General features: G+C 41.9%; 1 protein-coding gene across 1 annotated transcript; it reads right to left on the reverse strand.

Annotated features, from left to right (window-relative positions):
- Positions 1–3725: 3725 nt before the first annotated feature.
- LOC126259576 (senecionine N-oxygenase-like) lies at positions 3726–51078 on the reverse strand. The gene is made up of 7 exons (XM_049956484.1): positions 50868–51078; positions 34005–34143; positions 29121–29239; positions 24651–24828; positions 19075–19225; positions 11008–11171; positions 3726–4155 (listed from the first exon to the last, which is right to left on the reverse strand). Exons 1-7 carry the CDS (start codon positions 51065–51067, stop codon positions 3853–3855), a joined length of 1254 nt encoding a protein of 417 aa, XP_049812441.1. The 5' UTR covers positions 51068–51078; the 3' UTR covers positions 3726–3852.
- Positions 51079–72089: the final 21011 nt, after the last annotated feature.

Here is a 72089-nt window from a genome sequence, read left to right on the forward strand (position 1 = left end):
CTACAAAAAATGAAACTAAGTTATAATAGAAAAGTTAAATTTTCGAGATGGCATTTACTGACGACAGAGAAGCGCTGTTATAAAGGAAGTCATAGCGACTGAATAACGATATTCCCGTCTCACACCAGTAATTTATAGCAACACATTTCGCTGCAAGCGTTCCATAGTCTTCGTGGCAAAAATTATGTCTTCGGTGGAGATCTCTTTTATTGTCTTCCCAGTAATATTCCAGGAAAATCATCGGTTTTAAATGTGGGCTCATCAGAGATTTGATAGACTCCTAGTCTTTACGAAAGAATAGGTTTCAGAACTTTAAAACCGAAATCGTTATCGCAAAGAAAACAATAATTTGGATCCACAATCAACAATAAGCAACAAAACATTTACCAGAAAATGGAAAATTTCATAATTCTGACTGATACCGAAAACGGAGCCTCCGTATCGAAGTCTGCAACTATATTTTACAGTCATGTGAGAATGTAAGCTTGTGGGTTATTGTTGACTGCCAAGTACGCAGACTTCAGAGATTCATTTCTCAATACTTCTTCATGTTGGCTGGTCGGTTAAGTTGACCAGAGGCACTTTAGAATCGGACTTGCAGTTTTAATCGATGGCCAGAAGGAAAATATTTGCATTTATTGAAAACAAATGCTGAAATACTCTCATGGCATGTGTAATATGGTCATATTCTTTTTATTTAGTCACCCTGCACCGAAGTGAAGTTACTTTGCATCTTCTTAGATCTGCCTTCAAGCTGGATATTCCCAATGAAATAGTGTACTGTGATGGGATGGAGCCTGGAAGTCTTGCATTTAAATACGATGTACTGTTTTCGATATATGACAAAATGCAGCCTCCATCTAGTAGTTATGATCAGTGACGTCATGTTGTTCATGGTCATAAGAATGAGTCACCGCAGAATCCCGCCCGAGGCACGTCATGTCTGAGTAAGTTGTCGAGCGTTGGCACTGTGAGAGTGCTTCTCGTGTGTAAATATCGCATTGTAGAATAAAGGAATGGTGTGGGCAGTCGAAACCCAGAACGGATCACTGAACGAATATGCTGTTCTGTTTCATACTTGGAAAATCAGCGAAAGAGACTTATGGAATGCTGATAACTGTTTACTAAGGAAATGTCGTCACGCTAAGGGTGTGTTTGAGTGATTTAAACGCTTCCGAAAAGGGTGGGACAATATAGAAGAAGCACCCCGTATTGGCTGGCCCGCACCTGCACGCACCCCGCACAACGTAGAGGAAGTGAGACAATTTTTGTCCCAGTATAGTGGTGTGACAGTGCGAATGAAAGCAGAGGAAGTGGGAAATGATCTAGAGACAGGTCGAGTAAGTACGCCCCTTGCACACCTAACAAGAGGACTGGACCATTCCCGACGATAATACTCGGCCACCCACTGCCTTTCTGATACAGCTGTTCCTGACCAACAGGGGACTGGCGTCAAACACCCACCCCACTACACAGACTTGTATATCTTGGATTTTTTTTGTTCCCCAAACTAAAATCAGTCCTGAAGAGCCAGAGATTTGGACATTTCAGGCATAAAACATAATAATAATAACAATAATATTGACAATAATAATTACATGTGGCTCATCTGCCTGGTGAAAGTCTTTCAATTGGGTGCCACTTCGTTTACTTACGTGTCGCTAACCAGCCGGGGAAAGGGGACCTACACTTTAAAGTGGAATCCGAAGCACGTTTCGCTTCTGGTGACTCCTCACATCGTTGAGAGGTGAAGGAAGCTTGCCATGCCAAAAGCGTAATGACCAGACTTCTTCTCTGATACGGTAACCTATCCCGTATAAACTAAGCATTTCTGCGATCTCTTCGAGCGACATTTCGAACGATACATTACAGACTCTGACAGGTCGCAAGCCAAGAACGGCGTGCTTTACTGTTACATTTTGAATATACATAATTTATATTGCTGTCAATCCGAATACCTAATACCTCCACATCAAGCGACCGTCCATCGATTTCCAAATAGCGAGAGGAGAAAGCCTTTTCCGTGTGCCAATCGAAACTAAATTTCAGTGTTTCGATTCTCGAGGAAGGAGTGATACAGTTCGGTGGAGACATCCCTGCAGCATAAATGACACTCCGTAGTATACAAGGGCTCCGCTGCCCATAGCCACAGCGAACCTGCACACGCCACGGCAGGCAAACACAGACTTGACCACCGGGCACGAGATGCCCAGTTTAACATAACAGTCAACTGAGAGGTACCCTGAAGACAACTACGCCAAGAATTTCCAGGCCCTACTCAGCCATTCTCAGCAGTGCATTACCGTCGACAGTGATTACTTCAAAGTTCTGTAACTTCTACTTCAGGTAAGCCAACAGTCAATTAGCAGTATAGGCACATTCAGTTATCTTCCTGGAGAAAGGTTGTACAAAAGGAACTAATTATATATATATATATATATATATATATATATATATATATATATATATATATTCGTATCTTGTATATTGTCACCATTGTTGTTCAATATAGCACTGGACGAAGTGAACAGGCAGTGGAGAGTAATAAACGAGGTAATGAGAATACCAGAGTCCCATGTGGGGGACAAAAAGGACAACAGGGTTCAAGTGGATTGCCTAGCCTTTGCAGACGACATAGCAATAATAAATGAGACGGAAGAAGACGCAAAGACACAACTCGACAAATTTAGTAAGGTACCCAGAAAGGTGGGACTGAGGATCGCCTATAACAAGACAAAGACCACTGCAGACTGGGAAACACTGGAAGGCACTGTGAAAATGGTGGACAAATTTAAATACCTGAGTGAACTTATAACAGGAAGCAAGAGGAGCAAGGAGGGAATAACAGAGAGGATAAAGAAGATGAGGTCAGCCTTCTGTATGACGAGAGAGATATACAATAAAAAGAATATACCCACAGAGGCAAAGACAAGCCATTACAAGGCAGCGGTGAGGAATGCAGCATTATATGCTGCTGAGACGGTGACACTAGGAAGAAATGGGGCAGAACAACTAGAGAAAGAAGACAGAAAAATACTGAGAAAAATACTGGGTCCCAAAAGAGGTGGATGCGAAGACCTAGGGAAGAGTTGTACCGGAATATGAGAACAATATCTGGGGAAATAAGACTCAAAAGGGTAAGGTTTGCTGGACATGTATTTAGGACGAGTATGTACAGAATGAAGAAGAGAGTGTGGGAAACAACAGGGAGGACAAGGGGAAAGATAGGAACCAAGTGGGTTGTAGAACTTCGGAAGGACTGCATGGAACTGGGAATCAAGGCCGAAGGAAAGGAAAATAGGAGGAAGAAATATACACCGATCAATATGCCAGAGATCAACGACAGAGAAGAATACAGGAAAAGATTAGAGTGTCACCAGTGGAGCCGACAGGAGAAAAGGACACTGAAGATGTCGGAAGAAGAGCGGGAGAGAAGAAGAGAAAGAATGAAGAGGTTATGGGAGAAGAAGAGGAAAATGCACTCCACGAAGAGGCTACAGAGGTCGTAACGCAAGAAGAAGAAGAAGATTCGTATCTCCATTTGGTATTCCACCGATCGATTTTCATTTAACAAAATGCGCCTTTTCAAGTTCTCGAAATGTACTGCTTTAAGTTTATCATCTAGATATATTTATTTCCTAACGAATAACCTTTCTCACATCGTTTTCAAAACGTAAATTTGTGTAAACTGATAACTTTTACTTGGAGACATACTACTTCAACGATTATACACGTCTACCTCCACTTGTATCTTTGAATTCATTTAACATCAAGCACATTGTCAGTCTGTTACAGCTTTCATGACATGTAAAAAATGAACTAATATCTAAGGAAACCTAAAGGCGCTTGTAATCAAGCAATCTCTTGGAAAGTTTCGTTGTCTACTATTCGGAAATTATGACGGCGGTAGTTAGCCAGGTCCTCGTACAGCCGGAAGGCGACGGTCTCGAAGAGCTTGAAAACCACCGGCGGCAAGCGCTGCGCCCCAGCCAGGTCTGCCAGCCGGTTGAGGTAGGGCACCTGCTCCCGCCCCAGGTAGTGCGGACGGATGCCCTCCTCTCGGCGGCGACGCCTCTCCGCCTCGGCGTCGCGTCGCAAAGTGTCGGTGTCGGGAAGGCTGCAGCGACCGTCCAGCACCGCAACGAAGAACCGTGACTGCAACAGAGGGTGCCGAATGAGATGAAATATACCGCAAATTCAATGCTCCAGTTTCTTTGGCGGGGAAGCAAACTGCATTGCCACTTGACAAACTGTACGAAGTATTCAGAATGAGATTTTCACTCTGCAGCGGAGTGTGCGCTGATATGAAACTTCTTGGCAGATTAAAACTGTGTGCCGGACCGAGACTCGAAGTTGGGACCTTTGCCCTTCACGGGCAAGTGCTCTACCAACTGAGCTACCCAAGCACGACTCATGCCCCGTCCTCACAGCTTTACTTCTGCCAGTACCTCGCCTCCTACCTTCCAAACTTCACAGAATGCTGAAACCAGAGCTTGAGATGAGCATCTATACCTGAGAGAGGCGTGTGCAAACCCAATTGCATGGGATCCTTCAGTACCGCTGCGAGCGTGAAGTCCAGAATTTTTCTCAAATGACAACAGTTTAATCGTTGCTTCCGTAGAGGAAGTCGAGGTCGACGACCGCGATCAGGAGCCGCGGCTTAGCGCGCGTCGACTGTATTCACAATGGCAGCAGACTACTTCCGCAGCGAAACAGCAGCCGGTGCCGTGTATAGCCTTCAAATGTGCTATATGTTGTTGTTGTTGTGGTCTTCAGTCCTGAGACTGGTTTGATGCAGCTCTCCATGCTACTCTATCCTGTGCAAGCTTCTTCATCTCCCAGTACCTACTGCAACCTACATCCTTCTGAATCTGCTTAGTGTATTGATCTCTTGGTCTCCCTCTACGATTTTTACCCTCCACGCTGCCCTCCAATGCTAAATTTGTGATCCCTTGATGCCTCAGAACGGGTCCTATCAACCGATCCCTTCTTCTCGTCAAGTTGTGCTACAAATTTCTCTTCTCCCCAGTTCTATTCAGTACCTCCTTTTTACTTATGTGATCTACCCATCTAATCTTCAGCATTCTTCTGTAGCACCACATTTCAAAAGCTTTTATTCTCTTCTTATCTAAATTATTTATCGTCCATATTTCACTTCCATACATGGCTACAATCCATACAAATACCTTCAGAAATGACTCCCTGACACCTAAATCTATACTCAATGTTAACAAATTTCTCTTCTTCAGAAACGATTTCCTTGCCATAGCCAGTCTACATTTTATATCCTCGCTACTTCGACCATCATCAGTTATTTTACTCCCTAAATAGCAAAACTCCTTTACTACTTTAAGTGTCTCATTTCCTAATCTAATTCCCTCAACATCACCCGATTTAATTTGACTACATTCCATTATCCTCGTTTTGCTTTTGTTGATGTTCATCTTATATCCTCCTTTCCAGACACTGTCCATTCCGTTCAACTGCTCCTCCAAGTCCTTTGCTGTCTCTGACAGAATTACAATGTCATCGGCGAACCTCAAAGTTTTTACTTCTTCTCCATGAATTTTAATACCTACTCCGAATTTTTCTTCTGTTTCCTTTACTGCTTGCTCAATATACAGATTGAATAACATCGGGGAGAGGCTACAACCCTGTCTCACTCCTTTCCCAACCACTGCTTCCCTTTCATGCCCCTCGACTCTTATAACTGCCATCTGGTTTCTGTACAAATTGTAAATAGCCTTTCGCTCCCTGTATTTTACCCCTGCCACCTTCAGAATTTGAAAGAGAGTATTCCAATTAACGTTGTCAAAAGCTTTCTCTAAGTCTACAAATGCTAGAAACGTAGGTTTGCCTTTTCTTAATCTTTCTTCTAAGATAAGTCGTAAATTTAGTATTGCCTCACCTGTTCCAACATTTCTACGGAATCCAAACTGATCTTCCCCGAGGTCCGCTTCTACCAGTTTTTCCATTCGTCTGTAAAGAATTCGTGTTAGTATTTTGCAGCTGTGGCTTATTAAACTGATAGTTCGGTAATTTTCACATCTGTCAACACCTGCTTTCTTTGGTATCGGAATTATTATATTCTTCTTGAAGTCTGTGGGTATTTCGCCTGTCTCATACATCTTGCTCACCAGATGGTAGAGTTTTGTCATGACTGGCTCTCGCAAGGCCATCAGTAGTTCTAATGGAATGTTGTCTACTCCCGGGGCCTTGTTTCGACTCAGGTCTTTAAGTGCTCTGTCAAATTCTTCACGCAGTATCTTATCTCCCATTTCATCTTCATCTAAATCCTCTTCCATTTCCATAATACTGTCCTCAAGTACATCGTCCTTGTATAAACCCTCTATATACTCCTTCCACCTTTCTGCCTTCCCTTCTTTGCTTAGAACTGGGTTGCCATCTGAGCTCTTGATATTCATACAAGTGGTTCTCTTCTCTCCAAAGGTCTCTTTAATTTTCCTGTAGGCAGTATCTATCTTACCCCTAGTGAGACAAGCCTCTACATCCTTACATTTGTCCTCTAGCCATCGCTGATTAGCCATTTTGCACTTTCTGTCGATCTCATTTTTGAGACGTTTGTATTCCCTTTTGCCTGCTTCATTTACTGCATTTTTATATTTTCTCCTTTCATCAATTAAATTCAATATTTCTTCTGTTACCCAAGGATTTCTATTAGCCCTCGTCATTTTACCTACTTGATCCTCTGCTGCCTTCACTACTTCATCCCTCAGAGCTACCCATTCTTCTTCTACTGTATTTCTTTCCCCCATTCCTTTCAATTGTTCCCTTATGCTCTCCCTGAAACTCTCTAAAACCTCTGGTTCTTTCAGTTTATCCAGGTCCCATCTCCTTAAATTCCCACCTTTTTGCAGTTTCTTCAGTTTCAATCTGCAGTTCATAACCAATAGATTGTGGTCGGAATCCACATCTGCCCCTGGAAATGTCTTACAATTTAAAACCTGGTTCCTAAATCTCTGTCTTACCATTATATAATCTATCTGATACCTATTAGTATCTCCAGGATTCTTCCAGGTATACAACCTTCTATCATGATTCTTGAACCAAGTGTTAGCTATGATTAAGTTATGCTCTGTGCAAAATTCTACAAGGCGGCTTCCTCTTTCATTTCTTCCCCCCAATCCATATTCACCTACTATGTTTCCTTCTCTCCCTTTTCCTACTGACCAATTCCAGTCACCCATGACTATTAAATTTTCGTCTCCCTTCACTACCTGAATAATTTCTTTTATCTCGTCATACATTTCATCAATTTCTTCATCATCTGCAGAGCTAGTTGGCATATAAACTTGTACTACTGTAGTAGGCATGGGCTTTGTGTCTATCTTGGCCACAATAATGCGTTCACTATGCTGTTTGTAGTAGCTAACCCGCACTCCTATTTTTTTATTCATTATTAAACCTACTCCTGCATTACCCCTATTTGATTTTGTATTTATAACCCTGTAATCACCTGACCAAAAATCTTGTTCCTCCTGCCACCGAACTTCACTAATTCCCACTATATCTAACTTTAACCTATCCCTTTTTAAATTTTCTAACCTACCTGCCCGATTAAGGGATCTGACATTCCACGCTCCGATCCGTAGAATGCCAGTTTTCTTTCTCCTGATAACGACGTCCTCTTGAGTAGACCCCGCCTGGAGATCCGAATGGGGGACTATTTTACCTCCGGAATATTTTACCCAAGAGGACGCCATCATCATTTAATCATACAGTAAAGCTGCATGTGCTATATGCGTATGGCATATTTGGCTGGGAGCCCCCTTCTGGGGAGTTCAGCCACCTGGTGTAAGTAATTTTATTTGACGCCACTTCCGCGACTTGAGCATAGATGATGATGATGACGATGGACTCGCATGCCGGAGGATGATCGTTCAAATCCGCGTCCGGCCATCCAGATTTTACGTGATTTTCCTAAATGACTCATCGCAAATGCTGGGGTGGTTCCTTTGAAAGGGGAAGGTCGATTTCCTTCACCATCCTAGGCACAACGTGTGCTTGTGCTCCATCTCTAATGACATCGATGTTGATGGCTCTCGATCTTCCAGCATAACCGAGTCCATCAACATCAGGTAGCAAATATGAGGTAGTCAAGGAGGTGAAAACGTAGGTTCTACAATGCCAAGACTGCTTGGTAGCTACAACAAGAAAACACAATTAATTAGCAAGAGTACAAAATAAGAAATTATTTACTACTTAACTTTGTTGTAGTCCATCAATTGGTTGACAATTATAGAAGATGCGACTAGACTAAGCGTCTGTGGAATGACATAATTTACAAGTCACAAATCTTGCAGTGACGAATTAATCTCTCGTAATCTTGAATGTCGAATCTGAAGTGTGGTCAAAATTAAGAGGAGATAAATTACAGAGCTGCACATAACCTTCATCTTAAACCATTTGTCGAGCTGTTTTCGATCTGTCTAGCTGTTTTCGATCTTGGTGATCCGGCATACAGTCACTTGGAGCAATGATCTTAGTTTTGCTAACATATGCGTAAACCCATATTACATCACCTGTTTGATACCTTTCACTAGTTCTACATCGTTATGTACTTCAACTAGCGACTCCTTAGGAACTCCCATTCGCCACTGTTTTTATTCGAAAGTGTTTCAAAATCGTTAATGTAGACGTAGCTGTCACATTTAGTTAGCATGAACGGGCTTCTATTTCTTTGAAATCAAAAAATGGCTCTGAGCACTATGGGACTTAACTTCTGAGGTCATCAGTCCCCTAGAACTTAGAACTACTTAAACCTAACTAACCTAAAGACATCACACACATCCACGCCCGAGGCAGGATTCGAACCTGCGACCGTAGCGGTCGCACGGATCCGGACTGTAGCGCCTAGAACCGCTCGGCCACATCGGCCGCCCTCTTTGAAATCAGTTGTTTGTAAAATCTGGCTGTAGGAATCCGATTGCAGCGCTAGAGTATGCACGTCATCTTTCAGGACCACCTGATTAAGCGCGTACACAGCTTGCTTTGCGGACTATCCCCAAACAAGTCACCGATGCTCATTGGGTAACAGCTACCGCGATTAGCGTCGTTGCTATTCCAATGTCAACCACAATTTCTCGTATCTTTTTCTGTTAAAGGTTTCCCAAGTTCCACTGGTTAAGACTGTAGGTGGTCTGGATGAAATTCACGAGCAGGGCTGCGCAACAAACTAGTAAACCGAATTTAGGACTGGTGTCATCTCATGCTGTAGCAAAGCTACCTCACATTCATAAGTGTTTTAAACGCTGAGTACGTAATTATCACATTGCTTTACTGTTTGTCTGTTGCTAGTTTGTGGCCTCCCTTCTGTCCCTTATTATATAACTTCTCCTGGCGGAAACGTCTGCTGCAGGTTCAACCCCAGAAGCTGCCATGGTCAGAGCACAGAAACTCTGCAGATAAGATTTTTATCTGCTGATGGGGAAGTGGCAACAGATTGGACAGCTAACTCAATTATTCTCACCCATCTCTCCTCATAGATACTATCCACACTGCAAGATGGATATTGCTTTCACTAAAGCATATTTGGAGAATGGAAGTCATTAACGGGCTAAGTGCTAAACAACTATTTCCGAATTACTCAGCTTTTTTTGTTTTGACAAAAATATTTTCATGAAGAAACCTCAAAAATATGTTTTTATTTTTCCACGGTAAGAGCAACACAACTACTGAAAATTTTTTAAGTTCCTTTCTTGAAAATCTTGTAGGTGCTCCAGTCTTCAAGTTCGTTAAACATTGTTCTCGTCTCGACGACACCAGGTGTAATTTCTTTTTTAAATTGAATCTAACTGCATTTGTAAATATTTATTTTCGTTGTGTCAATATATGTATTGGATAATTTTTTAAAATAAAGTTGTCGTCAGGCAGGAGCTTAGTAATCACAAATGGATTGCTTGGTGTCGCATTCCTCCTAAGTTTCACAAGTTCATTATGTACCTGACATTCTAACATTCTTCCAGTCTGGGCAAAATCTCTGTCACACGGTGCAAACTGCTACAAAACTTTGTGGCACTTATCCATCTTTAGTCTCACTGGTGTACCGTCACAAACTGCTCATGTTATCCTTCTGGCACTAAGAAATGGTCGTAGCTTTTCACGTTGTTTTCAACAGCACTTAGCTTGGTTTTTCGGTTCTGACAAAAAAATTTTTTTTCGGCACCTAACCTGTTATTTCTTTCCGCTCTACATTTGTAGATTTTGAGAAACTACTGAGTGTGGTCAAAATTAAGAGGAGATAAATTACAGAGTTGCTATAGCACAATACACATTTCTCAAAAACCGAAATTTGGTAACATCGAGTATAAATGTCAGCATTATTAAGGGTTAGTACAGTATGTACTAGAACGAATAAAGAAGGCAAAAGTGAAAATGGAAGTTAACGATAATGTCACTGAAAATATCACTGATGGTGAAACGACTTCTTTTTCGGTAGAGAAATCACAGTTGCTATTGGAATACGGAAGATGGGAGTATTAAAGGAAACCAGAGAGAGAGTCACGTTCATCAAACTACTTTCCATTAGGAATGTGAGTGCACTCAATCACCGTGAAGTGACTTTCAAAAGATAGACCACAGCAATAAGTCGTTCTTTCCTTTCTGGTTTTATTAAGCAAATCTAGATTTTGGCCAGCACCTAGCCATTATCAATGTACTATTTCACAGTATCAATGCGCGTCCTAGTACATCAGTTTCATGCTGTTCGCGCTTCTGTCATACTTCGTTCCAGACGTCTTCAACAAAGAAGCCCAAACAACAGGGGACTGACATACTAGGACTCGCATTGATACTGTGAAATAGTACACTGATAATGGCCAGAAACTAGCCGAAATCCAGATTTGCCCAATACAGTGTGAAAGGAAAAGACGACTGATTGCTGTGCTCTATCATTTGAAAGAGACGCGTTCGTCTGCAAATGAAATCTGTTCTTGGCGTACACTGGTCACTACTTCCGGGAAAAGCAGACAACACGCCACCGCTCACCTGCAGGTCGAAGAGAGCGAACGGGCAGACGATGAAGGGCAGACCGATGAAGGCCAGCGTGGGTCGCTCCACACTGACCACGTGCATCAGCAGCGGGTGCACCTCGTCCGCCTCCACCTGGACGCCGCAGTCCGGCGTCAGGAACGGGAACGAGTAGCTGTAACCTGCGTTGGAAGAACGGAAGCCACAGAGGTGAAAAGTGAGATGGCAGAACGTCCAAAACAACGCAAAAAAACTGTACGTATGGGAAAACAATGACAAGCCGCTAAGTGTTATCAACGCAGCAGGCTGTAGCTCGCATTTCAGTCTCCTGTTTTTTTATACGCTTTAGTCCGAAGAGTGGCGTGAGGCAGCTACTCCACATGCTAGTCCTCCGTCCCTCCCACCTCCTCCCTCCACAAATAATACGAATCTGAAGATTTATTGATGCCTGAGGCTTCCCTCTGTATCATCCTGTTTTTGTCAACTGCAATACATTTATTTACCTCATCTCTTTAATTATTCCGTCCGTCCAACTAATCATCATTCTCCTTTTGTAGCACTACCTATCAGAAGATTCTATTGTCTTAATTGAGCAATTTATCATCCACGTTTCTTTCCAGTAGGCTGCACTCCTGCAAATGATTAGCTTTTCAGAGCATTCACACAAGGTTGGCGCTGGTGGCGACACCTACAACATGCTGACATGAGGAAAGTTTCCAACCGTTTTCTCATACACAAACAGTAATTGACCGGCGTTGCCTGGTGAAACGTTGTTGTGATGCCTCGTGTATGGAGGAGAAATGCGTACCATCACGTTTCCGACTTTGATAAAGATCGGATTGTAGCCTATCACGATTGCGGTTTATCGTATCGCGACATTGCTGCTCGCGTTGGACAAGATCCAATGACTGTTAGCAGAATATGGAATTGGTGGGTTCAGGAGGGTAATCTGGAACGCCGTGCTGGATCCCAATGGCCTCGTATCACTAGCAGTCGAGATGACAGCCATCTTATCCGCATGGCTGTAACGGATCGTGCAGCCACGTACCGATCCCTGATCAACAGATGGGGGCGTTTGCAGGACAACAACCATCTGCACGAACAGTTCGACGACGTTTGAAGCAGCATGGACTATTAGCTCGGAGACCATGGCTGCGGTTACCCTTGAGGCTGCATCACAGACAGGAGCGCCTGCGATGGTGTACTCAACGACGAACCTGGGTGCACTAATGGCAAAACGTCATTTTTTCGGATGAATCCAGGTTCTGTTTACAGCATCATGGTGGTCGCATCCGTGTTTGGCGACATCGCGGTGAACGCACATTGGAAGGGTGTATTCGTCATCGCCATACTGGCGTATAGCCCGGCGTGATGTTATGGGGTGCCATTGGTTACACGTCTCGGTCACCCCTTGTTCGCATTGACGGAACTTTGAACAGTGGACGTTATATTTCAGATGTGTTACGACCCGTGGCTCTACCTTCATTCGATCACTGCGAAACCCTACATTACAGCAGGATAATGCACGACCGCATGTTGCAGGTCCTGTATGGGCCTTTCTGGACACAGAACATGTTTGAGTGCTGCCCTGGCCAGCACATTCTCTACATCTCTCAGCAATTGAAAACGTCTGGTCAATGGTGGCTGAGCAACTGGCTCGTCACAATACGCCAGTCACTACTCTTGATGAACTGTGGTATCGTGTTGAAGCTGCATGCGCAGCTGTACCTGTACACGCCATCTAAGCTCTGTTTGACTCAATGCCCAGGTATATCAAGGCCGTTATTACGGCCAGAGGTGGTACTGATTTCTCAGGATCTATGCACCCAAATTGCGTGAAAATGTAAAAACATGTCAGTTCTAGTATAAAATATTTGTCCATTGAATACCCGTTTATCATCTGCATTCCTTCTTGATGTAGCAATTTTAATGGCCAGTAGTGTATATCCTCTCTACTTCCACCGTATTTAGACATTTTTCAGCTCAAAAAGCAAGAGTCGTCCACTAATTTTACTTGTAACATTTTAATCGATTAATCTAATTCGTCTACAATCCATTTCTCGTGTTTTAATTTTGTTGATGTTCGCCTTGAAAACCGGTTTAATGACACTATTCGTTGCCTTCAAATGAGCTTCCATGTCCTTTGCCATCCTGGGGGAATTATTTCACAGGAAATCTTGAAGTTTTAATTTCTGTTTCATGAACTTGAATTTCTCTTCCAAATTTATCTTGGTTTAAGTTACAGCTACCCCCCCCCCCCCCCCCCCCCCCCCATGAACCATGGACCTTGCCGTTGGTGCGGAGGCTTGCGTGCCTCAGCGATACAGATAGCCGTACCGTAGGTACAACCACAACGGAGGGGTATCTGTTGAGAAGCCAGACAAACGTGTGGCTCCTGAAGAGGGGCAGCAGCCTTTTCAGTAGTTGCAAGGGCAACAGTCTGGATGATTGACTGATCTGGCCTTGTAACAATAACCAAAACGGCCTTGCTGTGCTGGTACTGCGAACGGCTGAAAGCAAGGGGAAACTACGGCCGTAACTTTTCCCGAGGGCATGCAGCTTTACTGTATGATTAAATGATGATGGCGTCCTCTTGGGTAAAATATTCCGGAGGTAAAATAGTCCCTCATTCGGATCTCCGGGCGGGGACTACTCAAGAGGATGTCGTTATCAGGAGAAAGAAAACTGGCGTTCTACGGATCGGAGCGTGGAATGTCAGATCCCTTAATCGGGCAGGTAGGTTAGAAAATTTAAAAAGGGAAATGGATAGGTTAAAGTTAGATATAGTGGGAATTAGTGATGTTCGGTGGCAGGAGGAACAAGACTTCTGGTCAGGTGACTACAGGGTTATAAACACAAAGTCAAATAGGGGTAATGCAGGAGTAGGTTTAATAATGAATAGGAAAATTGGAATGCGGGTAAGCTACTACAAACAGCATAGTGAACGCATTATTGTGGCCAAGATAGATACGAAGCCCACACCTACTACAGTAGTACAAGTTTATATGCCAACTAGCTCTGCAGATGACGAAGAAATTGAAGAAATGTATGATGAAATAAAAGAAATTATTCAGATAGTGAAGGGAGACGAAAATTTAATAGTCATGGGTGACTGGAATTCGATTGTAGGAAAAGGGAGAGAAGGAAACATAGTAGGTGAATATGGATTGGGGCTAGGAAATGAAAGAGGAAGCCGCCTGGTAGAATTTTGCACAGAGCACAACTTAATCATAGCTAACACTTGGTTTAAGAATCATGATAGAAGGTTGTATACATGGAAGAACCCTGGAGATACTAAAAGGTATCAGACAGATTATATAATGGTAAGACAGAGATTTAGGTACCAGGTTTTAAGTTGTAAGACATTTCCAGGGGCAGATGTGGACTCTGACCACAATCTATTGGTTATGACCTGTAGATTAAAACTGAAGAAACTGCAAAAAGGTGGGAAGTTAAGGAGATGGGACCTGGATAAACTGAAAGAACCAGAGGTTGTACAGAGTTTCAGGGAGAGCATAAGGGAACAATTGACAGGAATGGGGGAAAGAAATACAGTAGAAGAAGAATGGGTAGCTTTGAGGGATGAAGTAGTGAAGGCAGCAGAGGATCAAGTAGGTAAAAAGATGAGGGCTAATAGAAATCCTTGGGTAACAGAAGAAATATTGAATTTAATTGATGAAAGGAGAAAATATAAAAATGCAGTAAATGAAGCAAGCAAAAAGGAATACAAACGTCTCAAAAATGAGATCGAAAGGAAGTGCAAAATGGCTAAGCAGGGATGGCTAGAGGACAAATGTAAGGATGTAGAGACTTATCTCACTAGGGGTAAGATAGATACTGCCTACAGGAAAATTAAAGAGACCTTTGGAGATAAGAGAACCACTTGTATGAACATCAAGAGCTCAGATGGAAACCCAGTTCTAAGCAAAGAAGGGAAAGCAGAAAGGTGGAAGGAGTATACAGAGGGTCTGTACAAGGGCGATGTACTTGAGGACAATATTATGGAAATGGAAGAGGATGTAGATGAAGATGAAATGGGATATACGATACTGCGTGAAGAGTTTGACAGAGCACTGAAAGACCTGAGTCGAAACAAGGCCTCCGGAGTAGACAACATTCCATTGGAACTACTGACGGTCCTGGGAGATCCAGTCATGAGAAAACTCTACCATATGGTGAGCAAGATGTATGAAACAGGCGAAATACCCTCAGACTTCAAGAAGAATATAATAATTCCAATCCCAAAGAAAGCAGGTGTTGACAGATGTGAAAATTACCGAACAATCAGTTTAATAAGCCACAGCTGCAAAATACTAACACGAATTCTTTACAGACGAATGGAAAAACTAGTAGAAGCCGATCTCGGGGAAGATCAGTTTGGATTCCGTAGAAATACTGGAACACGTGAGGCAATACTGACCTTACGACTTATCTTAGAAGAAAGATTAAGGAAAGGCAACCCTACGTTTCTAGCATTTGTAGACTTAGAGAAAGCTTTTGACAATGTTGACTGGAATACTCTCTTTCAAATTCTGAAGGTGGCAGGGGTAAAATACAGGGAGCGCAAGGCTATTTACAATTTGTACAGAAACCAGATGGCAGTTATAAGAGTCGAGGGACATAAAAGGGAAGCAGTGGTTGGGAAGGGAGTAAGACAGGGTTGTAGCCTCTCCCCGATGTTATTCAATCTGTATATTGAGCAAGCAGTAAAGGAAACAAAAGAAAACTTTGGAGTAGGTATTAAAATCCATGGAGAAGAAGTAAAAACTTTGAGGTTCGCCGATGACATTGTAATTCTGTCAGAGACAGAAAAGGACTTGGAAGAGCAGCTGAGTGGAAGGACAGTGTCTTGAATGGAGGATATAAGATGAACATCAACAAAAGCAAAACAAGGATAATGGAATGTAGTCGAATTAAGTCGGGTGATGTTGAGGGTATTAGATTAAGAAATGAGACACTTAGGGTAGTAAAGGAGTTTTGCTATTTGGGGAGCAAAATAACTGATGATGGTCGAAGTAGAGAGGATATAAAATGTAGACTGGCAATGGCAAGGAAAGCGTTTCTGAAGAAGAGAAATTTGTTAACATCGAGTATAGATTTAAGTATCAGGAAGTCATTTCTGAAAGTATTTGTATGGAGTGTAGCCATGTATGGAAGTGAAACGTGGACGGTAAATAGTTTGGACAAGAAGAGAATAGAAGCTTTCGAAATGTGGTGCTACATAAGAATGCTGAAGATTAGATGGGTAGATCACATAACTAATGAGGAAGTATTGAATAGGATTGGGTAGAAGAGAAGTTTGTGGCACAACTTGACGAGAAGAAGGGATCGGTTGGTAGGACATGTTCTGAGGCATCAAGGGATCACCAATTTAGTATTGGAGGGCAGCGTGGAGGGTAAAAATCGTAGGGGGAGACCAAGAGATGAGTACACTAAGCAGGTTCAGAAGGATGTAGGTTGCAGTAGGTACTGGGGGATGAAGAAGCTTGCACAGGATAGAGTAGCATGGAGAGCTGCATCAAACCAGTCTCAGGACTGAAGACCACAACAACAACAACAAGTTACAGCTTGCTCAATGTGCAGACTGAGTAACATCAGGGCTAGGCTTCCCTTTCATATTCTGCGAGTTTTATAACTGCAGTGTGATTTCTGTAAAAGTTGTGAATAATCTTACGCTCCTTGTATTCTACCCCTGCTAAGATCAGAGTTTCAGACATTGTATGCCTGACAAAACTGTAAATAGATTTATCTAAACGTGCAAATACTATAAATGTAGGTTTGCCACAATTTAATACTTTTTCTAAAGGAAGACTTAGTGTCAGTATCGCCTCGCCTATTCCTGCAGTTCTTCGGAACTCAGACTGGTGTTTCTTGGTGTCGGTTTCCTTTCTGCAAATATTTCGTGTCAGCTTTTTTCTACCATGGGTTATTAAACTGATGTTTCAGTAGCATTCACACCTGTCAAAACATGCCTTCTTTGCAATTGGAATCATTCTTTTTGGTGTATGAGTGTATTTCGTCTCTCTCATATACATCCCGGATCAGGTGCACTAGCTTTGTCTGATGTACAAAAAATTATGCTCTACTATTTAAGAAATACAAAACGAAGAAAGATGAAAGAATGTGGCAAAAGGATGGACTGCAAAATCAACAAAGGTATGTATACATTTATATCATATAGCAATATTAGGTCTGCAGTAAAGTAAACATTGAGCTAAGTTCGTTATAAGACATGATAAATTACAAAGCTGTGTCACACACATGCAGAGTAATAGGGCCATCACTGTGTCAGGTGGGGACTCGACTAGGCGTTTCAGAGACTCAACTTACGAGTAACGTATTCTGACATGTTCGTGCGGATCGTTTGGACGTGCAACCTCGTAGGAACGGGTATGATAGTGATATACCAGTGCATAAGAGTTATTTCCGAACTGAGACTTACGAGGGGTCTTTGTAGACGGACAGTGTTCATTCGTTAGTCGCATTTGGATGACACAGTTGGTATAACGTTGTCAGCGAAAGACAAATGTAAGTAGTTCGTGCAACAGTGCAGATTTCGGGTTTATTCCGCCAACGTGTCAAAATTTCTTATTCGTACCTTTTTTGTGTCAGAGTTGCCGTGAGCACTTCACTTTTGATATTCGATGGCAGACACATAATTGCCGGGTTTTTGACAATGAGAAACGTTTAGAACGTAGCTTTTCTGCGTAAGAGTTTGATATTCTCACAGTTCTACCTCTTTCTCAAGATTCGACAGCAAGCACTCACTTAAAAAATTTCTTGTCCAGCATGTTTAACTTCATCGTGCAGGGCCTATAAGTGTCGAATTACTGGGAGAAAATGAAGAGTGGAATGGAAAGCATTGTAAGTGGCAATTTTTTCCTAATATGGCGTTTTCAGTTCTGTTGTGTTCTCAGTTCTCTGTTGCGTTTCCCTTGATTTCATCCAGGCGTTAAACCATAGGGAAAAACTTTGAGAGATGCATCAGTAGATGGCGTACTTACCTCCGTATTTCACAAACTTCAACGATATGAAAAGTGATTTTTGTTGACTATAGTTCAGCTTCTTAAAAGCCTCAGGCCGTATTTCTGTTCTTAGATTGTGACAAATAAAACGAGTGTCTCAATATTAATGGCACTTGAAACCAAAATTTTCTTCCCACTATTTTGTCGAAACCTGACTTTTTGAGATCGTGGTTGCCTACAAAATACAACTGCAACCAGCCACTGTTAATAATGCTACGTATTTACACAAATAGCATCGTTACTGAGTTCGAACCGATGGTCCCTGTTCAGAGGATTCTTTACTTTTACATCAAGTTTTTGTTGTTGTTTACGTTAGCCGTTGAAAAAACAGCCAAAAACTAAAGAAATGTTGTTTACATTATTTGTTGAAAAAACAGCAAAAAAGTAAACAACAACATTTACATTTACATTTGGTTCTGAGCCGAGACTCGACCTTGGTAGCTAAAAGCAGACAGAGTAATAGAAAATAAAATAAATAAGTCTAGAGGTGGCGTCGCAACTTCGAGTGGAGTAATAAAGTTTCCAAATAAAAGACACATTTAATTTGGATTACCTATGTTGCTCATGGTGCACCTTCACTTCGCTCAGTACATCATAACTGTAACTTATTTTATGTATGTGTCATATTTTTCATGTCACAGTCCTATATTACATCGTGTGTTCCAGTGATACAAATTAATTTTAATTACGTTTAAATTTTAAAATCTGGTTCATTACGAGCAATCAATGACCACAAAAACAAATAAAACCATCATATTGCGAAATTATTTTAATTTCTTCCATCCCAGGCAGACGTTGTTACAGCCGTAATTCTGTGGACAGGTTGGCAACACTGCTTATCACTAAAAAAATGCAGTACTTATATCCTTTGTGTATGATCCTAAATTGAACACATCGCTAAGTGTAAATGCAAGTGCAAATCACTTACATAGATGTGGGCTGAAGCCATTATATACTGAGGTAAAATATGATACTTTTACATATTAATGGCACATTCATAGCTATGTCGATAAATCGTGAATAAAATCCGCAGATCCAGTAAATTAATTGAGAAGGTTACCTGTACAGTAACAAATGTCGTCCACCTCACAGAATGTACCATCTCTGAAGTTAGCACCCGTCTCTGTGATTGATGTCACATCTGGCTTTTCAATCACGTTCGATGGAAACAAGTGACCAATGGACTTATCAAGATGATGACTAAGAATGACCTGTAGAATCACCAAATAAAATCTGTTAAGACTGCTTTAGTGATGTTTTATATATTGTCATTAAAATTAATACTTGAAGGAATACACACTGCATGATTCAGGTAAGATTTTTGTGAACAGGAAATTTATTTCAAACGTTCAACGTAGGTTACGTTACTTTTTATGCAGAGTTGTGGACATAATTTATTTAGCTATTTTCTAGAGAGTTACAAGAAAGATTTATAATGTTTTATACAGAACATCAACTTTTTAAGTCATGTAGCACATGTATTTAAATCACAGCGTACATGTCTATCTAAGTCCAAATTTTTCAGTTTGAATTAGGGGCTAGAAACGTCCAAAGTTTTAGGGGTGTCTACCACATCTGAACCTAATTGGATGTGTTCAGATGGAGGTTCTGATGGCGGGATATTCATTTAAATAAATTGTTCAAGCGAGTACCCATTTTCTGAATGCAGCTTATTGGGCCTTCTAAACTACTGACAGACGAGATGTAAAGTTGTTAGTAAGTTATGTGGCTACTTATTATCCAGCCCACTTATCACCAAGTGAAACTCCAAAGCAATGGCCTGCCATCTATGACATCATAATCGTCAAAATGACGTCATGAGCTACACCCACTTACTACAAAGTGAAACCCCCAAACAATAATCAGTTATCTATGATACCATCATCATCATAATGACGTCATGAGCTACACCCCTGCAAAACAGGCAATTATAGTGCCGTATTTTATGAGCCATTGATATCAAAAGTCAATCACAGTGCAGTACTTTACCAGCCACTAACATAAAAGAATCAATATGTAGCCACCATCTTGGCCACGTTCAAAGGCATCGGAAGAATCTCCCCTATTTATTCAAAAATATACACGCACACATAGCATAATGTTCCAACTCTGTTATATTTATTATGTGAAACACTGTACTGCCCTGCCTGTAAATTTATTTCCCTCTCTCTGTTTTGTTCTTCTGTAGAAACGTTTATGTCAAAAACCATACTGACTCATCAGTAAATTTCTTCTCTTTCTGCAATGATTACTTTCTCTGACAGTGCAGAACAAATGTAGATAAAAATAACACGCTTAGCAGGCAGCTGACACGTCATCTTAGGCCTGAACGAGAGGATATATATAAAAATACATATTACAAAGCCTATAACTGTACAAAACAAATTTTGGCTACAATTCTACGCTGAAAAGGCAAACAATGATAGGTAACATAAACAAATAGGCATTCTGGATTTCTGTTTTATAAGTGTAAGCTATGGGAAAATTGTAGTTAATGTCTAACTTACAGTTACTGCCTGAAACATGATTGTGGAGTCTCAAATTAAGTGCTACAATCCTATTTCTGTATTTGAATTGTTCTATAATAGTACAATACACTTGTGGCTAATAATAACGTGCCAAAAAGGCAGCTGACTTCGTTTTATGCCTAAATGAGGCTCTGTACAAAAAAGAAGCTGGTTAAGCATATAACTGTGAAAAACAGATATTGACTTAAGTACTATCCCAAGCATGCAAGCAGTGATAGTTGATTCAAACAACCAGGCAGTCTCAATTACTATTCTGTAACTGCTAGCTACTGGAAGAGTGCAATTAATGATTAATTTGATGCCTAAAAAACATAACTGTGAACTCTTAAATCAAGTGCTACAATGGTAATTCCATATCTAACTTGTCTGTAATATTTATCAAAGTAAATAAAGATACTGACATTTCGATCTTAGGCTTGCTTTAGCCAGTGTGCTCATGGTACAAAATATTTGATATCCAGAAGCTGACACCGTCAGGTTATCATATACTATCACTATATATTTGTGTTAATGGTAGTTAGCATGAGCGATAGATAATGACACTTGAAGCTTATGAGCAACATGCTTATGTAGTACGATTTGTTACAAATTTGATGTATCACGGGGAATTCGTTACAGTTTGATGTAACAGGGGCAATTTTACAGTAACATGATGATGTATGTAGCAATTTCGTGCAGTTTTCTTATAACATGTCAATATATGGGGCAATTTTTTTTACTGTTTTACTATAACCTACCGATGTATTGGTTAAGTTGTTGCTGTTTTGGTTTAACAGGACGATTCATTACAATTTTGCTGTAAAAGAGTGATATATTGTGCAATGTGTTATAATTTTGTTGTAAAATAACTACATGTTGGTTCAAAGTGGCATCTAGTTTCGTCTGTGTAGTGGTATGTCAGCATAATCAGCAGAAGAAACCTTTTTTACTGCAATATTGTGTTCTAGCACGGAGATGCTATAGCAAGTGGGTGGCTTCGGAAAGTTGTTAGAAGTATAGCTGAAAGTGAATCAGTCTTTATTTATTGTCTATATGAATGTGTATGACTACTGTTTAGCATTTTATTTCATTGACATTACCATTATTTCCACTACGTCACAGCATAAGTCAGTACTTCGCAAGTGCAATTTCACCTATATGTTAGTTCAATAGGGCCAACTGTATTTTCGTAATTAATACAGACGATTTTTCGATTTGCTTACGTTGTAGCAGAATGATCGAATTATTGAAAAAGCACTGACAAGGCTCACTGACAAACACTGGCCTATGTAAGTGACGTTACGAATGTAAGTAACGTGGGCCAGGTTCGTCCTAGCCATTCTAGTAATGTACATTGTTTACGTTCAAGTGTCAGTGATTTATAAGGGAAGCTTCAACGGTAAAGAGATTTCTTTGAAGAAAGAACTTATCTTATTTTCCTGGTGTCTCTTGAGAACCAGTCGACGGAATTCCATGTGTCTTCGGCAATCCTGCTGAATAATCTGTGGTGAAGTGACGCATGACACGGATGGAAGCTACCTGAGACCAAATGTGAACTCCGATTGACTGACTTACTTCAGAAATAGTTGCGATTTCACTGAACTAACATGTGAATGAAGAACAACAGCTTCCAGACAATCTATTTCGTTCGCTCTGCTTGTTGCAGACCAAATGTGAACACCGATTGACTGACTTACTTCAGAAACAGCAGCAATTCCACTGAGTAACATGTGAAGTATGAACAACAGCTACCAGACCATCTACACTCCTGGAAATTGAAATAAGAACACCGTGAATTCATTGTCCCAGGAAGGGGAAACTTTATTGACACATTCCTGGGGTCAGATACATCACATGATCACACTGACAGAACCACAGGCACATAGACACAGGCAACAGAGCATGCACAATGTCGGCACTAGTACAGTGTATATCCACCTTTCGCAGCAATGCAGGCTGCTATTCTCCCATGGAGACGATCGTAGAAATGCTGGATGTAGTCCTGTGGAACGGCTTGCCATGCCATTTCCACCTGGCGCCTCAGTTGGACCAGCGTTCGTGCTGGACGTGCAGACCGCGTGAGACGACGCTTCATCCAGTCCCAAACATGCTCAATGGGGGACAGATCCGGAGATCTCGCTGGCCAGGGTAGTTGACTTACACCTTCTAGAGCACGTTGGGTGGCACGGGATACATGCGGACGTGCATTGTCCTGTTGGAACAGCAAGTTCCCTTGCCGGTCTAGGAATGGTAGAACGATGGGTTCGATGACGGTTTGGATGTACCGTGCACTATTCAGTGTCCCCTCGACGATCACCAGTGGTGTACGGCCAGTGTAGGAGATCGCTCCCCACACCATGATGCCGGGTGTTGGCCCTGTGTGCCTCGGTCGTATGCAGTCCTGATTGTGGCGCTCACCTGCACGGCGCCAAACACGCATACCACCATCATTGGCACCAAGGCAGAAGCGACTCTCATCGCTGAAGACGACACGTCTCCATTCGTCCCTCCATTCACGCCTGTCGCGACACCACTGGAGGCGGGCTGCACGATGTTGGGGCGTGAGCGGAAGACGGCCTAACGGTGTGCGGGACCGTAGCCCAGCTTCATGGAGACGGTTGCGAATGGTCCTCGCCGATACCCCAGGAGCAACAGTGTCCCTAATTTGCTGGGAAGTGGCGGTGCGGTCCCCTACGGCACTGCGTAGGATCCTACGGTCTTGGCGTGCATCCGTGCGTCGCTGCGGTCCGGTCCCAGGTCGACGGGCACGTGCACCTTCCGCCGACCACTGGCGACAACATCGATGTACTGTGGAGACCTCACGCCCCACGTGTTGAGCAATTCGGCGGTACGTTCACCCGGCCTCCCGCATGCCCACTATACGCCCTCGCTCAAAGTCCGTCAACTGCACATACGGTTCACGTCCACGCTGTCGCGGCATGATACCAGTGTTAAAGACTGCGATGGAGCTCCGTATGCCACGGCAAACTGGCTGACACTGACGGCGGCGGTGCATAAATGCTGCGCAGCTAGCGCCATTCGACGGCCAACACCGCGGTTCCTGGTGTGTCCGCTGTGCCGTGCGTGTGATCATTGCTTGTACAGCCCTCTCGCAGTGTCCGGAGCAAGTATGGTGGGTCTGACACACTGGTGTCAATGTGTTCTTTTATCCATTTCCAGGAGTGTGTTTCGTTCGCTCTACTTGTTGTAGATTTGCTCCTTAGCCTCTGGAAAGTATTTCAATTGTCTTCCAATAACAAAAACGTTGCAAGTTTGCTGAATTATCATTCTTATTGTTCATCGTCTATCGAGATAACTTTGTGCGTACAATTCAACAGTACTCTTCACGCACCTAGTGAATTCTCCATAAAGAAGAAGCATACCTAGTTTATCTCGACTGGCGAATGACCGGTGCTCGAAAAACGTTGAACGACGCAGACCAAATGAAAGCTACTTTTCCTTTGTGCTCGTCTAATACAGGTATCGCGGCAGTGCAACAGCGTTCTCATATTGACTGATTGTCTGCAGCAGTGTTGCCACTATTAAATTCAGGCCCTCGTATTTTCACTCTTTAAAAACGTAATTGTGTATTGCTTTATTTACTGGGACATTCAGTTGCCTGTCGCAAATCGTGTTCTTCCTCCGCGAACATTGGCCCATTTTCTTGTGGATGTGTGAGAGTTGTACGCGTGTTTGTAGAGTGCAGGTGACTGCAATGGATGCTTGTGTAGTGTAATATTACGTTTGTGTTGTATGATGTTGATGAGGGAGAGGGTGGAATCTGGTGCCGTCAGATAGTGTATTGTTATAGAATAACACCAAGGGGCTGCCGAGCTTAATGTTCACAACCGATGGACAGGTCACCATCAACAGTATCACTCGGCTACGACAGTGACGTAAAATTGCGGGAATTTCGCTTCATCACATGTGCTCCACTTGCTGGAGAAATACTTACAGTGAGAATTTCATCCACAACAAGGATTCGAACCGGCCTACTTTGGCGGCGAGCGCCCTGCACCACAGGCCTATGTTAGCAATGTTGGCTACAGAGGCAGTCTTTTCGTTTGTTATTTGATTGAAATTATTTTTATGTTACGGAAAATTTACCGTCGCCTGCAGTGCGGCCTACCTGTTGAGCGACAGATGCGACTTCCAGCGCTAGGTCCATGCCAGAAGGCCCGGAGCCGATGAGAAGCACTCGCCGCCCCCTGTAGGCGTCTGGGCGCCGGTAGTTGTGGGCGTGGCTCTGCCGGCCACGGAACTCGCGCGAACCCCTCAGCTGTGGCCTCTTCTCCTTCCAGTAGTGTCTGCACGAGTTCGTAACGCATTTTCAGCTATTAAATCGTAGATGAACGTTATTAACCCTTTAACTGCTCTGGACGTTAAGTGGCGCGCGCCTTTGTACCTATCCCTGTGTGCTCTGAACGTGTTTACGCGCGCCACCAGTCCTTCTACCTGGTACTCTGATCCTTCTACCTGTTACTCCGAGCGCGGCTACGCGCAGACACAAGGGCGCGCTCGTTAACACGTCCAGAGTAGTTAAAGGGTTAATTAGTCTAATACCATTACTAAACTGTCACGAATCAATTTCTGTGGAATGGTACAGTTTTATTGAGAGATACGAGGGTTGTCAAATGAAAACCTTAAAACGGTCATAAACATTCGATTTCCTGCGCTATTTTTCTGTACATTGGTAATGTTTTTACATGTGCTTCAAAGAACTTTCAACAGGAGGTAGGATACTGTAGGCAAGCGAAACACTGCCACTAAGACAGTTTGCAGTGACTGCTTGCTTGCGATAGACATCAACGAAGAACAATATTCCGTTATACTTTTCTGAGCTGTGAAGGTTCGAAACATATTGAAATTTTTTTTTGATGATAATACTGTCAGGCATATTTATCACTGCAGCGAGAGCATGATTGGAATGGGATGTTCAGAAACGTCGTGACTTGGGTGGCGGATGGTCTCCGCTTAGGTCAAGTAAACCGCGTCCTGATATCAGAGCTGACGCCATTGCGATGGGCAATCACCGTGTGATGATGGATGAAATAGCCGCAGATCTTAAAATTAGCCGTATCTCAACACACAATATTGTTCGTGGCATGCTTGGGTTTTGCAGTGTGTTTGCAAGGCAGATGCTACGGCATCTCACTCCAGAACTGAAACAGTAACGCGTTGACGTCTATGAAGAACTTCTGCGGCGCTGTGAAGCTGAATATCATGGCTTCCTTGCGAAAATCGTTACAGGAGGCGAGACCCAGGTTCACTACTACCAACCCTAAGAGAGCAAGCATGGAATGGCATCATTTCCCACCGTCAAAAACCAGGTAATTATTGGCGTAAATCCAATTAGGAAGAAACTTCCTGGCAGATTAAAACTGTGTGCCGGGCCGAGACTCGAACTCGGGAACTTTGTCTTTCGCGGGCAAGTGCTCTACCGACTGAGCTACCCAAGCACGACTCACGCCCCGTCCTCACTAATTCCGCCAGTACCTCGTCTCCTACCTTCCAGACTTCACAGAAGCTCTCCTGCGAAGCCTGCAGAAATAGCTTTCCTGGAAGAAAGGATATTACGGAGACATGGCTTAGCCACAGCCTGGGGGATGTTTCTAGAATTAAATTTTCTTTCTTCCAGGAGTGCTAGTTCTGTAGCGTTCGCAGGAGAGCTTCTGTGAAGTCTGGAAGGTAGGAGACGAGGTACTGGCGGAATTAAACTGTGAGGACGGGGCGTGAGTCGTGCTTGGGTATTTAAGTCGGTAGAGCACTTTCCCGCGAAAGGCAAAGTTCCTGAGTTCGAGTCTCGGTCCGGCACACAGTTTTAATCTGCCAGGAAGTTCCATATCAGCGCACACTCCGCTGTAGAGAGAAAATTCATTCTACAATTAGGAAGAGTTTTACAGACTCTCTTTTGGGTTGAAATGGGCTTTATCTCGGAAAACAATAGGCCTAGGCGAAACACCATTCACAGAACTTCACATTTTGATTTGTTGGATTCATCTTCGGGCTCAAATGTGAACATTTCAACTTGAACCTGTGACTATAGGTGTGAATTTGCAAGATGACAATGCTTGACCTCATACTGCTCGTGCATCACTGACCTGCGATTTCATACCCACATCCGCCATTTTCGACAGACCTCGTACCAAGTAATTATCACGTGTCTGGTCCACCCAGACAGGGGATGGGAGGAAATGAATTTCATTTCGATGAAGAGGTGCGCCATGTGATACTCGAGTGGCAGCTCACATGACCACAATAATTTTTTTCCCCAGAGGAATCCGTACCTTTTCCTGCATTGGAGGAATTGTGTTGAACGTCAAGGAGACTATATCGAAAACGATACACTTTCGTCACACCTTTGTTGAACAAATCGCATGTAGAAACTTATTGAAGGTTTTCATTTCACTCAACCTCGTACTCTTATCTCTAAATGAAATCTGCTGCCGCAGAAGATTGTTGTAGATGGATTGATGGGATCGATGATGAGGTTTTGAACAGAAGTGAGCAAAACAGAAGTTTGTGGAACAACTTCACTGAAAGAAGCGTTCAATTTATAGGACATACCCTAAGGCATCAAAAAATTGTGAGCTTGGTAACTCAGGGAAGTGTGGTCGTTGTGGAAAAGGGGGCGTGGGTGTGAAAACTGCACGGTTTGAGTGCAGTGGTAAGTTGAAATGGATGTAGGCTGCAGTTATTGTGCAGAGATGAAGGGAAGACTTGCACAGGGCAGACTAGCTTGGAGAGTGGCATCAAGTCAGTCTTCGGACTGAAGATAGTACTTTTTGGTTTCTGCTATCATTAGTTAAATGTCACTTGTCATAAAGCCTTTAGTGATATTCATGTAGGTACTTGGATTAAAGTTTCTCATAATGAGAAATGAGAAGAAGCCATCTGTATGTACTTTAAAGATTTTTTTATAGCCAATAACGCCTTCAAAACTACATTTTACTAGCCAGTTTCGACATGTAACACTGTCCTCCTCAGATCTTTGAAGATCTGAAGGTGACAGTCTTACCTGTCGAAACAGGACAATAAAAAGTAATTCTGATGGCAAACTTGCCTACAAATTATTTCTTCACGTAATTGCCTTCCGACAGAAAACCATCATGAATCAATACATAAACTGCAACAATGCTAAATTAAGGGGCTCCGGAAAGGCTCAAAATCATGAAAAGTTCAATTTTTACTTTTTTGCGTTTTCTGAATCTGCAGACTATTACCTTTTAATAGATATATAATTTATTCAATTCCGAAGACTACAACTATTTTTAAATTTTTTTTGAAATGTGTTCTACATGGGCGTGACCCACTGTGGCGCTGTTAAACTGCTGTCAAATGGTGTTATTATTAACGTCCGTGTTCATCAGGTACATTTTAGTGATGTGAGATAAAGTATGTGTTGTGGCTAACCTGTGATGGTTCAATATATATCTCTGGTGTGATTGTCGATTGTTTCATGTTTATTTATTCTGTCGTTATCTCGAAAATATTCGTAATTAATTCTGTTTCTTGAGTCTCTGTTTTGTTGAAGTATAATAATGAGTAAAAGTAAAGTTATTAGAAATCCTCTGAAGGCTTTTAAGAAAAGGAGAAATGTTGGAAAGCCAAAGGTATGTGTTATTACTGTAAACAATAAAGACGATGAAAATCCCCAACATAGCTTGTGTCCCAAAGAAGATGACAGTTGGTGTAAATATAACAAAGGATTGCTAACTGGTGAAGTGTACACTCATAAGCATAGTCTGCCTCATACAATAATGGAGGTGATAAAACCTATTTTCAGAGACTTAGCAGCACCTGAACTGTTGAAAAAGTATATTCACGGAAAAACTCAAAACCCCAATGAAAGTGTAAATAGTGTTATATGGTCGAGAATCCCCAAGACTGTATTTGTTGGAATAGAAACACTTCACTTTGGTGTGTATGATGCTGTTGCGACTTTCAATGATGGCAACATTGTAAGGTGCAAGGTATTTAGAAATATGGGAATGAAGATAGGTTCTAACATGGTACGAGCGATGCTTGCTTTAGACAAGGAACGCCTTCGGGCTGCAGACAGGGCTGTAAAGAGTCTAGAAATACAAGCAAGAGTAAACAGGAGGAGGAACAAGAGGAAGCTGGAGGAGGAGTTTGCAGAGGATGAAGATAATCCATCCTATGGACCTGGAATGCACTAAAAAGTTAATCCAATCTTTGTCGCTCGATTCCCAAAACTTTTATTTTCTCATACTAATTACATGTTTTCTAAGGATCTTCCAAACATATTTGTTTCAAACTTTCAGTAAATGTTACACAGTACCTTCTGCATAATTTAACACAGCCTTTTTCCAAAAAACTGTATATTTTTGAATATATAAATAAAAAATTGCAAAAAAATGTTGTGAATTTTCATTACAATTGAAAAAAAAATCATCTTTAATAACTGAACTAAAATTTTGTAAAATCCCTGTGTCAAGTTGTAGCCCATATTCCAATAAATAATCTGTAAAAAGTTCAACTTACTACCTCAAATACTTTGTGAGGAAAGATGTAATTTATAAGCGTTGTTTTAACATTGCAAGTATAGGGCGTTCCGGAGCCCCTTAACATGACTTACCCACTGCACACCATAACAGAGTCAAACTGGTAAGTTGTGACTTCAGCTGTATCCACATTTGTAGTTGACACTTCCCATACAGAGCCACGTGGTTGCACTCGTTCCACGTGCTGCCGGAACTGCGGAAATAGATAGTTCTACTGATTATCTATTATTATTTTTGTTTTTATTTATCTGTTGTATCTGATTGACCTCACTGATGGGTCACATACATGATCGAATCTTTTATTAGACAGAAATCGAATGAAAACCGTCAGTAGTGTAAAATCGAAGTACTTTCATCTAAATGTCTATAAGCAAACTAAAGTAAAATCTATCGCAACTTCTCTATGACATTAGTTTTTTTATACGTTGACACAAACTTTTGTTTATGAATATTTTGTAACTCTAAGAGCAAGAATAAAATATATTTCTAGTAAATAAACATGGATGTATGTATTTTTGTTGTAGAGGCGATGACTCAGGAAACACATCATTCACGTAACGTGATACTTAAATTCGAAAGTTAATTGAATTTCTGGAATACTCATTTGTAGTCAACCTTGGTTCCCTCATTGTTACTAACGTACAAGGGATTTATTTGATCCCATGATAGAAAGGATATTTAAAGTTGTGTCCTCGCGATATTTTGGTTAAAAGCAGCTCCGGGAGAGTAATTAGGCAGCAGACATATAGTTTCGTCATTAAGCCTAGTACAAACTGGACAACAAAATAATAGCAAGACGTGGCTGCTAGCGACATGTATATCGTCAACTAGCAACAAGGTCACAGATACTCGTCAACATGGGACGGCAAAAGATCAAAGAAATTCGTTTACTGTTGCTTGTACCCAAGTCTTCCATTTCAAATGCAAAACATCGTCCAGTGCAGACGGAGTTGTCAACAATTCAACAAGTGGTGAAAGTACAGTTTCAGCAGGCTAGCAGGTACGTTATTATTTGAGCATATTTTATTATTTTTGTTATGTAGTTCTTGACTTCGACTGCCATTCAGCAATATGTTTCAACTTTGCCTTCGCTAAAGGTTGAATATAACCTTGGTTTATGAAGACGTGAACTAGTCATGATGTGGACGAAAGACCTAATTATAGAGCTCATCGAAATGCTGAGAGCTGGTCACGGATTGTGAGACATTAAGTGCAAGGAATACCAGCCCGCATCTCGTGGTCGTGCGATAGCGTTCTCGCTTCCCACGCCCGGGTTCCCGGGTTCGATTCCCGGCGGGGTCAGGGATTTTCTCTGCCTCGTGATGGCTGGGTGTTGTGTGCTGTCCTTAGGTTAGTTAGGTTTAAGTAGTTCTAAGTTCTAGGGGACTGATAACCATAGATGTTAAGTTCCATAGTGCTCAGAGCCATTTGAACCAAGGAATACCAGACTAGAAATCGAAAATACGATGAAACGTCGAAAATAGGTTCGCACTTTAAAACACATGCGGGTGAAATATACAGGAAAATTAAAGTTCAAGAGAACTCTGTATTTCGTATTTCCGGGAACGGAAGAAAATACAGGAGAAAAGCAAAAGTGGAACTGGTACAATTTCTGAAGACAGTATATGGCTTATATATAATATGATGAGATTTCTCGTAGAAAGGGTGGTACTATTGAGGCAAATATTTATTTATTTTATTGACTTAGGTTTAAAAAGAAGTAATGCCACAACAATTGTGTTATTTCATTAGACGCAACTACATACTGCACAGACGATCACTAACAGCTGTAATCACGCAGATATTCACTTTTATTTTAAATCAACTGAGGGAAAAAATAGTAATGATGTAAAATTTAAAAAGGCAAAGAAAAGTAGGCAAATTTATTTTGACGCGGTATTTCCCTTTATTCTGAAATAAAATGTAGGGCGAATATTTTCCTGATTTCTCTTGCTTCCTGAGATTCATTTCTAGGGATTTGCTGCAGTTCCAGTAAACATCTCTTGCCTTCTGACCCCCACAAACCCGTCGTCACTGTACCAGTGTGTAAATCTTCACTGAAAAATTACCAGGCGGTGTGTATGTCAGTACTGATTTTGCTTTTCGTCTAAGACGGTTGTGTAGAGAAACGCAAGCAAGTACCACATTTTCAACTGTTTTTGGATGTAATGAAACAGGAGTTCCAAACACACTGACAAAAATCGCCAGCAAGCCTGATACATTCCCGTTAATGCGATAATTAAAAGTTCTTTCTAGGGAAACCTTTACATATGGGCCTCGTAAGTTTATCGTGAGGTTCTGGCATAGTGCAAATGCTTTATCTGCTACCAACACAAAAGGAGTAATCGCTTGACTTTTCACTGATATAAACGTAAGTTGTGGATCTTACAGTTCTTTTTAATAAATTTCTTATAAAATGTGTTATTCTCGAAAACACCACAGTATGAGATTCTCCCCTGGGATCCCACACCGGCATTCCGAATTCTGAAGTCAGCATCTTTAACACTGTATGTTCCATGATAGTAGTAATATATGCTTCAACTGTTTCCTGGTACTTCAGTCAGTACATGATTCCCATCAACTGTGCAAATGCAGCGGGGAAAATTCCATTTTAAATTAAATCTGTTTGCAATTTCTCGCCATTCTTCCTCTACGTGGGGTCTGCAAACAGCACAGAATACATACGTGTAGATAAAAAAGATTTAGGTAGAGCCTCTTCTTTGTTGACGAAACTTGTTGCTAAACACAATTTCCACACGTTGTGTATTGAAAAAATAAATGATAATAATGACGCATTTTAGGAAGATGCAGCAGAAGATGCAAATTACGATGACGACAGCGACGGCGCGTTTGTTTCATTCGCCGAACAAGACAGGAAAGATGGAACACCGCAGGAGAGTGATGATTTTATTGCAAATAAATCATTCGCATCTATAACATCTCCAGCTACAACGGCTCAACCTACACGTTCAGCTGTCAAAAAACCCACAAATTGTGATGCCATGGTTAACAAAGCCGACAAATTTATGCGACGTGTTCAAGAAAACGTGAAATCAAAAGGTGGTTTTGCCATTAACGGTGAAAACGTAGCCAGCGGAATGCGGGGCTCAAAGCAATGTACATAAAAAACTCGCACAGGTAATTTTCTCTTCCTACGGGTAACGGGTGAATTTACAGCTCATGAATTGATAACGTCTAATCCATAAAGGTCGCCTTCGATCAGTTTCCAAGTTATCAGTGGGACAAAGACAATAGACATGATTCAGAAGTTTGCTATTCTCCTGCAGCATTAACTACAGCGTCTTCAGCTTCACTGCCGTCATCTATAATAATAACTTCAGCACCCTATCGGTCACTGTTGACGTCAAGTCAGTAAATGCGCTCATTTCCTACGGCTCAACCAAAATATCCGTCAAGACCTCAAACTTGTAATTCAGAATCTCAGACAGAAGTGTTTTCACAACCACGTTCATATTATAATACGCCAGAAAATCAACAGCCTCATTCGCAGAAGTCTTTGTCGCAATAATGTTTAAATACTCCTGAAACTCAACAGCCTCAGCCACAGTATATAACTCTGCAATGACAAACGTACACCATAATCTCGCTTTATTTTGGTAATGACAGACCTTCACGAACACCTCTTTCCTCAAGGGAAATCTCAATAACAAACCATATGGGTATAATATATCATTTATTCACTACAATACAATCACCTGAAGTCAATAAATTCTTTGTACAATATTTAGTAATATATAATTTGTATTTTGGTTGTATGCTTACTTGGCAGCGTCCTTTAAGACCGTCAATGGTGGCTTCGCACGCTTCGGTTACAGTTGACGGAACTGAGCGTTTCGGTAATTGAAACAAACGTTGCAGACTACGAAACAAATCACCTGTAACTAAGTATCGCAGAGTAACCGCCAGTATTATTGATGGTGGAATAGCAGCAAAGTTGTTTATGTTCTTTCTGGAGATGTTACGGGCTACCAAACAAAGAAGTTCTGCGAAATCAGGTTTTGTTAACCTGACGAAATTGAGGATCGAGCTACCATCGTTCAGACATTAATTAGTCGCCATAGGTTGTCCCTCTTTTTAAAAATTTCTCTCTGCCACCACCTTCGTTTTTGTTTCTGGGCACGGGCAGTTATTATGATAAAAGCAGCACTTACAACAGCAATTACAATCTCTTCCATCCTGTACCCAATACTGGGTTTGGTTTGCACGTGCAACATCGTCAACAACATGTATACAGATGCAAATAGCTATGTCCAACAAATATGTTGCCAACATTCGTCAACAGGTTGGTAACATTTTGTTGGCCGTTCTGTGTAGAATAGCTAGACTGCTGTAAGGAAAGTACCTGTGAAATACAACTTGAGTAGAAGTTATTTGAACACTTGGATTATACACTTGTTGTTAGTAATCAATGTATTCATTTCATTTATTACTTATTGAACTAACCCTGGAGCTACTGGCTACCTACGTTACTTGATTACAGCCACTTCATTCCATACTTTCATCCTCTAAACATAAATGCGGATGTTTGCACACATGTGTACAGAGAGACAATTATCATTTCAGAACATAATTTCTACTCTCACCTTCAACCCGTCGGTGTGCTAGGGGTGTAAATCATTTGTGAGGAAAGTTCGGTCGCATTTTCTTATTCTAGAACAAACATACACACACACACACACACACACACACACACACACACACACACAGACACACACACACTGGTCCCGGCGGATTTCGAGTCCTCCCTAGGGGAATGGGGGTGTGTGTTTGTCCTTAGGATAATTTAGATTAAGTAGTGTGTAAGCTTAGGGACTGATGACCTTAGCAGTTAAGTCCCATAAGATTTCACACACATTCGAACATTTGAACACACACACACACACACACACACGCGCGCGCGCGCGCGCGTGCAAAGATGGACGTGGTGATATGCTTACCTTAATGCAATGACGAAGTCCAAAGTGATCTGCGTATGCGTTGAGGTATTTTAGCACATCGCCAGCCGGCAAGTAGGATTGCTCACCCTCAGGAAAAGGGTAATCTGGAAATGCCATTACCTCCTTGGGCAGATTCGTCCTGCAACATCAAACAATTGTGACTACGGGTATCTGTAGCATTTTCTGTATAATAACTGGATCTTTTATGTGGGCGACTTCGTCCATAGCTAATAACAGGTACTGAAACCGGACCTGGTATAACAAATCTGAAGCAATTTCCCAAGGAGTTATGTAATCACCCCATTTGAAAAATGTATGTCTTCGTAAAAATTCTTAAAATCTCGATTATTATTGCTATTAATTCTGGCAAGATATATACTAAAAACTTCGAAATTGAAGATATTATTATCCCATCTAGGCTGTCTTATTCACAAAGAGGAATAGCATCTAGCCTTGTATCTCGGCGGAACAGTTGATAACTAGCAAAACAAAGAAGCATTCTAACATGCAAGGAAGCGGGTTAACGCACACTGTGACGGTAAATCGCAGAACGTTATCACACCTGACACCAGCTGCTAATCACAAAACAAGAGAAATTAAAAGCTATCCTTACTCTAAGAACTTACCAACTGAAAGGTACAGGTGAGTGGTAAAATGGCACTTATTCAGAAAGCGATGACAACAGTGGTGAACGAATTAGGATCATGCTAATGTTGATAACATGGCGCGATGACATGTTCACTGGTGTGCAGTGAGACTAATCCATTGCTGTTTTTAAATTAGACATGTGATGGTGGAGAATTAGTGAATGTCAATTATTAAAATGCATTTTATTTACAAGGATCTGCACCATATGTTACAGATTTAGAAGACTGTATCACCAATAGATAGCCTCTTGCCCTTGTCAGCAAGGTCAACCAAATACGCAGCCTAGCGGCTGCAAATACAGCAGCGAAAGATAGAATATGACGTCTCATGGGCCACAGGAGGTCTGGCTATCTGAAGTAGAAGCAGCCGACGAAGTGCGTAAAAGTTGTCAAAGTTGTTTGTGATTCTGTCTCCAAATAAAACTTATTCATAAACACACATCGATTTAACAGGGACTGTTGTAGATAAGTGTACATACTGTGATTGTTAGGAACAAATTATTTATTCTTTACTTCCACCTGTCACATTATTTATTTTGTTTAATTTTAATCAGAGCGTTGCGTTTGGAGCATGAATTGCCTATCATCGGGTTTTTTGCGTACACATGACGAAAAGTTACTAATCTAGAATTCATTATGCGAAAACTTATAATGTATGGTATGTTCATTATCGTATTTACGCAAGTGATTGTTGTGTGACGATGGTAATGGAGGAAGGAGTTAGAGTGGAGAGTTTAGAAAGCGACGTCAAACAGTGTTAATTTCGCTGTTGTTGTACCTGATGTTGTTGTGATGTACGGGGTCAGAACGCCGAGCCCCACGCAGCAGCCACAGCTCACACTATTGGTCGCTAAGTTTTCACCCTCCTAGGCTCCATTGACCTCTCACAGCCCCATTTTCCCATCAGAACCAACTGATTCAGCATTACAATCAACGTAATTTAAAAATTATCAAGTAGTTAGCGGTAAACTAACTTAGTTACCTTTGTTGTCAGTTTATCCAAAAAAGGAATAAGCTTATGGATGAGTAAGGCAGGCTCGAACGGATCGAAATGTGCTAAACTGAAACAAGGTAGGCAATATGTCTGGCAGCAAAACAAGTAATACTGTGCATACTTATTTTACCTCAAGATCAAGATGCACGCCACGGACATTTTGTGTGCTTCTCTGTGGGGCACTGAGTGCTTTGTGAAAACAATAGAATGTGACACGAGTCCATACTACGGAGATTCACAAGTTAGATTCTATAACGGCTTCTACGATGATCGTGGCACCAGCAGTACATCTCCCACGGCTTTTCTGGCTGGAACATGCTACGGTTGCAGCCGCTGCTGTTACACTGACCATAACTGCGTATAATTAGGTAAATTCAAGAACGACTCCACGCAAGACACATCGCTGATAACAAGTATGACCAGATTCCAAAAATCGTAGAAGGGGAGTTTTAAAACAGAAAAGACGTTGCATGAGGAAGAAATCAGTTTCACAAAGTCTTGGAGCGTCCCGTTAAATTCGTACACAATATTTTAACCCAGCTGGGAAAGTTTCATAACGCACTCGACATTTCTGTTAGCAGATTCTTGGAGTTTGCAGCACGCCCCTACCTAACTATTTTCGCCTTTTGTTATCACACTTTCCTACGGACAAACTACCTTACAGAACTGCGATGCCAGTGAGTTGTGGTAGGACCGCTTATAACATTTCCATCTACATTGGTGAGCCAAGACATTAAGACCACTGCCCACCGCGAGAATCACTGCTGCGGGCGTTTCGGGCAGTTGACGCGAGAAGGGAAAAGTATTTAGGAACAGTAGCGGCGCATAGAAAATCGTTTCACATACGATACGGGCCACAAATTGGGAACTCCACTCACATGGGCGACTTCGGAAAACGGTAGTTTATTATGACCCGGCGCTAGGGAACGAACATTTCGGAAACGGTGAAACTAGCCGACAGTAAGGTGTATTTACTGTCGTTAACATCTAAGACAAGTGGATGAAGGACCGTGAAAATACGAGAAGGCGACAAGGCGTTGGACGTCCACATGGCTTACTAGGGGTATAAAAATATCTTGTAACCGGAAAAGGGAAATGTATCTGACAGCAAGAAAGAGTAGTGACCCAGAAACTATCAAACATTATAAAAACTACTGTGTTATATTAAGAAAAGTTATTAAAAAATCCAGGAGTATGTGTATCATGTCTGAAATCAGCAACTCTGATAATAAAATTAAAACAATTTGGAATATTATTAAAAGAGAAACAGGTCAACCAAGAGCAGAGGAAGACAGTATTACCATCAAATTGCATGAAAACTTTACGAACAAAAAGTCAGAAGTTGAAAATATTTATAATAATCATTTTCTAAATGTTGTGGATATAGTAGGATCCAGGTGTTCATTAGAAGATGCTAGGCTGTTAATGGAAGAGGCCATACCTATGCAATTTGATACAATCGAAATCTCACCCACTTCTCCCTCTGAAATTAGGAAAATAATAAACTTGCTTAAAAGCAAACACTCACATGGAATCGATGGCTATTCCAGCAAAATACTAAAAGCTTGTTCTCAGCAGATAAGTAAGATTCTCAGCCAACCGTGTAATAGCTCTCTGGAACAGGGCATTTTCCCTGATAGACTGAAATATGCTATTGTTATACCTTTGCATAAAAAGGGGGATGGATCTGATGTCAACAATTACCGTCCAATCTCCCTTCTATCAGCTTTATCCAAATTTTTGAGAAAGTAATGTATTCAAGAGTAGCTTCACATATCTGTAAAAATGAAGTACTAACAAAATGTCAGTTTGGTTTCCAGAAAGGTTTTTCAACAGAAAATGCCATATATGCTTTCACCAGTCAAATTTTGAATGATCTGAATAACCGAACACCACCCATTGGGATTTTTTGTGATCTCTCAAAGGCTTTTGATTGTGTAAATCATGAAATTCTGCTAGACAAGCTCAAGTATTGTGGCATGAGTGGGACAGTGCACAAATGGTTTAATTCGTACCTAACTGGAAGAGTGCAGAAAGATGAAATAAGTAGTTCTCATAACATGCAAAGATCAGCACATTCCTCAAACTGGGGAACTATCAAGAATGGGGTTCCACAAGGGTCAGTCTTGGGTCCTTTGTTGTTCTTATTATATATTAATGACTTGCCATTCTATATTCATGAAGAGGCAAAGTTAGTTCTCTTTGCTGATGATACAAGTATAGTAATCACACCTGACAAACAAGAATTAACTGATGAAATTGTCAATACTGTCTTTCAGAAAATTACTAAGTGGTTCCTTGTAAACAGACTCTCACTGAATTTTGATAAGACACAGTACATACAGTTCCGTATAGTGAATGGTATGACGCCATTAATAAATATAGACATTAATCAGAAGCATATAGCTAAGGTAGAATATTCCAAATTATTAGTTGTGTCCATTGATGAGAGATTAAATTGGAAGAAACACATTGATGATCTGCTGAAACGTTTGAGTTCAGCTACTTATGCAATAAGGGTCATTGCAAATTTTGGTGATAAACATCTTAGTAAATTAGCTTACTACGCCTATTTTCACTCTTTGCTTTCATATGGCATCATAATTTGGGGTAATCCATCACTGAGGAATAAAGTATTTATTGCACAAAAGCGTGTAATCAGAATAATAGCTGGAGTCCACCCAAGATCATCCTGCAGACATTTATTTAAGGATCTAGGGATATTCACAGTAGCTTCTCAGTATATATACTCTCTTATGAAATTTGTTATTAACAACCAAACCCAATTCAAAAGTAATAGCAGTGTGCATAACTACAATACTAGGGGAAAGGATGGTCTTCACTATTCAAGATTAAATCTAACTTTGGCACAGAAAGGGGTGAATTATACTGGCACTAAAGTATTTGGTCACTTACCAAATAGTATCAAAAGTCTGACAGATAACCAAGTATTTAAGAAGAAATTAAAAGAATTTCTGAATGACAACTCCTTCTACTCCATAAAGGAATTTTTAGATATAAATTAAGAAAAAAAGAAAAAAACAAAACAAAAATATAAAAAAAATAAAAAAATAAAAAATAAAAATAAAAAATAAAGTAAACCAAAAAACACAAAAAAATAAAGTTGTTATATTAACATAAGTATGTTGTTAAATTAACCTAATTATGTCATGTATTGGAAAATTCGACTCGTTCCACATCATTACGAAATATCGTATTCACGATCCATGGAACTAGTATTAATCTAATCTAATCTAATCTAATCTCATCACAGAGCGTGGAGGCCTTGTGCGCACTGTAAATGAGAATAACCATCGGTCTGTGGCAGACCTGTCGACATGATACATGACAAACAAGAGTTTGGAGCCATAAGTGTTCTCATGTAGACCCAGCGGTATCGTAAGTTATGGTTGTAGTGGTTATGGGATCAACGAGATTGGACCGTGGAATATAGAAACATGTTGCCTAATCGCATGAATGATATTTCTTGTTACAATAGTTCGATTGTCTCTTTGACGTGTGGTCATTAGGCCTAAAGGCGGCTCGAAACATGCACTCTGCACCTACGCAGTCCTGTGGGTATTGAAATATGATTTGGGGGACTGTCACCTGGAATTCCATGGGAAGTGTGGTAGCAATAGGTAGCACAGTGACGTGAACATTATTGGAGATCACCTGCATCCCTTCATGATTGATGTCCTCCCCGACGGACATTCACGTTCGGTGGTACGAAAAACATTCCGCTAAACATCACAGAACCATCTCCAGCCTCAACATTGCCCTCCACACTATGCATGTTGAACACCTCATTAAGCCATTTCTGGAGTCAACACCTTACACCGTTTGAAAAGAGCCAAAATCGCGACTCTAAAAACCACAGTACACCACTGAAGTCAGATAGTGACCAATTTCTGAGCTGTTTTGTCCACTAAAGTACCGCTTTATGTGCCAATGTCAGCATTACCTTTTGCGAGCTACGCGATTCGAAATATCAGAAGCATGCAGTTCACTTCACAATGTCCATTCGGGCATTGGTTGACATGGACCTCATTCGTGTCACTTGGCGACACATTGTCGTTAATGTGAGCTGTTGTGAGGTTTGGCTCTGTGCTGTGGCATCTCCTGTGTGATTCAACGAACAGGAAGGTTATTTGGAGGAGCAGTAAGCTAAAGCTGTCAGCACATGCGTCAATGAACGCAAATGGGATATCTAATGTCGCGAGTCACAGCGCCATCGGCACGCGACATGAGCTGGTTAACGCGATTCTGTACTCCCAGCGCTCTCCAGCGGCACTTATCGGCTTTATTTGGCTTGCAAACCTCACGGTTTGTTCATGGAAACGGGCGCACGTAAAGTTCTTACGTTACCTCTATTAACATGCACATATCCTTTCTTGATAATATGCTGGTTGTGTTGCTCTGTCTGTGGCATATGTAAATAAAAACTTCAATAGCCGTGAACATGTAATAAGACAAAAATAAGAGATACGTCTCCACTCAGGAAGGACATCAGTTTGCAAAAGTTCACATAATCGAGCAAACTCACTCCCAACAGAGTGCACACTTATATTTACGTAACATCAAATATTACAGAAATTATTTCTACTAGTTTCTTGGGAAACTTCCACAACTTTTAAAAAATGCTAAGGTGGAAAAAGTAATTGTATGCAGCAAGATATGATTCATCTACTGGTCTACTCTCGGTTAGCTAATGACGGTGTGCTCTGCTGCCACTCAAATGGTTCAAATGGCTCTGAGCACTATAGGACGCAACATCTGAGGTCATCAGTCCTCTAGAACTTAGAATTACTTAAACCTAATGACATCGCACACATCCATGCCCGAGGTAGGATTCGAACCTGCGACCGTAACAATCGCGCGGTTCTGGACTGAAGCGCCTAGAACCGCTCGGCCACCGCTGCCGGCTCTAGTACCACTGACTTCAAATTTCAAGTTATAGTTTTCTAAAGACTTTAATCGTTTAAACGTTATTGACATTTAATTGTAACAAACCCTAAAAAGAACGACATCTTTAGTGGGTCATTGCCTTAAAATGGTTTGCCATCGTAATATGCGAGCTATAAAACGAAAATGGCTCTGTGTCAGTTAGACCGTCAGCGAGAGCGCATCGCTAGCTCCTGCTACTACTAAGGCGAGTACACCGTTTGCTTCTTACATATTTTACAAACAGCAGCGACTTATTTTCAGTTATCTGTGTAATTACTAGTTTATTTTTGTAATTTCTTGCGTGTTCGAGTGCTTACTAGGTAGAACCTTTTATTTCAATAACAGTGTTTTTGTACTTATTTGCTGCGCTTAGCTTTTAAATAGTTTTTCTGGGAAAACCTAGCGTAGTTTTCACGTCTCGTATTTCAGTGAGTGTTTCTTGATTATCAGAGTAGCTCATCAGAAGATTATCTTGGGAATTTGTCACCGTATAGAGTAGGGTAAACAGAGTCATGTGTAGGGACTGTGGTTGTTGTGAGCGGACGCAAGGAGAATTGGCCACTCTTCGGGGACAGGTGGAGGCTTTGTCTGTTAGGCTCATCGAGCTCGAGGCGCAGGCGTCGGCTCGTAGTGGCGTTGGGGCAACTGTGGTGAGACCTATGCCTACTTCGGTGGCCTTGGAATCACATGGAACCCCTGATGTCGCTGCGTCTTCCGGCAGTGAGCATCTTACCGCTCAGCCATCACTCCAGGGTGAATGGCGGACAGTGGTGGGCTCGCGCGTGCCTGGCCGAAAGGCGAAGGTGGGATCTGGCCGCGTGGCGGCTGCCTTACCCCTTTCCAACAGGTACGGGGTGCTTCCTAGTGGTGATGACATCGTTTCCGAGCCACCACAGGATGCCTCGCCTGTTGGGCCAGTGGCCGATTCTCCGGCAAGGTCCCGACAGTCACAGAGGGCGGGCCTATTAGTTATAGGGAGCTCCAACGTTAGGCGGGTTATGGAGCCCCTCAGGAAAATAGCGGGTAGGTCGGGGAAGAATGCCAGTGTGCACTCGGTGTGCTTGCCGGGGGGTCTCGTCCGTAATGTGGAGGAGGCCCTTCCGGCAGCTATTGAACGCACTGGGTGTGACCGGCTGCAGATAGTAGCACATGTCGGAACGAATGACGCCTGCCGCTTGGGTTCTGAGGCCATCCTTGGTTCCTTCCGGCGGCTGGCTGATTTGGTGAAGACAACCAGCATCGCACGCGGAGTGCAAGCTGAGCTTAATATCTGCAGCATAGTGCCCAGAGTCGATCGCGGTCCTCTGGTTTGGAGCCGTGTGGAGGGTCTAAACCAGAGGCTCAGACGACTCTGCGACTATAATGGTTGCAAATTCATCGACCTCCGTTATTGGGTGGAGAACTGTAGGGCCCCCCTAGACAGGTCAGGCGTGCACTACACACCGGAAGCAGCTACTAGGGTAGCAGAGTACGTGTGGCGTGCACACGGGGGTTTTTTAGGTTAGAGGGACCCCCCCTTGGGCGAAACGATAAAATACCTGACGGCTTACCAGAGAGAACATTATTATCGTTGATAAAGAACGTCCGTCCTCAGAGACCAAAAACAGGAAAAGTTAACGTAATATTGGTAAACTGCAGGAGTATCCAGGGCAAGGTTCCTGAATTAGTATCTCTTATTGAAGGAAATAGTGCGCATATAGTATTAGGAACGGAAAGTTGGTTAAAACCGGAAGTGAACAGTAACGAAATCCTAGACACAGAATGGAATATATACCGCAAGGATAGGATAAACGCCAATGGTGGAGGAGTATTTATAGCAGTAAAGAATTCAATAATATCCAGTGAAGTTATTAGCGAATGCGAATGTGAAATAATCTGGGTTAAGTTAAGTATCAAAGGTGGGTCAGATATGATAGTCGGATGCTTCTATAGGCCACCTGCATCAGCAACCGTAGTAGTTGAGCGCCTCAGAGAGAACCTGCAGAACGTCGTGAAGAAGTTTCGTGATCATACTATTGTAATAGGGGGAGACTTCAATCTACCAGGTATAGAATGGGATAGTCACACAATCAGAACTGGAGCCAGGGACAGAGACTCTTGTGACATTATCCTGACTGCCTTGTCCGAGAATTACTTCGAGCAGATAGTTAGAGAACCAACTCGTGAAGCTAACGTTTTAGACCTCATAGCAACAAATAGACCGGAACTTTTCGACTCCGTGAATGTAGAAGAGGGTATCAGTGATCATAAGTCAGTGGTTGCATCAATGACTACAAGTGTAATAAGAAATGCCAAGAAAGGAAGGAAAATCTATTTGCTTAACAAGAGTGATAGGGCACAAATCGCAGAATATCTGAGTGACCACCATCAAACGTTCATTTCTGAGGAAGAGGATGTGGAACAAAAATGGAAAAAATTCAGAAACATCGTCCAGTACGCCTTAGATAAGTTCGTACCGACTAAGGTCCAAAGCGAGGGGAAAGATCCACCGTGGTATAACAATCATGTACGAAAGGTACTACGGAAACAAAGAAAGCTTCACCATAGGTTTAAGAGTAGTCGAATCATAGCTGATAAGGAAAAGCTGAACGAAGCGAAAAAGAGCGTAAAGAGAGCAATGAGAGAAGCATTCAACGAATTCGAACATAAAACATTGGCAAACAATCTAAACAAGAACCCTAAAAAGTTTTGGTCATATGTAAAATCGGTAAGCGGATCTAAATCCCCTATTCAGTCACTCGTTGACCACGATGGCACCGAAACAGAGGACGACCGAAGAAAGGCAGAAATACTGAATTCAGTGTTCCGAAACTGTTTCACTGCGGAAAATCGTAACACGGTCCCTGACTTCAGCCGTCGCACGGACGCCAAAATGGAAAATATTGAAATAAACGATATCGGAATTGAAAAACAACTGCTATCACTTAGTAGCGGAAAAGCATCCGGACCAGACGAGATACCCTTAAGATTCTACAGTGATTATGCTAAAGAACTTGCCCCCTTTCTATCAGCAATTTATCGTAGATCTCTGGAAGAACGTAAAGTACCTAGCGACTGGAAGAAAGCACAGGTCGTTCCCATTTTCAAGAAGGGTCATAAATCAGATGCGAATAATTATAGGCCTATTTCACTTACGTCAATCTGTTGTAGAATAATGGAACATGTTTTGTGTTCTCGTATTATGACGTTCTTAGATAATACAAATCTCCTTCATCATAACCAACATGGATTCCGCAAACAGAGATCATGTGAAACCCAGCTCGCCCTATTTGCCCAAGAAATTCACAGTGCCGTAGACACTGGCGAGCAGATTGATGCCGTATTCCTGGACTTCAGGAAGGCATTTGATACGGTTCCGCACTTACGTTTAGTGAAAAAAATACGTGCTTACGGAATATCGGACCAGGTTTGTGATTGGATTCAGGATTTCCTAGAAGAAAGAACACAACATGTCATTCTTAACGGTTCAAAATCTGCAGATGTAGAGGTAATTTCGGGAGTACCGCAAGGAAGCGTGATAGGACCTTTATTGTTTACAATATACATAAATGACTTAGTTGACAACATCGGTAGCTCCGTGAGGCTATTTGCAGATGACACGGTTGTCTACAAGAAAGTAGCAACATCAGAAGACTCGTACGTACTCCAGGAAGACCTGCAGAGGATTAATGAATGGTGCGACAGCTGGCAGCTTTCCCTAAATGTAGATAAATGTAATATAATGCGCATACATAGGGGCAGAAATCCATTCCAGTACGATTATGCCATAGGTGGTAAATCATTGGAAGCGGTAACGACCGTAAAATACTTAGGAGTTACTATCCGGAGCGATCTGAAGTGGAATGATCACATAAAACAAATAGTGGGAAAAGCAGGCGCCAGGTTGAGATTCATAGGAAGAATTCTAAGAAAATGTGACTCATCGACGAAAGAAGTAGCTTACAAAACGCTTGTTCGTCCGATTCTTGAGTATTGCTCATCAGTATGGGACCCTTACCAGGTTGGATTAATAGAAGAGATAGACATGATCCAGCGAAAAGCAGCGCGATTCGTCATGGGGACATTTAGTCAGCGCGAGAGCGTTACGGAGATGCTGAACAAGCTCCAGTGGCAGACACTTCAAGAAAGGCGTTACGCAATACGGAGAGGTTTATTATCGAAATTACGAGAGAGCACATTCCGGGAAGAGATGGGCAACATATTACTACCGCCCACATATATCTCGCGTAATGATCACAACGAAAAGATCCGAGAAATTAGAGCAAATACGGAGACTTACAAGCAGTCGTTCTTCCCACGCACAATTCGTGAATGGAACAGGGAAGGGGGGATCAGATAGTGGTACAATAAGTACCCTCCGCCACACACCGTAAGGTGGCTCGCGGAGTATAGATAAAAAAAAAAAAAAAAAAAAAAAAAAAAAAAAAAAAAAATGAGCGAATATGAAAATTATTTAAAATTATTTAACCACCAATATGACGCTTCCCGTCCTTTTATTACAACAAATCGTACCAATAACGATAGTTTTCGAGCCATTCAATGTGCTGGTGCTAAGAAACAGCACATATTCATAGGGTGTAACTTATAATATAAAATCCACCGAATATGGGCTTCTGCTGAATACGACAAATACAGTAGTATGGCGTCTTGCTTTCTCCTTGTGACGTAGGGAGCGTTCTTGTTTTTTATTGGTCCTACTTTACGTGGCACGCTAGTGGAATATCGTAAAGCTTATTTAGTGTTTCACGTGACGAAATGACTCCTCGTAGAAAGTGACTTCTCAGAACTCGTAGATATCCATTTCAACTTTAGCTAACTCGTCCCTTTTGCCGGTGGCTTAAATGCAGGGGTTAACAGTGTGAACTCTGTGTGTTATTTTACTTTGCAAGAAGTGGACCGCCATAGCGGTGTTACAGTTTGCGATGGTACCTGAAGCACGCCGCTAGTTTTCATCTGTCCTGGAATTCGGATTACCATCCAGGTGCTGTAGGCATGCGAAACCAGGCTTCTCAATCAAACTTTGACCCATCTGTTTGTAACTAGTCGAATCTCCAGAAGGGTACATGTTGTGAATAGGTACACTCTACACAACGAAATTTACAGTGCAAACGGTGCGTTCTGCCTTTTATATACAGATGGCTGCTTAGTTGTAGACCGGGTTTCAAGTGTGTCCACTCATAGCATGTGGTCTTGGGAGAGTGTTCCGAGACTTAGTTCTTTGACTCATGGTGTTTTTCTTGTTCAAATGACAGATCAGAGCTCGCAAGAGGCGCCGCACCGGATTGGTTACCTTTGTTACGGACGCAGCTGATGATCACTACGGTCAGTGTTGACGAAGCTCATGGCCGTAGTGAGCGTTGTGCATAAGTGGTTCATGGCACATTTGTAAGAAGTGATATATTGACTCAAGATTTAACCTGGTGCTTGCTATTTAAGCTTACTTAAAATTCTGGACCACACGGGTGCTCTATTAAGTATTTAATCCACACAAATACTTCGTTCTCGTTATTAATTACATGTTACAAGAAGTGTGATATACTATGTTGTCTTCGTGTTTCGACAGTAAAATGGAGCTCCAAATCCTAGTTATTTTGTGGTGTGTTATTTTAGGTTGTTTATTAATATGCCTGTTAAATTTTAAACTCCGAGCTGGGCGGGTGCTTTTTAAAATTATGTTGTTCTGTACATGCTAGTCATTTTACGAAGTGTTATTTGTTTGTTCACTAGCATATCGTTAAGTTTTAAATTCTGAGCTTCATCATGTGGGTAGAAAATAATTGCCACAGGTGTGAGAGCTTAGTTGGTATAGGGATTCTAGCCTTACGTCTTGACCAAACTCTATTGCAATTTATTTTGCGGGTGAGCGCATTATCCATTGTACATAGCGTTTGAGTGACTGATCATGAAATACCCAATGATTGGCTACTTCTACCTTCATTTCCAAAGAGCCACGGAAGCTACTCATTTTATTAAACGAAAACTGGCTACGGTTGGTCGGTTGATTCGGGGAAGGGAACCAAATAGCGAGGTCATAGGACCCATCGGATTAGGGAAGGATGAGGAAGGGGATAGACCATGCCCTTTCTAAGGAACCATCCCGGCATTAGCCTGAAGCAGTTTCAGGGAAATCACGGAAAACCTGCATCAGGAGGTCGAACTGTCGTCCTCCCTAGTGCGAGTCCATTGTGCTAACCACTGTGTCACCCCTCACGGTAAGCTGGCTATGGTGTCTTTATTGTGGCACAGAAATATTTAAATTTTGAGTCTCAGAGATTGTAATATTTCTAGTAAATATAGCGGCGCATCTCCCCGTCTCGGAATCTGTGCCCTAAGATGCAGGGTAGTCATTCTGCAACACCCGTAGAACTCTGCGTCTTAAGCCATCGGTTCCGAGGCGTGGAGGTACGTAGGTACCAAATCGAATCCACCCAGCTACGAGTGTCGGTGTGTCGGCCAGCTTGGTTGTGGTTTTTAGGCGGTTTCCCACACCCCAATAGGTGAATGTAGGACTGTTGCCCAAGTTTCACCACAGTTGCACAATTCGCATTTCGAAAATAATCGCTCGCTTTCACATGACTAACATTACACGCAGACAGATGGGGTACATATATTCCATCCGTAGGACGGTAGGGCGGGGAGGGATGGGGGGGGGGAGAGGAAGGAGGCGGGAGGGGGGGAATGGGTGGTGACAGGAAGCGTATCTGAACCCCCTATAATCTTCTCGAAGCCGTAAACAACAGTGTCGACCTTGCGCCGATGTGGGACAAAAGCATCAGCAAAAGAAGGAGAAGCAGTCAATCTGCGCTTTGGTAACCCAGTTCTCGTTCCCACAGCTGTCGTCCTGTGGTACAAAATGCATTAACTTAGAACAGCAACTCTTTTTGGTGAATATATCTGACGTCAGAATAGGAAAAGACGAGGCCTACGAGAAAGACAGGCCGTGACGCGTACGTCACGAAGGTACTCCTGCGCTCGCTCACTTGCTCAAATCAGCAGGCAAACTACGTTTCTTCACGCGTTAACGCGTAACCAGGTGTGTCCGTACAAACGAAAACTGTATCTTCTACTGGAATCCGCTATTATGGGATCTTACTGTTATTAGTCCTATAATGATGGGGAGTCCATGGGCCTGCTTATAATTTGTACTGGCGTACAATAAAATAAATTCATGCTAAAATGATTATCAGTTGCATAAGGCACCACTTCCAGCATGTAATGAGTACTGTTAATCAGAAGAGACTAAATGCTATAAACAAGCTGTTATATCATTTATATCGAGTATCGATCTTTAATTTTGCTGTAGTACTGTTAATCAGTAAGACTTCATAGCAGCAGATTTCAGTGGAAGGTGCAATTCTCGTTAGTACTTACACGCCCAGCTGCGAGTTAACAGGTCTAGGAACGCATTTTGTCTGCTGATCTGAGCGAGCGAGCGAGCGAGTTCAGGACTACCTTCGTGACGTACGCGCCGCGGCCTGTCTTTCCCGTGGGCTTCGAGGAGAAGGAGATCGTAAACAGATAATCAAATATAAAATGAAATTTTTAAAAACTTCCTTTAAAACATTTCAAAATTTTCTAAAGGTTTTTCTATGTTGTCTCAATCGCATCAACATCAAAACTTTTTAAAAACTGTTGACCAGTAGCTTAACTGCAATCTCCTGACCACAGGTAGTATTATCAAAGAGAATAGCACTGTACAACACCGCTGCATCGTCTACAACATTCTCATTTAAAATCCTCAGGTAAAACTTGTTAATGCACTGCCACGCTATCTGTGACAGCAACTACACATAGAGCCCATACAGCGTCGTAAAAATTTTGTACAGTGTACGTCTATATAATTATTATCGTTACAGTCAATAACTTCAGAGATGCGCCGTTTAACCTGTTGTATTTTTCTTCAAGTACAGCTTTCATGGCAAATCTCTTTTTGCAGGCACTGACTTCAACGGAAATAATCACACTGACCTTTCACTAGATACAAATGTTTCCTTACAACTCTGTATATCCTCTATGTTTCAATTGCTGTCACAGATAACATGGCAGAATATAAGTGATTTTACCTGAGGATATAAAATAAGAATGTTATGGACGGTGCTACGGCGTTGTACTCTGCTAGTTGCGGTAATCACATTACGTGGTCTGAAGATGGTAGTTAATCTCTCGAAACTGGTCATCACTTTGTACAAATTTTTAATTTTAAATACGATTGAGACGATATATTGAAAATTTCTGGAAAGTTTAAAATGTTTTATAGGAAGTTTTTTTAAGTTATAATAATTTTATATGTGATTAACTCCTGTTGGGTTTGAAACTGATTGGCATTGACATAGTGTGCCATATATCCCTGGTCGCTGTTGAATAGGAACCTTTAACGACCGCTGTTCTTACTTCGTATTACATTTCTGCATGTTGTCCACCATTACTTGTAGACACGGTGGACAGTGCGTCATGATCCCCCAAAAAATCTGGCAGTTTCTCTCACAGTACGATAATCGGCGCGTAAAACCGTGATACCTCTTTTTTTCTCACTCTAAAGCGTCTCTACGTCCATCCATTTTTCTCTGGTGATGTCCGTCCCTTGGTAGCCGAGTGGTCAGCTCGACAGAATGCCAATCCTAAGGGCCCGAGTTCGATTCCCGGCTGGGTCGGAGATTTTCTCCGTCAGGGACTGGGTGTTGTGTTGTCCTAATCGTCATCAGTTCATCCCCAAGTCGCCGAAGTCGCGTTAAATTGAAAGACTTGGACCCGGCGAACGGTCTACCCGACGGGAGGCCCTAGTCACACGACACACACACAGAAAAAAAAAAACCTCTGCTGATTCGATACAAGTGACGGCCACATGTACAGAACTGCATTTCACATCTGTGGCGAAGACCCACATGGCTAGGTGGTACTACTTCCATACAGTTAGCAGCGCAAGTGGGATGAGTACTGCGAGAGGCGTTCAATGAGCAACGCAACATTTTTCTTTCGGGGCCAATTTCGGTTGAAGGAACGCGAAATTTTTTGTGGGACATTGCGGAATATTCTCGCTTCAGTCACTATATTTTCATGAAATTCCGATATGTGAAAATGCAATACATAGTCTTCAAAATGACGACTGTAGCGGAGTTGCGCTCCAAGCGCAGAGGTTGCTATAATTTTTTTTTTTTTTTTTTTTTTTTTTTTGCTGGAAACCAGAGAATCGCAGATATTCATAGGCGTTTGCAGAATGTCTACGGAGATCTGGCAGCGAACAAAAACACGGTGAGTCGTTGGACGAAGGGGCCGCTATAATCACAACACGATCGCGAAACCTGGCTTATCTCCCGTGTGTTGGCCGCACACAGCTATGACTACTGCAGTGATGAAAGCGCTGACACTCATTCGAGGTGGTCAGAAGGTCGCAGTCAAACATCTAGCGGCACAACTGGACATCTCTGCTCATAGTGCTGACATACTCATCCACCCGCTGGTGAACTCAAAGGTGTGTGCCCGTTGGATTCCTCACCGCCTAGCACAAGATCATAAAGAGCAGCGAAGGACAATGTGTGCGGAATTGTTGCGCGTTACGAGGCTGATCGTGTCGAATATCGTCGTAGACTTCGGTCCGGAAGCAAAACGGCAATCCAAGGAGTGGCGCCAGACCACCTCTCCTCCGAAGAAAAAGTTCAGAGCCCCAACTTAAGCCAGTAAAGTCGTGACGACAGTCTTCTGGAACTCTGAAGGCGGTATTCTTTTGACGTCCTACATCGCAGTACAACGATCAACCCTGAACTGTATCGCGCTACCCTCAGAAAACTGAAGAAACGACTTCAGCATGTTCCTCGCAACAAAAATAGAAACGAACTTCCTGTCAATGACTGTTTTTTCTCACCCACACTTACAGCCCAGATTTCGCACCTTCCGGCATCCAACTCTTTGGTCCAATGGAGGATACACACTCTGCGAGAAGCAGTATGTAAGTTATGGGGAGATCATTGATGCAGCAAGACATTCGCTCCGACGTCGACCTGTAGAGTGGTACCACGCTAACACACAGCCCCCCCCCCCCCCTCCAAGTAAGGTCGAGTAAGACCGTCGCTTTGAAAGGAGAGAGAGAATATGATGAAAAATATGGTTTTGTAGCCAGAAGCGAGGGGAATTATACGGTGTACTGGAATCCTGAATAAAACCAAACTGCTTTCAGAAAAAAATGTATTTTACATTATTTATTAAAGGCCCCACGCATTTAGTGTGATGAACTTTGGTGAGAATGGTAAAACGAGGCCTCATGTTGAAGAGCGGACTCACTCGAGGCTGCGGTACATGCTGCTGTGCACTGGCCGGCCGTCCACATCGAGTCCCGTCTTTTCCGTGAAGACCCACGTGCCACCCAGCTGGTCGCCTCGCTCGAAGACGGTGACGCTGTGACCCCGTGGAGACTCCAGCAGGTGCCTGGCCGCCGCCAGCCCGGAGGCTCCAGCGCCAATCACCGCCACTTGCATCTTCATCCGACGTTGCGCTCCAACTGTTAACCAAGCTGCTCGCTAATTCCCCGGGGTTATCGAGTGATAAAAAGTCGTGGCTGACGCCACACTGCAGCTTCGCCTGTTATCACACAGGCCAGCGACAGACCTATTTACACTGGCACTAGAACGTCACCAGAGGTTATCGAGTTCCAATATGTATGCTCACGTAATACAATTATAGAATAAATTCAGAAGTCCGCTGTGGCAAACCAGAAGTTTAAATCAAACACTTGCACTGCTAGTTCCAAGACGCTGTTTTTTTTATCATAATTGTTTATATAGACCTACATTTTTATCTACTTACATAGTTCGCAAACCTCCGTAAGGTACACGGCGGTGTTTACCTTCTGCCACTATTAAACATTCCCTTTCCTGTTCCACTCGCTAATTAAGTAAGGGGGAAAGCGACTGTAAAAGCCATAATTTCTATTAACTGTCTTCGCCGTCCTTAAGCGAAATGTAGATTGACGGCATTAGAATCCTTCAGCAGTCAGCAGCAAAAGCTGATTATCTAACTTTTAACAGTATCGCTTTCGTCCATGGATTCCCATTTGAGTCCACGGGGCACTTCCGCAACACTCGTGTGTAGATCGAACCTAACAGGTACAAATCCAGAAGCACTCCTGTGAATTACTTCTTTTACTTTCTTTAATCCAACCTGGTGTGAGTTTCAAACAGACGATTAGTTCTTCAGACTTTGTCACACTAGTTTTTATGCTCTGCAGATAAGTTACACTTCCTACGTTTCTTCCAATAAGCAGAAGTCGAAAGTTGTCTTCCCCGGAACAGACCTCACGTGAACGTTCTACACTGCTTGGAACTAACTACCCACAAGTAAAGGAGGAAACGAAATGAAACTTCACAGTTTGACAGGATATGTGTTGTTACTTCAGTGGTTGCGATATAGAGTAGAACTGGTCAGTACGAGCCCACTTATCAGTATTACATTGTACCCGCTCTGACCCGGATGCATGCACTGATTAGGTTGGGAAGGAATCATGAAGCAGTTGTATCCTCTCCGGAGGCAAGCTGGCCGACTACTGATGTAACTGGTCCTTTAATATACTACATACTGACGCTGGGACTGAAATCGAGTTGGTGCCACACATGTTCTATCGGGGGCTGATCTGGGGATATTGCTATTCACGGGAGTACCTCATCATCAAACAGACGTTTCGTAGAGACACTTGCCATTTATAGACTAGCATTGTCCTGTTGAAAGATTGCACCGCAATACTGCACACGAGAGGTACCATATGACGACACAGAACATACCGTTGCCTTAGTCACAGGTAGCAGCGACCTAAAGTCATATACTATGACTCCCCATTCCACAATGTCAGGGCTAATACCGCTGATCCTCTCCAAATCATTGGAAGAATGGATTCTCTCTCTATGCCACCGCTGTACTTGCGGACGATGGTCATGTGGGGCAGTGTAGAATCGCGACTCATTGCTCAACACAATGACATACCATTCGTCAGCTGCCCATGATTCTCGTTCATGCGACCACTCCATACTCAGCCGTTTGTGTTGTAGTGTTAAGGGCATCCTATGCATGGAGCGGTAATTCCGTAGTCCAGCTGTTGCTAGTCTCTGACCAGTGGTGCGGAATGACACAAAATATTGCAGGGAGTCCATTTCTTGTTCTCGTATGGCAGCAGTAGATGTGGAGGGTTATCATGAGCTTGGTGCACAACACGACGAACCCCCCCTCAGGCCGTCAGACGCTGCAGACAAGTATGCCTGCCCTTACATATCCAGGCAGTCCATAGGGCCACTGTAACATCGAATGCCCCACAAATCTTGATATTGTACTACTCGACCAGCCAGCCAAATGGTGACTCACAGTGAGACCCTTTTCGAATGTCAGGTGCCGATAACACTGTCATACAGGATTACGTGACAGCCCCATATCGCCCCCAGTCTTCATTCAGCACCTCACGCTATACAAGCGTCTTATATACCAGACGTGCTAAAAACACTAAACACGGACAACAGTAATGCTCTCTAGTGGTCGCTCCTCCTGTCATGGACAACTGATATTTTTATCATTTACAGATCTGCAAATGGCGTATCCGTTTATGGACGTACATGGACATCGCACGCCAGGTACACTCTAACACAGAAAATATATTTAAAGAAACCGGAAGACTCACTACGAAGGAAATATCCGAACGCGACGGAAATCTATAGATGTGACGTAAATGTACAAACAAACAAATCATTACAATTGCAGAAAAACTCGATGATTTATGTAAGAGGAAGAGCTTCACAAAATGAGCACGTCAGTAACGCATTGGTCCACCTTTGTCATTTACGCAGTTTATTATTCGGTTTGGCATTAACTGACACAGTTTTTCGATGTCCTCCTGGCGCATTAGAAAATCAGAATCCCGAGCTGGTTAAAGGGTCCTGCCTGTAATGTTCCACACGTTCTGAGCAAGTGGAGATCCGACGGCCTTTTTCAAGCACGTAAACAAAATCTCTCGCTTTGTGCGGGTGGTCATTGCCTTGCTGAAATGTAAGTCCAGGATGACTTGCCATGAAGGGCAACAAAACGGGTCGTAGAATATCGTCGACGTACCGCTGTGCTGTAAGGGTACCGTGAATGACAACCAAAGGGATCGTACTATGAAAAGCACCTCATACCATTACCGCCGGTTGTCAGGCTGTAGGGAGGCAAGGGCGGGTGACGTTTAGTTTGGTATCCCATCGCTGTCCATGAAGTCAATTGGTACGCCTTCAGCCTGGAATCTCATTCAATGCAGCAGAATTTTCTCCCGTAATGAGTTTTGCCTCAAACTGCTCCTTGATGAACGGCGAAGACTTGGCTGGAGACGCCCTGGACAGCGGTGCGGTTCAAACCCGATTGTCGGCCGCCATACGGCCGGACAGTCCGAAGTGGTGGTTTGGGGTTCCATTTATTTTCATAGTAGGACCCCTTTGGCTGTTATCCGTAGGACCCTTACATTCCAGCAAGATAATGCCGGCGCGAGTTTCTACTGCTTGTCTTTGTGCTCGCCAAATATTCCCTTGCGCAGGAAGGTCGCTGGACCTCTCTCCAGTTGGCAACGTTTTGAGAATTATGGGCAGGGCGCTCCTACCAATTCGGGATTTTGATGATCTAACGCGTCAGTTGAAGAGAATTCGGCACGATACCCCTCCAAAGGACATCCAGCAACTGTATCAATCGATGCCAAGCCGAATAACTGCTTGTAAAAATGGTTCAAATGGCTCTTAGCGCATGAGACTTAACATCTGAGGCCATCAGTCCACTAGAACAGAACTACTTTAACTAACGTAAGGACATCACACACATCCATGCCCGAGGCAGGATTCGAACCTGCGACTGCAGCAGTCGCGTGGTTCCGGACTAAAGCGCCTAGAACCGCTCGGCCTCCAGGGCCGGCTAACTGCTTGCATATGGGAGAGAGGTGGACTTCCTCAGTTTGTGAAACTCTTCTCTTCAATCAATCATCCAGTTTTTCTAAAATGGTAATCATTTTATGTACTTACATCTACATCATACCTAGCCATTAATTATCGTTCATTTTTGCAAATTTTTTTCCGGTGCGTCTTTCTCCTTCTTCTTCTTTATTTTTATTTTTTTTTTTTGTCTTGGAGTGTATTCAGTGTAGGTCATTCTGATACTCCTACAGTCATTGGATGACGATACTATCACGTAAACTGCAGTGTCATCAATAAACAGTTGTAGACTGGTCCCTATCCATCACATCGTTTATTTACTGTATATAGACAACAAGAGCAGGGTCTATCACACTTCCTTGGGGCGCTCCTGGCGAAATCGTTGTCTCTGATGAACACTCGCACAGGACCAAGTACTGGTTTCTGTTCGATAATATTTCTTCGATATAATGACATATCTGAAAAACTATTCTGTACGCTCGGAACTTCGGTAACAGCCTGCAGTGGAACACTACGTCAAACGCTTTCCAGAAGTCTAGGAATAAGGAATGTTCCTTCTGGCCTTCCCTCATGATTTACACGATACCGTGCAAGATGCACCATAATACAACAGTTGCCTTTGCATATGTACAGCGGAAAATCAAACGACGTACAGAAACGCTGTAAGTGATTGGAAAGTTATGTGGCACATAGATGCCAATCAGTGTCCACGGAGCTATAGTTACTTCCCCGCAACTTACCAAAAACATCAGAATCACTACTAAGTCTTACAATGATAAAATTATAAAGATTTCGGGGGTGTGCTTTTTCTAAAGCTCACTGACCGCAAAATGCCGAAACATTTCACACATGAACCTAAGCAAAGAGGGTAATAACGAAACACCGTACTTCCCTGACGTTAGCCAGGAATTGCTACGAGACTGTAGGTCGTATTTCCCTGGTTGGATAAATCGGATAGATCAACAACACACAACTAGCGGAAGTGGCGTCCATTTCAAAAATTAACAGCTGGCCGTCGAGCCAGAGACTGCTATTATTATTGTGCTTGAGCTACAACAATGTCTCTTCCAGTATCCATGCAGTTAATTATTGAGTAAACTTATCAAATAAAAAACCAAAAGTGGAAGAGGAATAATATCTACAAACTCTCTGTTAGTTGTGCAAGCGACAGAATCGGCAGCAGAAAGCGACGCGGAAGTACTAGTGTCGCGCCACGTAGCTGGCTTTAAGAATGGACAAACAGGCGGGCCGGAGTCAGATAGCTGCCCCGCCACGGTGACTAAGACAGCTCTGGTGGCCCTGCTCCACCAGGGTGCCGGCATTTTGTCTGAACTCGGCTGCATTAAGCTACAGAAAAAGTACCGCGTCTGTGGTGCGTGTTGCAGCTTCGCTATGTCTGGAAATAGCTAGTCTATTTCGGATGCAGCTATTCAACAGTAGTAGATCAGTACCCGGCATGAAACGATTTTTTTTCACTTTTGTTTTCAATAAATTATGAGACCTCGTCTATTGGCAAAAGATCTCGGAACAGTTCCCCATTAGGATCTCCGGGAGAGCAACGTCAAGGGGCATGTGACCATGACAGAAAGATTGAAGAAACAACGAAAGGACAACGTTCTACAAGTTGAGGCGTGGAATGTCAGAAGTTTGAATGTGGTAGTAAAGCTTGTAAATCTGGAAAGGGAAATGCAAAGGCTCAGTCAAGGGGCAGTGAAGAGAATGGGAAGATGAGAAGGACGTCTGGTCAGATGAGTACATAGTAAAACCAACAGCAGCAGAAAATGCTACGATTCGTTATGAATAGGAGGATGGGGCCGAAAATGGGTTACAGTAAACAGCTCAGTAATAAGGTTCTTCATACCACAATCAACGGCAAACCAACAGCGACAACCATAGTTCACGTATGCAGACCGACTTCTCAGACTGCGTATGAAGACACGTCGAAAGTACATGAGGATACTGAACGGTTTGTTTGGTTCTTAAATGGTGACTGGAATGCAGTTATGGACGAATGTTTACTAGAGAATATGCGTTTGGTACTAGGAATGAGAGATGAGAAAGGCTAATTGATTTTTGCAAAAAATTTTAGCCAGTAATAGGGAATACTCTAATAACAGAAAAGCAAGAGGAGAAGGTATACTTTTAAAAGGCTGGGGGATAAGGGAAGATTTCAGTTGGATTACATCATGGTCAGACAGAGATTCCGAAATCAGATATTGGATTGTAAGGTGTAGCCAATAGCAGACGCAGACTCACATCACAATTTATAATGATGTGGAGTAGGCTGAAGTTTAAGAGACTAGTCAGTAATAATCAATAAGTAAAGAAGTGAGATACATAACTAACAAGGAATGAAGAGGTACACTTGACGTTCTCTACGGCTATATGTATGGATATAAGGCAATTCAGCAGAAGATGATTGAGCATCTCCAAAAAGTGCAAACACAGAAGTTGGAATGGAAACATAGGTACATAGAAGGTAAATGTGAAGAAACCATGGTTAGCACAAGAAATACTTCAGTTGATTGATGTAAGGAGGGAGTACAAAATTGTTCAGTGGAATTCAGGAAGACAGAAACACAAGTCGCTGAGGAAAGAAATAGACAGGAAGTGCAGGGAAGCTGCGACGAACTGGCTGTATGAAAAATGTGAAGAAATCGAAAAAGAAATGATTGTCAGAAGACTGACTAAGCATATAGGAAAGTCAAAACAACCTTCAGTGTAATTAAAAGCAAGGGTGATAACATTAAGCGCGCAATGGGAATTCCACTGTTAAATACAGGGGACAAAGCTAGTAGGTGGAAAGAGCACTATGAAGGGCTCCACGAAGGGAAAGACTTGCCTGGTTACATGTTAGAAGAAGGAACAGGAGTTGAAGTAGAAGAGACAGAAGATCCAATATTTAAAATATATACTTAAAGAGCTTAGGAAAAGTTACATAAAATAAAGCACAAGCGATAGAATTTCTAGAATCATTCAGGAAAGTAAGAACAAAACGATTATTCATGATGGAATGTAGGCTGGTTATAGAACATGTGACTTGCAGTAAAACGTCATCCACACATTTCCGAAGATTACAAGACCCGACAAGTGCGAGAATTATCGCACATTCATTTTAACAGCTCTGGCATCCACGTTGCTAACAGATATAATTTTACATAAGAATGGAACAGAGACTTGAGGATCTGATAGATAGTGATCAGTTTGGCTTTAGGAAACGCAAAGTCTCCAAAGTGGCAATTCTGCTGTTGCGGTTGATATAGAAGTAAGACTAAAGAAAAATCGAGACACGTTCAAAGGCTTTATCGACCTGGAAAAAGCGTTCGACGATGTCAAATGACGAAAAGTCTTCGAAATTCTGAGGAATATAGGGGTCAGTTTAGGGATAGACGGGTAATATACAACGTGTGTAAGAGCCAAGAGGGAATAATAAGAGTGGGCGACCAAGAATGAAGTGCTCGGATTAAAAATGTGTAGGGCATGGATGTTGTCTTCCGCCCCTACTGTCCAATATGTACATTGAAGAAGCAATGATGGAAATAAAAGAAAGGTTCAGGGATGGAATTAAAATTCAAGATCAGAGGATATCAATGATACGAGTCGATGATCACATTGCTATCCCGAATAAAAGTTAAGAAGAATTACATGATCTGCTGAATGGAATTAATAGTTTCATGAGTACAGAATAAGGATTGAGAGTAAACAGAATAAAGACGAAAATAATGAGAAGTAGCAGAAATGGGAACAGCGAGAAACGTAACATCAGGATTAATGGTCACGAAGTAGAAGTTAAGGAATTCTACTACTTAGGCAGCAAAATACCCAGTATAGTACAGAGCAAGGAGAACATCCAAAACCGCCTAGGACTGGCGAAAAGAGCATTCCTGACCAAGAGACAGCTGCTAGTATAAAACATAGGCCTTAATTTGAGGAAGGAATTTTTGAGAATGTACGTTTGGAGCACTGAATTGTATGGTAATGAAACATGGACTGTGGGAAAACAAGAACAGAAGAGAACTGAGGCATTTGAGATGTGGTGCTAGAGATGAATGTTGGAAATTAGGTTGACTGGTAAGGTAAGGTATGAAGAGTCTGCACAGTATTGGTGAGGAAAGGAATATATGGAAAACACTGACAAGCGGAAGGGTCAGGATGATAGAACATCTGTTCTGACATTAGGGCATAACCTCCATGGTACTAGAGGGATCTGTAGAGGGCAAAAACAGTAGAGGAAGACACAGATCGGAATACATCCACCAAATAATTGAGGACGGCGTTTGCTGTCTATAGTCTGAAATGAAGAGGTTGGCACAGGAAGGAACGCGTGGCGGGCCGCATCAGACCAATCAGAAGACTGATTACTCAAAAAAAATCTGATTTACTATTTTCATGTTTAGATATTAATGACCTCCCGCTGTCTAGTTACTGCAATATTTTGATGATTGAAATGAATGAAAAAAACACGTTTCCCGGAAATTTTGAGGTAAAATTTTGCACTTGTACGAACTGTGTTCTCATCAAATATCTAAAAATGATCGCTAAATTTTCTACATTAAAGCGCTGAAATGTAAAGTTATGCGAACCAAACCATCTGTTTTCATTAAGAAACAGATCTTACTGTCCACACACATATACGACTAGTTTCTGGACTTTTATTTCGTACGTCGAAAAGACTACAACATTCATTAGATTAAAAAAACAGCTCTCTACTAATCTTATTGATACAACTTACGGTTGCTCAAGAGAGAAAGAATGCATGATACTTACCCTACCGAATATTGACTATTTTCATGTTTCAATTGTCTGGCTGAGATAATCTGTGATATGATTCGTCCAAGAGTGTTGCTAAAAGAATTAGCGTAGCTACGACGCCGCATTTAGCATTACTGACCTGTACAGTGCATAATTACTACATAGTTTAAAGTCATTTTTTCCATGTGAAATGGGTTTCCCTTAAATTAAAATTACTGCATCTAATGAAGATAGTGCTTTGTGCTGTTACTCTGCTACCATGCACTTGTTGCCTATTAGGATGGCGACCGCATTGTTTTATAAATCACTGTTCCGGAAAATTCTGAGCTTCTGCCTCGCTATATATTTAATTTTTCGTTGTACTTGTATGTGGTCCGTTCATGTTTTTACGACCTATTGTGTTGGAATTACGTGCGCAACTCGAATGTGGTATAAGATTTCGGGAAGCGTTCCAAGAATTTAAGAGAGGTAAATGCTTAATAATTTTCACAAGTTCTGTAATGTTTACTGGAAATCCAAAAACGTGAGGGTGATTACTTACTCCGAGATATTTGAGTTCAATGAATGGTTCATCCTTTGGTTATTACTTGGGTTTTACCGTGATTGACTGCTAGATAGTAGTGAAATTATTAGATTTTAATTGAAGGAATTTTACGGGAAGCTGAAGATTTTGACGGGAGAAAGGATACTACTGTGAATCGTATCCCTGTTGACCTTGAAGCTTAATTCCATCCCTGAACCTTTCTTTTATTTTCAAAATTACCTTCTCAATGTATAGATTGAACATTAGGGGTGAAAGGCTACATCCCTGTCTTACACCTTTTTTAATCCGAGCACTTCGTTCTTGGTCGTCAACTCTTGTTATTCCCTCTTGCCTCTCCCTATAGCTAATTCCAACTTTTCTCAGAATTTCGAACATCTTGCACCACTTTACGTTACCCTTTTTCCAGGTCGACAATCCTATGAACATGTCCTAATTTTTTTTCAGTCTTGCTTCCGTTATCGACTTCAACGTAAGAATTGACACTCTCGTGTCTTCACCTTTCCTAAAGGCAAACTGATCGTCATCTAACACATTCTCAGTTTTCTTTTCCGTTATTCTGTATATTATACCCGTATGCAGTCTTTGGAATTGTGTGGATGATATTTTTCCGGAAGTAAGATGGTGTGTCACCACGCTGATACATTCTACACATCAACGTGAATGGTCGTTTTGTTGCCATTTCCCCTAATAATTTTAAAAATTCTGACGGTATGTTATCTATCCCTTCTTCCTAATTTCATCTTAAGACCTCCAAAGTTCTCTTAAATTCTGAACCTAATACTGGATCCCCTATCTCTTGTAACTCGACTCCCGTTTCTTCTTCTATCACATCAGATGAATCTTCCGCCTCATAAATGCGTTCAATGTACACATTCGTCCTAACCGTTCTCTCCTCTGCATTTAACAGTGGCATTCCCACTGCACTCTTAATGTTACCGTCCTTACTTTTAAGTCCACAGAAGGCTGATTTGACTTTCCTATATGCTGAGCCCGTCTTCCGACAATATTTTTTTTTTCTTCACATTTTTCCTGCAGTGATTTCGTCTTAACTTCCCTGCACTTCCTATTTATTTCATTCCTCAGCAACTTGTAGTTCTGTATTTCTGGATTTCCCTGAACATTTTTGTACCTTCTCCTTTCACTGATCAACTGAAGTATTTCTTCTGTTACCCTTGGCTTCTTCGCAGTCCTTGACCTTTTTCCGTTTGACTTCACTGACTCCTACTGCATCTAGATTGAGGTTTCGAAGTTACCTTTTCAGATTTTCTAGCTTTCATACCACGTTCAAGCTTCTGACATTCCACGTCCCGTTTCGTGGAACGTTGCCCTTCCTCCGGTTTTGCAATTTTTTTCTTATGCTCACCTCCGGCTTTGAAGTCCCCTCCCGGAGATCCAAATGGGGGACTATTCTGGAATCTTTTACCAATGAAGAGAGCCTCATGACACTTTTTCAGTTACAAGTCACATGTTCTGTGGATGAACGTTACGTTTTTTTTAATGCAGTGGTTTCCATTGCATTCTACATTCTCATGTCGTTGATCATTGCTGATTCTTCCGCCTTAGGGGCAGTTTTTCACCAAAAGGACAAGACATCTTTCCGCGTCTCTGCCCTCTTTTACAAGGCTGTTGACAAAATAAGGGTGATTTCTTATGCCAGAAGTCCTCGGCCGCCAATGCTGATTAATAATCATAATTTAAGCGGTGGCGGATTTCGAACCTAAGGCTGACATTATTTTGATCACTGATCAATGATCTGACCTTTTTTTTATTTAGTCGTAGCGGACGTCACATGACATCCGTTGAAGTTAGTTCTTGATCCCTTCAATCAATTGTTTTGTTACAGAGACCAGCCAGATCTCTGAGCTACCGTGCAGGCTGACCCCCAGACTACAGGTACCTCCCAATAGGTCTCTATATCCTTCATTTAATACTGTTTTTTGAATTTCTAAATATGCTCTCTCGGGATGATGGTCATCTGTCTTGTAGCGGTTTTCAGTTTTTTCATTTCTGTGGCGCTCTCTTTCGCATCAAATAAACCTGCGACCTTTCGTGCCTGCGTTCCTTAAATACCTGGTCCCACACTCTTGAACAATATTCTAAGATAGGGTGCACAATTAATTTGTCAATAGACGTCTTTGCAGAGTGACTGTATGTCCCTAGTTAAACTAAGTCTGCAATGTGCCTTACTTACGACTGGCCACATCTCAGGAGTGAATTTCAAAAGATGGAGCTGTTGACAGGGGCGTAAATACAATTTTTATTTTTAATGTTTGTTTTATTATCTTCGCCGCTTGTGGGATTTAGCGAAACATCATCTCAATCTTCAGCCAGTAGGTTTAAATAGACATAAAGTCAAAAATATTTACGTATGTATTTTTTTCAAATTGTTAAAGGAATGACTTTCATAGATGGCACTAAAAACAGTTTAGACTGGAATTTCCATCTTTTTAATTAAGTAAAACATATAGATCTATTGTATAAGATATTAAAGCGATGCCTTTAATAGGCAGCAGAAGCTGAATGACCTGCACTGGAAAAGGATAGCTGAGAATGGGATATGTTATACGTTCTGTAGGGTCGATGAGTATGCGCAGAAACAAGGTACTCCGGTGGAGTGTAAATGTGGAGACGAGGCTGGGTATAGGGGCGGATGGTAAGTAACAGTGATGCAGTAGGAGACTGAGGTAACAGTCGGGCCGTATGGTAAAGAGGAGATATAGATGGAAAGAGGAGCCTTGACGCGCGGTGGGATAGGAAGACAAGCGTCAGAGATGATAGGATTGATAAATATAGGGATGAATTTCATTGTCTTCTTTGTTTCGTATTTAAATGGGAGTAGGACGAGGATTCTGGCTAATTAATAGGGGAAATGAGTTTCCTGTATGAGTCCGCAGTCATTGTGGATACTTTGTGAATAAAACCGTCTAGATCTTTCGGCACTTGTTATCACCGAATATCTGCAACAAAAACTATAAAATATGAAAATTAAAAAAGCGTTTTAAAAGGAAACTCACGTGAAAACCTTGAAAGTTGCAGAACGAAGTTACAGTGTTAAAATCTGTTCTTAATCAAGGTGTCAACCAACAGTTAGCTCAAAAACCTATGGCGGCAGTGTGGTGGACGTTATCTTCGAATTTCATTTTATTATTCATATTTTTGCCTATCTTCATACTTAAAAAACACAGATGTCCTTAAAAATTTAAATATTCAACGTAAAAATATAGAACACAATTTATACGAGTATATCTACTTACTCATGAAATTAGCTTTTGAGATCGCACCAGTTTGCCCCGGTAGAGTTAATTAATTTTTTTAAAACTGTTAATCATTTGTAGATTGTTGTATATTAGACTTCTTTCACTCTTTATATTCCTGATATCTGAAGATGGCAGTAGAAGAAACGGCATGTTAAATAAAGAAAATTTTAATAGCGATCAAGACGGTTTTATTCACAAAATGTTACAATCTTTCGCCACTACTGTTCAGTCTATACATCTAAAGAACATTTCTTCTATTTGCGTCACTGCTTTTAAGTGAGATGAAACTTCGGAAGAAGTACGGGGCCTCTTGAATGGGTTGAACAGTCTAATGAGTACAGGATATGTATTGAAGGTAAACCGGAGATAGACGAAAGTTGAGAGGAGTAGCATAAAGTATATTAGCGATAAACTTGTCATCAAAAGTAGTTACTAAAAAAAGATTAAGTGAAGCACGTGACTTCCTTTGGAAGTGAAATGACATGTAATGGACGAAGCAAAGAAGCAACGAGCACATAAAGCGCATGGTATCACAGGCTAAGAGGGCATTTCTGGCTAAAATAACTCCACTACTATTAAACTTCGGCTTTAACTTCAGCAAGAAATTTATGATAGCGTATGTTTGTAACACAGCATGGCAGTGAATTTTCGTTGTGGGAAAACTCGAAAAGAAGATAATGGAAGCGACTGAAGCGTAGTGCTAAAGAAAGACATTGAAAATTTGGTGGACTGTTAAAAAATGAGAAGATTCTCCATAGAGTCGACGATTAAAGTAACACATGAAAACAGTGACAAGAAGAAGGAACAAGATGGTAGGACATGTCTGAAGATATCAGGGATTAACTTACTTGGTCCTAGGGCGAACAGTAGTGAGTAGAAACTGTAGGGGAAGACAGAGATCTAGATACATCGAACAAACAGTTGAAGACGTAGCGTTCAAGAACTACTCTATGATGAAGAGTTTGACTTGAGAGAATTCGTGGCGTACCACGCGAAGGCTATAGATACTCTGGTAAGGAATAGCTCAGTAAGTAATTCAGCTGAAGGGGAATCCATATCTCTAAAGAGAGCAATCACAGAAATTGGAAATAAAACATAGGGACAAAGAAGGTAACAGAAGAAATACTTCAGTTGATTGATGAAAGAAGCAAGTATAAAAATGCTCAGGGAAATTCAGGAATACAGAAATACAAGTCACTTAGTAATGAAAAATATCGCAAGTGGAGGGAAGCTAAGGAGACTTGGCTGCATGTAAAATGTGAAGAAAACGAAAAAGATGTGATTGTCGGAAGGACATACAAAATGTCAAAACAACCTTTGGTGAAGTTTAAAGGAAGGAGGGTAGCATTAAGAGCGTAATGGGAATTCCTCTGTTAAATGCAGAGGAGTGAGCAGTTAGACAGAAAGAGTACACTGAGGGCCTCTGTGAGGGGGAAGACTTGTCTGATGACGTGATAGAAGAAGAGACAGGATTAAAAGAGCTTTGGAAGACTTATGAGCAAATAGGGTGGAGGGCACAGATAACATTTCATCAGAATTTCTAAGACCATTGGGGAAGTGGCAACAGAGCGACTTCACGTTGGTGTGCAGAATCGTTGCTTGGTTGGCTGATTTGGGGGAAGGAACCAAACAGTGAGTCAACGGTCCCATCGGATTAAGGAAGGGTGGGGAAGGAAGTCGGCCGTGTACTTTCAAAGGAACCATCCAGGCATTTACCTAAAAGCTAAATCAGAATAGCTGGACGTGCTCTTGAACCGTCTTCCTCCCGAATGCGAGTCCAGTGTTGTGTAGAATCTATGAGTCTGGCGATATAATATCTGTTTTTCGGAAAAAAGTCATCCACACAATTCTCGAGACTGCAAGAGCATCCAAGTTTCTGACAAGAATAGCAATGTAGAAGAATGAAAAAGAAAATTGAGGATCTGTTAGACGCCCATCAGTTTAGCTTTAGGAAAGGTAAAGGCACCAGAGAGGCAGTTCTGATGGTGTGGTGGACAATGGAAGCAAGACAAAAGAAAAATCAAGACAGTATCATAGAACTTGTATACATAGAAAAAGCGTTAAACATAAAATGGTGCAAGATGTTCGAAATTCTGGGAAATGCAGGGGTAAGCTATAGGGGAAGACTGGTAATATTCAATATGTATAATAGCCAAGAGGGAACAATGAGACGGAAGTGTAAGGACGAAGTGGTGGGATTAAAAGGACGTAAGACAAGGATGCAGTCTTTTACCCTTACTGTTCAATCTGTACATCGAAGAAGCTGTTACAACCACGACCGGGACGGTCTCAGGGTTGCCGAGAACGAAAGGGCGGCGGGACCAAATGGGAGCGGCCCGAAAACAAACAAAACGAACGGGGAAGGACGGACACGAGCAATGACGGACGACCGAGCAAGACCTTACGAACAACAACACGCAAGAAGCAACGGGGTCACAAGCGAAAACCTCACGAATCAGCAATGTCCACTCGTACACGGGAACAAAGTAAAGTAAACACGCTGTCTGTAGGCGACATGTCGATAGACTCACGAGAATATCAGACTGCCTCGCATTGTTTTTTTTTTTTTTTTTTTTTGTTATTTCACTCCCCAAAATGGGGAGGGATGGCAGCGGCACAAAACGCCGCTCTTCAGCCAAGAGAGCTACAGAGCAAAAAGGCATAGTCATATGAGAAAATAACACGTAACATAGAATGGTATAAAGTGATGATAAAACAGGAACAAAAATAGATGAGTGTAAATGGTAGATTTAAAAACAACATAGACGAAAGACACACACACATTCAGAGAATGAACATCGTGAGTCGACACGAAAACAAAGAATTCCCCATAGTGGGAACACAGTCCGCCCCCGGTAGCTGAGTGGTCAGCGCGACAGACTGGCAATCCTAAGGGCCCGGTTTCGATTCCTGGCTGGGTCGGAGATTTTCTCCGCTCAGAGACTGGGTGTTGTGTTGTTCTAATCATCATCATTTCATCCCCATCGACGCGCAAGTCACAGAAGTGGCGTCACATCGAAAGACTTGCACCAGGAGAGCAGTCTACCTGATGGGAGGCCCTCGTCACACGCCATTTATTTATTTATTTAGTGGGAACACAAATGAATGATGCTGGCGACACTGTCGGTGTTGGTGGAACGTAGCACTGCACACGACACTGAAGAAACACTGACACCACAGCGAAAACGTTAAAAATCACTGCACTGAAGGGGACGTACCACTGGGTGAAGGGAGGAGGAGGGGAAGAAAGGGGGGGAGAGACAGTAGGGGAAAACCAGGAGGGTGATAGGAGGGGGCAGGGGAGGGGAAAAGGAAAGGAGCCAGGTGGGGGATGAAAAGGAGAAAGAAGGTGTGCGGCAGGGAAGAAGGAGGAACAAGCAAAGGGGGAGAGGGAGGGAGAGAGGGAGCCCTGAGGAGGGGGGGGGGGAAGAAGGAGGGACTAGATCTGGTAGGAGGGGTAGATGGAAGGCACAAGGACATCATCTGGGAGGGGGGAGTTGGCGGAAACCACCTTGGGCGAGAGTATGGAGTGTGTGGAGATGGAGACCAGGTGGGACACTGTGGTACAGATGCAACAGTGGGCTAGGGTGGGTGAGGATGGTGGAAACGAAAGGATGGGGGGATCGAGTTTGTGGGAGATGTATAGGATCCATATAAGTTCAAGGAACAGGAGGAGATCGGGGAATGGAATCAGATCATAAAGGATCCGTATGGGGGATGGGAGACAGATGTCGCTGAGCGAGGGGCAGGCGCTTTAATACATGATAGGGAACGTCGCTATTGGCCGCTGGGACCACTGCTCCACCTTGGCGCCCTCACATTATACAAGGGCCAGGAGCGAGCGCCGTCACGGATTACGGCGCGACTGCTGCAGAGATCTCTTGTGGTAATCGAGGTCCATTCCGCCTGGCACAGATTCGAAACCCGCAGTGCTCGGTACCAGAGAAGCAAAGATAGAAATAGAAGAAATGTTCAAGAACGAGAATAAAATGTTCAAAAATGAGAGTAACATTCGCGATGAAAAGGTATTAATGACTGGATTTGGTGATACACTGCTGTCTTCAGTGAAAGTGAAGACGAATCCCAGGATCTGTTGAAGGGAATGAGTAGAAACAATGAGTAGACAAAATGGACTGAGTGTAAATCGAAGAAATACGAAAGTACTCAGAAGTAGCAGAAACGAGAACAGCCAGAAGCTTAACATGAAAATGGATGGTCAGGAAGTAGACGAAGTTAAGGGATTTAGCTACCTCCGAACCAAAATAATCCATGATGAATGAAGCAAAGAGGAACTAAGAGGCAGTCTAGCACAGGCAAATAAGGCTTTCGTGGCAAAGGGAAGTCTACTAGTGTCAAACATAGACCTTAATTTGAGGAAGAGATTTCTGAGAATGTACGTTTGGAGCACTGCATTGTCCGGTAGTGAAATATGGACTGTGGGAAAACGGGAACAGAAAAGAATCGAAGCATTTGAGACACGTTGTTAAGGACAAACATTTAAAATTGAGTGGACTGATAAGGTAAGAAATGAGGAGGTTCTCTGTAGAGTTTGCAAGGAAAGAAATATACCGAAAACACCGAGAAGAAGAAGGGACAGGATGGTAGAACATCCGATAAGACATCAGAGAATAACTTTCGTGGAACTAGAGTGACTTGTAGAGGGTAAAAACTGTAGAGAAAGACAGAGCTTGGAATATAACCATCAAATAACTGATGGCATAGGGTGCATCAATTGAGAGCGTCGGAGAGGACGTCATCGGTATTCTGGAGGAAACAGGAGGATGTGGTTTGGTAAATACAATGTGTCGTATGAACAACACATAAAAATGGAGTAGTAAATAGGTTGGCGCCAGTAGCTATACTTTCAGTTTTACGTTTCTTCCAATGTTATCCTTTTTCGGACGTTATATGGTCACTTTTGTGGCACGTGAAGTTTTACTTGCTTTGCAGACTGCGCCGCACGTGAATGCGACATGTGCTGCGGATACGATGCTGCGCTCTGGTGGTGGGCCGCGGACGCGCGGCGTTGCGTGAGGCAGAGGCGGCCGGTGAGAGGATCACGGGGATTACCCTGTAATTTGTTGATGTTGCCGTAATGAGTTTCATAACAATCTGTATACATATTTCAACAAGGGCGCTTTCCTGGAAGTACGGCGCTAATCTAGGAGTCACTAATCTCACGCACTAATATTTAATGCAAGTGTGGCTCCAACGCAGAGGTTTCCTAGGATTGCACTTTGGCCACAGTAATAATGCCCCTAAAAGCAGTGTGTGAAATCTGTATGACCACCACATCTACGTCTATAATGCTCGTTCAGAGTATGAAAATTTATATCTCTGGTCTCATATGACACAGATACCAACCAATGTCCCACATTACTATTAATATTTGCAGCCATTTTCGTTAGTTACTAGTAATAAGTTCAATGATGTTTCATCAAAAAAATAAGAAAACTTCCGTCTTTTGAAACTAAAATTTATTATTGAGCACCAGACAAGGTTCGCCTAACCAAGTTAGGCATCATCCGTGGTAGAGTACGTTTACTTAATTATAAATTTTTTGATGTGAGACTTGCAGTGGTTTTTGTTTGGATTTAACTATTTCTGTTTACAGTTATATACTTGTGGTTTTTAGTGACATTCATATTTGTGTCCTGTTCATGCAGCCATTCTTTCCTATATATGTGCTTCATTCACAAGCTATCGTTTTCTTCCTGAAAATATTTGTTTCTTCCAGTAAATATTTCTTTGAGACGGTGGGTGGATGGGTGTGTGTATACATCTGCAGTTGTCTACAATTTAGATTGTTCGCAAAGAAATATTCACCGGTACTGAAAGACACCGACCCACGTGCATTTTGCACATATAAAACGACACATGGCTGCCTGAACAGGACACAAAAATGAATGTAAGTAATAAACAGAAACATATAATTGGAAACAGAAATATCCAGATCGAAACAGTCTTCCAAAGAATCACATCAAACGTCATATCAAAATATGAATAATTAAGTAATTTTATTTGTATTGTAGACCACTGAAGGTGTATGACATAACAAGGTGAAATATGTCTACCCTCAAGAATAAATTTAATTTGCAAAAATGGAAGCTTTGTTATCTTTATGATAAAACATAGTTGAAGTTAATGACCAATATTTTGCTCCATAATGGGTTTCGTAGCCTCCGTCAATTCGTTCTGACCAACGCTCTTAATACATGCGAGATCATAATAATATACAACACATTTTCAATTGAAATTGTTATAACCACCTCACAGAACTGTCATCGACAGGTTATAGCACATGTTATCTACTGCCTATGTAACGCGACTCTCAGCGTGTGATGAATGAAAGAAAATAATTTATTCCAATCATGTGAAGGGACGATTGTCATCTTTAGCGGAAATACAAAGACAAGGGCAAGAGAAGGGAGGGGAGAAGGTGCAAACAGTGGAAGACGACACAGTGTGTGAAGCATTTAGGTACCTGTGTGGATTCTGAAAAGTGTCCCGGAAATTACACAATTCCATGTATCATTGATGGGATGAACGCCAGGTCCTAGTGTAAGGGATGTGCAAGGGACAAGCTTCATTGCGACAGGTCAGTGTTCAAATGTGCGAATGGCTACCGAAGTTTCTCTTATCAAAAAAGTTCAGAGAAGCTCCCTACATAAATTGCCTGAATGCAGATGGATATTATCAGCGGCCATTACGCAAATGGGAGAATTTTTTTTAAGAAATTTTCTCCAGAGTGTCTAAAGGTTGCCGAACAGTTTCAGATAAAGTATCCACAGGTAAGCACCGAACATTAAAAGAGAAAAGGAAAGAAATATGAACCTGGAAACGGAAGAATTATCAAACGATTGGCTTGTTCATTAATGATTATTGTGGTGTACTATTCCTTCATAAAATTTGCATAATCTGCACATCCTATAGCAGAGCACAAAGAGAGACACTTATGGTTGATGTGAGCTATGTTGCTCAATAAGGTCGTTAACCATTTTGATTTTCTATCGTTCCTGATTAACAGAACAATATTTTTTCAGTTTTTTTGTTGATTTGACGGTGTTCCTCGCATTTTGCAATGACGTGCTCGTTTCAGAACATCGCTGCTGCACTGAATGTCCCCGAGAGCGTGCTCTGTATAATGCAGTCTATATTGACTGCTACAGTTTGGGCCTTTTGCAGTGTGCTGCGATTCTACGGTCGTTGACCATGCAAACCTTATAAGATATCCCATCTACTCACGACTTCGCCGGCCGCGGTGGCCGTACGGTTCTAGGCGCTTCAGTCCGGAACCGCGTGACTGCTACGGTCGCAGGTTCGAATCCTGCCTCGGGCATGGATGTGTGTGATGTGCTTAGGTTAGTTAGGTTTAAGTAGTTCTAAGTTTTAGGGGACTGATGACCTCAGATGTTACGTCCCATAGTGCTCAGAGCCAGTTGAACCATACTCACGACTTCATCTGAGGCTAATATACAGGATGTCTCACCTAACTCTACCACCTCAAATATCTCTGGAACAACAATTGATATTCAAAAACGGTTTTCACCAGCATGAACGTACTGCAGGAAACCAAATACTATGCGCAATATTAAAACGTAAGCAAATACTATTTTCAACAGAAACTTGTGTATTTTTAAATGGACAACCCCTATTATTTTGTATGCAATCAACAGAATGTAAAATCACAAAAATAATGCTTAATTTTATCCATTGTTTAACAGCCACAATTTTTTCTACACCTTTAAAAGTTTATTTATTCTTGAGGAATCAAACCTATAATAGTACAAACAGCTGACAACCTACAACATGGTGCCAAACAATTATTTTAATAATACCTGTGTACTAATAATACTATATCATATTATCTTCTGTGAAACAAGAAAATCGATTATATTTAGAAGTTGAACATCTGTATGAACGAGAATCTTTGGCATGTTTACGTTCTGCTACTACAATGTGCGAAAAGTGTGTGACTATGTATATATCCCAGTATGTACTGCAAAATTAAAGACGTATATTGTGTGTACCAACTGCACAACAGAAGCAGACATCATACAATGTTAAACTGTAAGTTATTTTCATATTATTAACGCTGTTAAACTTATATTTAGAATTTACCACGTTGTAACACGAAAATGTAAATCAACAGGCAAACAACTAAATAAACCTGATGTAAATCACTAAAAAGCACCTTTAGATGAGCCTCCAGGGCTCGAAATGCATAGTGCAGTAAATAAACGCAACTTGTGACTGAAGGCGGTTTGTTCGTCATTTTACAAAAATAATGGCTTCGGTTGCATCGCAGTACGTCAATTACATCCCAAGGAATTGCGAAGTGAAGTTGACGCTTGAAATAAATGAAGCACACAGCTAGCGTACTTCCTGAGACTCAAGCGTCATGTGATTGACGTACTACGTCAGTGGAGCGTTAATGTATGGTTTGGTATTGTATGACAACACATCATTTGCCCGTATTTCATTGATGGCACTCCTAAAGGGGGATAGTGTAGCCACTTCTTGAGCTGTGCCTTGCTTGAACCGATCCACCTCTTATAATGTGTCAAACAATGCGGTATCGGATGTCCTGCTCATAATGTTTATTGTTGTGAAATAACTAGAGGTACAATTAGTGGTAAGACACTTGGTTTCACTTTTCTAAACCTCAAAAGTTCTGAAATATGTGTCTTGTAAAGGATAGCAATGGCGTCACAGTTTCTGACGTAATGCATCTCATGTAGTACTGTGCTCAGAGCAGGGGTTGCCTGCACTGCAGCCTGTATCCTGCCGTAAACATACCAATATCTTAATGGCACGCTCTACCTTCAAAGAGTCTCCTAATCTGGCTGTTGAACTGCTCTCATACTGTACGGTAATTCACTTACATTACCTCATTAAAGTCTTCTTTTTTTTGTGGCTACTTACATTTGCCGTCATCTAGTCGATATCCCGGCCTTCAGTAATGAAGAAAAACTAGATATTATTTTAATTTATGGCGAATGTCACAGAAATGCAACCGCAG

This window comes from Schistocerca nitens, chromosome 5, assembly GCF_023898315.1.
Source record: "Schistocerca nitens isolate TAMUIC-IGC-003100 chromosome 5, iqSchNite1.1, whole genome shotgun sequence".
Classification (NCBI taxonomy): Eukaryota; Metazoa; Arthropoda; class Insecta; order Orthoptera; family Acrididae; genus Schistocerca; species Schistocerca nitens.

Bases quoted from the DNA above. Each gene is read 5' to 3' on its own strand.
- LOC126259576 (XM_049956484.1), bottom strand. From the start codon at position 51,067: ATGAAGATGCAAGTGGCGGTGATTGGCGCTGGAGCCTCCGGGCTGGCG. The intron at 29,240-34,004 runs GTAAGCATATCA...CTATTTCCGCAG, and splicing joins GACTTCGTCATTGCATTAAG to TTCCGGCAGCACGTGGAACG. The intron at 4,156-11,007 runs GTGAGCGGTGGC...CCTCTGTTGCAG, and splicing joins TCGCTCTCTTCGACCTGCAG to TCACGGTTCTTCGTTGCGGT.